The 60,948-nt window shown below is 36.4% G+C and overlaps 2 protein-coding genes and 1 long non-coding RNA gene across 6 annotated transcripts in view; 2 read left to right on the top strand and 1 right to left on the bottom strand.

Moving 5' to 3' along the window:
- Nucleotides 1-14,696, bottom strand: part of caprin1b (cell cycle associated protein 1b) — a 22,819-nt gene extending 8,123 nt beyond the window's left edge. For 2 of the 4 annotated variants that reach the window (XM_068214751.1, XM_021467626.2), the window contains exons 1-15: nucleotides 14,559-14,696; nucleotides 13,998-14,177; nucleotides 11,453-11,515; nucleotides 11,283-11,369; nucleotides 10,915-11,153; nucleotides 7,953-8,035; nucleotides 4,338-4,496; nucleotides 4,192-4,244; nucleotides 3,385-3,468; nucleotides 3,106-3,273; nucleotides 2,696-2,801; nucleotides 2,522-2,583; nucleotides 2,303-2,413; nucleotides 697-831; nucleotides 235-388 (exon numbers count right to left, since the gene is read on the bottom strand). In XM_068214751.1, the coding sequence (XP_068070852.1) occupies nucleotides 235-388; nucleotides 697-831; nucleotides 2,303-2,413; nucleotides 2,522-2,583; nucleotides 2,696-2,801; nucleotides 3,106-3,273; nucleotides 3,385-3,468; nucleotides 4,192-4,244; nucleotides 4,338-4,496; nucleotides 7,953-8,035; nucleotides 10,915-11,153; nucleotides 11,283-11,369; nucleotides 11,453-11,515; nucleotides 13,998-14,177 (1,684 nt within the window). In that variant the 5' untranslated portion in view covers nucleotides 14,559-14,696. 4 annotated transcript variants of the gene reach the window in all.
- Nucleotides 14,697-24,154: 9,458 nt separating this feature from the next.
- LOC137488324 (uncharacterized) lies at nucleotides 24,155-27,297 on the top strand. Its single transcript, XR_011007338.2, has 7 exons — nucleotides 24,155-24,260; nucleotides 24,365-24,491; nucleotides 25,366-25,449; nucleotides 25,570-25,624; nucleotides 25,724-25,799; nucleotides 25,874-26,050; nucleotides 26,391-27,297. It is a non-coding gene; the product is annotated as an uncharacterized lncRNA (long non-coding RNA).
- A 5,638-nt stretch (nucleotides 27,298-32,935) lies between these two features.
- lmo2 (LIM domain only 2 (rhombotin-like 1)) lies at nucleotides 32,936-40,713 on the top strand. The gene is given in 3 exon segments (NM_131111.2): nucleotides 32,936-33,468; nucleotides 34,791-35,006; nucleotides 39,663-40,713. Coding segments are annotated over 3 exon segments (480 nt in total). The 5' UTR covers nucleotides 32,936-33,427; the 3' UTR covers nucleotides 39,886-40,713.
- Nucleotides 40,714-60,948: the final 20,235 nt, after the last annotated feature.

The following is a 60,948-nucleotide window of genomic DNA, read 5'->3' on the forward strand; positions in this document are numbered from 1 at the left end:
ATATGTATAAACAATGGTGGTTACAACTTAACAACTATTACTATAAATATTATAAATGAGTATGAAAATAAATGTATACAGAGCATAACGCATAAATTTTATTATGGTTACTCTAACAGTTTCTATTGCCACAGTAGATATTATGCAGGCCCATATATTGCTTTCACTTGAGCAGTGCAGATTTACAGGATTATATTGTGGTTATGTGAAATATGATGTGCATCTTCTCCTCACCAGCCTGGAGCTGCTCTGGCGGCAGGTCTGTTTGCTCCACAGGAAGCTGTGTCTGGCTATTAAAGCCCTGACTGTAGCTATTCTGATATTGGCTGGCCTGCTTTATGGAGTCTGTATCATTAGCTGGTGGGACAGGAGCATTCAGATTGAACACCTTTCAGGAAAAACAGATTGAGGATAAAAGTTAACATTTAATACAAGATGATAAAGAGTTACAGAATGAAATGGATATGCAAACCCTCTATAATTCAATTATATCTTATAGATCTCTTTGTAAAGTTTCGTAGTTCTCTATACCACTTGATCCTCAGCAAAATCCCCTGTAATTAATATTTTATAGTTTTAGCAGCCGATGAGACTTTTCTGCAAATCTGTAGCAATATTAGATTAATCACAACATTAAGGAGCGATCCTGATTTGACAGGTTTCATTTTTTTTAAAAACAGCTTTCAGGTTTGTTACCGTTTGCATGGACTGGAATGGGGCTGCGTTGACATTGATGCCGCTGCTGTGCAAGGGTTTTGGGATCACCTGGGTTTGGGAGGCAGGAGGAAGCGTTGCAGATGAAGGAGTTTGTTCTGTCAAGGGCATGGAGGCCTACAGAGGAAAAGCAATTTTTGGATAATTTCACAAATACATTTGATAATTAAGTGCACATTTAGGTAGATTAAAATACAAAGGTGGGCAATATTACTAGATAAAAATAAATAAATGAAAAGAACTTTTCAATTTTGAGTGATGCATGAAGTCGTTTAAACAATGTTCGAAAAACATAAATATTTAAAATTAAAGTTAAAAACAAACCAAATATCCTCATGAATGGATTACTGATCAATAATTTTGTGACTGCATTATGAAGGTCTGCAGAAGTTGTTTTTTAAGGAGACAAGCAGACATTAGCGGTGTCGATGCAGACTTCAAAATGGAGTCCTTCGAGGTACGTACAGGCCAAACAGAGCGTTTTGAAATGAGACCATCTAGCCCAGTGGTCCCCAACCACCGGGCCGTGGACCGGTACCGGTCCGTGGAACAATTGGTACCGGGCCACATAAGAAATCATAAATTATTTCTGTAGAAAATATTCCTCCCGCGACTTGGTTTCTTCCACCCACCCCCGCCATCTCAGGTGAAATGGACTATGCCAAAATCCACCACAGAGTGGGAAGAACGATCGCTAGAATATAGCTCAGTGGTGGTTGTTGATGGTTTAAAGTTATAAAACAGGTATTATAGAGTCCAAGTCAGCAGAGCATTTAAGGACTGTGCATATATGTGTGCGTGCATCGCTAAGTAAGTACCCAAAATCATTGCAATATGCATCTATATGGAGTTTCACATAATCATACTCATTAGGGCTGTAACATGCCAATACATACATTTAATTCGGCTATACGGTTGTATTATTGTTAATATGTTCGTCAGTTGAGTTGTTTGGCACAGATGTTATGTATTTGATGCATATAAACCTTGATTGAAACAATCAGACTGCTATAGTGCAACTATGCTGAGTTGTTCATGATTAACCTGGATGCACGAGCGCAGCAGCTGTGTTCACTTGAAGACCCCCCACACTGGTCCCTTATAAAATTGACAAACGTTAACCGGTCCGCGGTGATAAAAAGGTTGGGGACCACTGATCTAGCCTACAGAGGACAGATCTCGTTACCTAGCAACCATAACAGCTGCTGCTTATAAGCAGTAATTAGTGATTTTAAAACGTATTTTAAGCAATCTGAAGGCAAAACAAGGTTTTAAAAAGCTGGAAAAATGTAAAATGTCTATAAAATCAAGTTTTAGTAAGACATTGTTAACATGCTCAAATATTCAAGTAAAATAAAACCTATTTTATACATTTAAAACTGTAGTCTGGAGTTTTATTTTAAAATCATCCTTTTCCCACACTCGTATCTACACAAGCGGCACGTCTTTTGAATCCTACAGTCTTTGGTTGTAATGTTTCCATAGTACTGCACCTTGCATTTGTAGGGCAGTAGAAGAAAGCTCATATCACACACAGCAAGAATCAACTGAAGATCATTTCATTGAATTCACTCAGTTAAAGGCTTACCTGAATTGGGTCAATCGAGCCTGTCTGTGGTCTGGGATCAGCTGTGTGAGGGGACTGATACATCGGTGGCGGTGTGGAGAAGGTTTCTGGTGAAGGAGAAACCATAGGTATCTGCAGAGAAAACACATTTGCGAATCTTTAAACTGATTAAGTAAACTTTTTTCCAGAGTGCTGAGAAAACTTATTTTGCAACATTTTGCAGAACTTCGCAACACTCACTTGCGTGGGTTCTGGCTGAACGCCAACAGCTGGAGGCTGTGCTAGATGAGTCTCCGGGTGAGCTGCAAGTTTAGAAATCAAAAGGCCAACAAGCTTCGGTTGATTAGAAACAAGCACAAACACAACAACCTAATATGCAAATTGCAGGGCCATGTGGTGCAAATAGAAACATACCTGGTTGACACACCATTGGTGGCATCTCCATACTGACTGGCTTCATAGGTTGTGCTGATACAATAGCCGGATCAAGAGACTGGCCATCAAAATCAAGCATGGAGTCCTGAGGAAAAAGAAGAGCATTTATATTGTGCATACAAACATACGCCATTAGTAAATAGTTTTATTTTGCAATGTTTCCTGCTAGTGCGACAGAGTACATCCAAACATGGCCAGAGCTTCCTTCCTGATCTAACCCTTTTTTGCCTCATCTTAAAAAAAAAACAGTATATGTGGAAAAAATGTGAGGTGACAAGCATCCCATGAATAATCTAGAGCCGGCGAGTAAATCATCACGGACAAAACTATTCCAAGTCTGGTGCTTAATATAACTTAGCATCACCAACATCAGTGTTGTTTATGCCTACCTGCATAAAGTTGTATGGTCCCTGCATCTGTGCCATGAGGTCCTGAACCACCTGCTGTCTGCACACAGGGTCTGAGGGGGGTGTTGGAGTTACTGTGGGCAGTGGATGAGGTTCTGGGACGACAGGAATGGGGGCAGCCTGAACCGGCTGCAGTATTGAGTTCACCACCTGCATATGCACCAAAGAAAACCACGTTTTAATCTAGCGGATTAGAAACAGAAGCTGCATAATATCACCTTTTCTTTACTATGAGATGTGGGGGTGGGGTCCTCAAGTTACCTCAGGTTCCACGCTCCAGTCTTCTCTTTGCTCCTTTTCACCAGTACTATACGTGCTCTCCGAAACAAACTGCCTATTTACAAACTGGAGAGAACAAGAGCAAGGTAAAGAACATTATAGGTAATTAGGAAGAGATGGAACTTAAACTGTACCCTCCAGATAATAGGGTTAGACATAAGGTTCATTCACAGTCATTTTCACTCCAAGGTCAACTGTTGTGAAAGGTCTATAGTTCAGTTTTCACAGTTACACTGAACACATTCACAAACAAACAAGTAATGCTTTAGAAACAAGATCATAACCATTTTTATTAATATTTTGTGTTAGGTCATCTCTTAATTTGTAAAGTATTTTTTACTAGTTTAGTCTTTTTACTACTATCTGAAATACATTTGTTAGATTTTTGATTTCAGCTAATGATAATTGATTCAAACAACAAACAAGATACAAACTTACATTAACATTGCACAGACCAAAGAAAAAAAGGATAGTCAGTAAAGTAGATTTTTATATTGGGTCAAATGTCGAGTAACAATGTTTTTTACATAAATCTGAAACCAGCTCTCATCTCCAGAAGGTTAGGGACGGAAAGTTGCACAGTGCAGTTTCAGGCATGCAGTAACAGGTATTTCTGCTTTTTAAAATAAATTGTGTTCATTCAAACATGGTTTAAGTTGATTGGATTAAGAAGGTTTAATTTCACTGTATAATAAATTCCCACATTAAAACATCCAGTAAATGGATTCCTTGAATGAGAGCCTTAAAGCTTGCATTTCACAAGGCCTGTGTCCACCCAACAGGTCTCACCTCTGTTGTCTCAATTGGAATGGGTTCTGGATACTCTTCCGTTATCTCACCCTCTGCTAGAAGACAAAAGGCAACATCTCAGAATTCAGTGTGAACTGTAGAAGTTTTAGAAAGATGAGAAATATGAAATGAGTGAGAAGTAATACCCGTGTCATGAGGCTGTTCCTCTGGTTCAGGTGCTTCCACTGGAGCCGCCTGCTCCTCCACCTCCTCTTCCTCCACACAAACTCCATTCTGATGAGCCTGCACTCGGTCAAAGTAGCCGCTCTGCAAAACCCGCTCCAATGTCTCATTCAGAGCTTTATCTAAGACACAAAGAGAGAATTTAGACAAAGGTCTATAAGGACTGCTTGCTGTTAGTTTAAAAAAAAGAAAAAGTGATATTTTATACATCAGCTAACAAAAAAAATATAAATTAAACCTAGATGACAAACATTTAACACCCCATCACCAAAGCTTTGTTTTTGACCAAATATGCGGTAATAAAAAAAAAAGATTGACCATTCATAATTTTTTTATTATATGATACAAATTGTTTCAATTCATAAAGTAAAAATTTTAAATCTTGCATTACATTATAAACATTTTAAATGGCAACTTTAATGCATCCTTGCAGCATAAACGTATTCAATTAAAACAGAAAACAAAAAAGTTTAAGCACAGATTTGCTGAAAGGCCTAAACGTTGTAAACGATCATCATCCAGCACAATTCAAGACCAGCTGATGCGGAGCAAACTGATTCATTTATATGGCCTGAGCCACATGATCTGCCAATGAATACCACCGAAGAAAAGTGCTAGAGACTGGAGGCATTGTAAGGCAAAGCTTCTGTAGTTAATAAAATATTTATATTTCTAATGACTAAAATACATAACACAATACTGATGTGCTTGTAACTGGACATAAAATGAAAAAACATTAGAACAGCCATGTCTCAAACTCTCAGGTTTGATTTATGGACTAGCCGCCTCTGTTCAAGTTATTTTCCACTTTCAGCATCCTTAGAGAGCAGCAAGATAACACTCAGAAATCAGGACATGGATCATGCCATTTCATCCACTGCTGAGTGAGCATGGGCATAAAGCCCAGTAAGAGCACAGAAGGTTTCATGCACAGCCTTCAGACAAGGCAAAACGAAAGGAACAATGGTACTGGTGTTGCTACATGGAATGTGTAAAAACACACCAAACAACTAGAGATTCACTTGTGCAAATTTGTATGATATTCTAAGTCAAGGGTTCTCAACCTTTTTCACTTCGAGCCCCACCTCACTCTGAATTTTTTTTTTTTTTTTTGAAGGCTCAAACTGTCTAGAGTAAAAGTTCATTTTGAAGCTTTATTTGTTAGCAAAACATTTCTTTTGCATTCTATTATTCTTTTATTTTTCTACATCATTTTATATTAAAAAATAACAATAATAATAAATAAATAAAATGTAAAATAATATACATTCTAACATTTAAAAACAATAATGGTCAGACAGGTTCAAAGCTCCTGAATTCTTTATTTCATTTATTCATATATATATATTATACAAATATATAACTGCAGAGTATTTGGGCCTTTTTCTTCAATAAAAAAACCTGCTATAAAAAAATGCTATAAATAAATAAACCTGCAATATAAAAAAAAAACTGCTGCTGCTTTGCATTAGGGTGCTTTCACACCTACACTTTTGTATGAAACCGGTCTCGTTTGCCCAATTAGCGCGGTTTGTTTGGCATATGTGAAACCAGCAATCACACAAGGATCCATGCCAAATCAAGATTGCTTGAATGAGGTGGTCTCGGCTCCAGCGGATCCTCTGGAGCGGATCGATTGCAGTGAGAAAGCGATACGATCAGAGCGCTGTTATATCACAGTGTATTATGGATATGTAATAGGCATACGGCTATATAAAGAGAGAATTATGAGTAGGGCGGGAAGTTTCGGGAGTCTCCCGAATGCCCGCAAACGAGTGATAATCTTCTGGTAATCTCGCATCTACCTCCCGGTCCTCAAATACATCGCACATCCTTCTCAACTCTCCCCACCGCATCCCTCATCACTCTTCAGCCACGTCGCGCGCACCTTCTCAAACACCACCAAACAACCACCTCTCCTGACAGCTGAGCGGGCAAAACAAACCCTGACACTGACCAATGTGAGGAGAGTTTACTCACACGTGACTTGTTTTAGCTCTTTTGGTCCGTTTAGAAACTTTGCAGTGTGAAAGCAAACCGCACCAAGAACAAAGAGCATCAATGCAACAATTTTAATCCCCGTTTCAGAACAACTAAATCGATTCACAGTTGCACCCTTAGACTGCCTACTATTCATCTATTTATCCACTATTCATATCCATTATAAATAAATGTAAAACACATTTCAAACACATCGATCTAAAGGTGGTTTGATTTGTAGCTGGACATTATTGGAGGAGTTCGCTGACAGGAACAGTGAACAGCTGTTCACTGAAACGCCACCGAATCTCGCTGGATCCTACTGTACAGGCGCACGCCCATTATAAAACCAGTTACAATCATTTGGACAACCTGACTGATATTTTAAAGTGTTCACACAAAGAGCACGCATAGTTTGCGAATCAACGGCCTTGTGCAACTCAGATACAGTACGAGTCGTGAACGTGAGGCATACGCGAGCTGGTTATTATAACTTTAATCATCACTACCTTTACATTTGCATGACTGTTTGATTTCTATAACTGAGAACATAGTCCTAGTTGACACCAAGCAGCAACCTCTCGCTCTCTCTCGGGTAGCCAATACAGAAGTAACTGAAACTGCAGTTCATTGCAGCAAATTTCGCTAGTCCTGGCTCCACATGGAGAAATTTTTAATTGAGCCAACTGTTAGAATGGCCAACTTCACAGCAGAAAAAAAAAGGTGTTTACAGCCTAGTACAAAGAACAATTTAGATTCATATAGCTAATATTACCCTTCATGACAACTGTGAGGGGGTGAATTTTTTTACAACTCACACGTTTCCTTTATATTAGGTTATATTAAGTATTATATTACACCTCAGAACAATAAGAATAAAATAAATTGACGTGGATCCCAACTCACAGTCGGTCAAATGTGAGTTTAAAAAATAAAACATGTTCATTTCACAATATTAATGAACCAGCGATTGGTTGCACAATTTGTGATGCTTAGTGGCAGCCAAGTGCCCTCAAATGTTAATCTAGAGTCCCGTAATGATTGCAGGAAAAAGAAAAATAATAATAAAAAAAACGTTGAAAAACAGCTACTAATGGCTGGTCAGGTTTTTTTTTTAATGTATAATCTAACAGTAACTTTCATAAGACAATATTTTCATTCATATAATGTAGAACATGCTCGAATATATATCTGGATGAGGGAAAAGTTTACATTACAGCTGGATGCTTGTTTTTATTTAATATACAAGGAGTTCAGATGCAAAAACCTCTAAATGCAATCTAAAATGCCCACCTAAATGAGCTTTTTCCTCAGCCTCCTATATTTATGTTCAGTTATTTCACTTTAAACACAATGAAAAAAACCTATTTGTCACTATAAAAGTAAAATCCCTTAGTCCACACACAGGAGTTGGAGAAAAAAAATATTTTAGAAGAAAATATTAAAAAGGCATTTAGAGGATTTTCTGTCTTCATATATTTTTTTACAAACTGAATGCACCCTTTAAAACCTCCCAATATAAAACTGAGAAGCATTACAAAAATCTAAATCTATTATTAATCTTTAAACTCTTTATAAATAAAAAAGGATTGACATACATGTTGTTCCAGCGACAGGCTTGTCCTTCCCCTCCAAAAGTTCCCATAAGTGTTGCGATGCTTCTTGATACTGGTCAGTCAACCTGTGAGACAACAGCATTAGGAATACAGATACAAAGCTAACTTCCACTCTTTATTGATGAGAGAACTTTATGCGAGAACCTTTCAGTGAACCAATCCTTTGAAAGGATAACTCAACCTAAACTGAGGATGACTTGCGCAAGGGGCCTCAATGTTTATGATTTTTCTAATGTTTTTCATTTTCAAAACACAAATTAGAATTAAAAAAAAAATTAAAAAGAAAATTTTAAAAAATAAATTAAAAAATAAATAAATAAATAAATAAATATATATATATATATATATATATATATATATATATATATATATATATTTTTTTTTTTTTTTTTTAAACAAGTCAGTCGCTGTACATGAATATCAAACATGCAACACTGAAGCTCCGGCATTTTTACAAAAGAACAAACCTTACATGTCAAGCAAACCTTTATGATTCCATTTACCAAATCTGATGTTCTCCATGCATGTCTGTTCACAGAACTTTATATTTAAAAACGTATAAATTACATTACTAGTCTATATCTCTCTATATACAATTAAACTTTTCATCTGCACCAAGGCCCGCGGCAACTTCCTCCTATGCTGTTTCTTTAACCTGCAAATGTTTATTTTACAAATTTTATAGATCAAATAGTACTGCATGCTTTTCAAGCTCTATGAGAAGTGTCTACACTCACAAGACAATCGCCTGTCCTATCATGTCATTTGGTTTTTGATTGTCAGGTTGCTGTAGGCTAGTTATAATAATATTTAGAGCTGCACAATTAATCGTTAAAAGATCGCGATCTCGATTTGACCTAGACCACAGGTGTCAAACTTGGTTCCAAAAGGGCCGCAGCTCTGCACAGTTTAGTTCCAACCCTAATTAAACACACCTGATCAAACTAATTGAGTCCTTCAGGCTTGTTTGAAACATACACGCAAGTGTGTTGGAGCAGGGTTCGAACTAAACTGTGCAGGGCTTCGGCCCTCCAGAAATTGAGTTTGACACCCCTGCCCTAGACGATCTTAATCCAGCATTTCTACGATTCTGCCAATCATATTTTCAAGTTCAGGAGAGAAGAAAAGGCAACCGCACGAGTCTTTTTATTGTTTCACACACTTTGCTCAGTGACATTGACACCTCCAAATGATGTTGAATAAGTCACAAAATGTATTTAGGGTATAATTCACCTAAAATGCCATTTTTGTCTTTATATAATGATGTTTTTGCGGCCGGGAAATCACACATGAGCTGCTGACCGTGAGCTGTTATCACAGAGAGGGCGCGCGCGCTCTACTTAATGATAGACGCGCGCGAAGTATGAACAAGCACTTAGCAGTCAAAATGAAACCGAAAGAGTGCACTTCATTTAAATGATCATATCGCAGTTTAGAGCTATGATTACGGCAAGCTTTTGATATGTTTTTTCCTTCATAGCGAACCATCAGTTTTGCATGAAAATAAATGTTTACAATTTCAGTCCAACTACTCTAGCCTATATATTGTTGAATACAATCTGATAAATGTCAAATGTCTGATTTTACCGGTGAATAAATTTGTCTAAAATGACAGATAGCAAGCATATATCTCAAACATAATAATTTAACAGTAGAATTATTATAAGTAGAATAGAATTATTTATAAAAACCAGTAGACCTACACAAAATATTATTGTCGATGTTGTGCCATATGTTTGTTATATGAATATACAGAATCTTGAGAAAATCGTGATCTTTATTTTGAGCAAAAAAAATAATAATAAATTGCGATTCTCATTTTAGCCAGAATCGTGCAGCTCTAATAATATTTATACAATATAGTTATGATGATATTTATACATGATCAAATTAGTGTTACTTTCTCTGCTTCAGTGATGTCCAGCAGCAGAATAACAGCTCGTTAATTCCTGCTCGTGCAGAGGATGAGACGCTATGGACTACAACTCCCCTAAATATTCTATTTCCCCTCTCCTGAAACACTAGCGTGCAACTTAAGCAAAACTGATACTAAAATTTTTTACATTTGGTTTTGTAGTTCGGGCCTAAATAAATGTTTGTTGCCGTTTTTAACCGTTTAAGTTCATTTAATTGACTATATATGAATCTATATGAATCAGTTGACATTATTAACGCATTTATTGGGTACAATTGCTACTTTTTACTGTCATTCATTGTGTTTTGGTCATTATCAATGCACTGACACTTTAATGAAGCGTGAGCAGCGCGGCAAAAATAGACCCAGAACCGAAACTATCACTGCACTGCTGCTATAGCGATGCGCACGCCTAGCGCTGACATGCTGCTGCTGCGTGCAGTATGAAAGCTCTAAACTGTTAACATGGACATCGAAAAAACACATTTACTTCGCTTATCTTTGCTCTACTGTATTTATCTACACATGTAATTTGTTTGTTATGTTTTAAGCATGTTTCAGTCCCCCACAAAATCCCAATCAATCTAAAATAAATTCCTTCTAAACGGAGCAATCCGGCTGGGTCATTTGGCATTTCTGTGTGGAGTTTGCATGTTCTCCCCGTGTTTGCATGGGTTTCCTCTGGGTGTACCAGTTGAATTGAATAAGCTAAATTTGCCGTAATGTATGCGTGTGTGCAAGAGTGTATGCGTGCTTCCCAGTGATGGGTTGCGGGTGGAACCCTGTATTTTGATCACAGTGAATATTACATAAATATCATGTACTTAAAATCTTTCAGCAAATAACCAGGCATTAGTCAATAAATAAAGAATTGCTCTGAAGATGCTCACAAAACAGACTGCCAAATGTGAAGTCCTAACTCTGACGCAAACGCATTCACAGAAGATTGAAACGCACCCCAATCCCTCAATAGCAGATAAAGGCATGTTGCAGTTGTGTAAACCACCAAGACATGAAAGTGTGCTTCACCTGATGTTTTGGTCACGTTCAGGCCCCACAAGCTTGTAAAACTCATCCAAGGAAGTAAGGTCACTCTCAGTGAGTAGTGAAGTTTCCCCATCCCCTTGCAGCAGCTCCTGCCGCACACTTTCATCCCCTAGTCGGTCAAGGGCGAACTGCAGCTCCAGAACCCGCTTCAACCTTTTCTGCTCACTCTCTTCACGCTGGAGCTGCTCTCGACGTGCCGCTTTCTTAACAGTTTTCTGGATCTATCAAGAGAAGACATTCTCACTAAACTGTTTAAACATTCCAGTGGATTTCGGTTGGACTCTACACACAAAAACAAACTATGTGCCTCGAGCTATGAAGGGAACCAATTCAATTTTCCATTTACTCACTTCTTGACCCAATGCCAAAAAGCTCTTCTGCAGCTCCCGTGTAAACTCGAGGTTATGGATTACTTCCTGGTACTTCGACAGGGCTTCCTAATTTGATTAAGTACAAGAACAGATTTCATGAATTCTGACAGACAAGTCAGGGACGACAAAAATGTACAGCGTTTACTCACCAGCTGGTCCTGGTTGAGACGTTCCCCTTTACTGCTTCTGGCCTGATAGTCATCAAGCTTGCTCTGCAAGAAGACAAGGCAATAGATAAGAGAAGGAGAAGCAAGTTCTGTATTAAAATTATATGTGTTAACGAAGTCATCTTAAATGGTAAATGTATTTTTTCCCAAACCTCATAATTAGTTAAAACTGATAATGATAAAAAAAAAAACATTATCAGTCCAGCTAAATGGGGTATATACACAGTGTTTCTTCCAATACCAATACACTTCCGTGGAATGATTAATCTGACTTCTTTCAATTTTACACGGTTCCTTTTACAGCATCAATGTTGCAATGTAATTTAAATATAATAAAGTTAAATAGATTTCGGTATTCATTTAGTTGTTTAGGTGTAAAATGAGATGAAAAAGCCATTTACACATACGCACCCGTGAGGATTAGCAGGCTAGTGCAGAAATTCCAGTGAAAATACTGGTGTAAAATAAATGTTCATATTTTAAAGACTTAAATGTGAAAAAATTTACTTTAATGCAGTGCTTCCTGAACTTTATGATACCCACCTCACATCGTATATCAGTCAGGCAGTGAAGATCATAGTATCTTAAAGAAAATAGACCTTAAACATGCTGATTTTGTAAATGGCATGCGGTTCACCGCAAGAGTTTGAGCCAGGTATCTGAAAAATTAAAAAGTCCTTCTGCATACACACCCTATTGATTTAATAAATATTCAGAATTTAGAATGCTAACAACAACAATTGAAGTAATAAACATTTGTATACGCTACTGCAAATTTTTTGGGTCATTAGGTTTTTTAGAAACCCAAATTATATATTTGTTCATTTAAATATTCTAAAATAATCAGCTGTTTTATAATACATTTTACAAGCTGAAATGTAAGCATTGTTACAACAGTCTTAAATGCTGAAATTCAAAAACTATTGCAAAATGTGGATTTGTGCCCAAATAATAATAAAACATTTTATTTAAATGTCTTTAGTTATTTTTTCATTCAACTTTGATGAAATCAGTGGACTTTGTTCCAGAAAGCTCCAGCATGCGGTTGTGAGAGGATTATCCAATATAACAGAGTTAGTGTGAGAGCACAAGTTCACTTACAACAACTGCACAATAAAACCCATCACATTTACTTAAATTAAATCACAAATTATCCTAAATGAATGTGACAATATGCATAAATGCAGCTTTAGTTAAGCAAATGATTCCCTTATAAACAATGACAGCTTTAGTAACATTTGATCCCCATTTTATGGTAGTTACATCCCCTCTGTGTTGTAATGAATAAAGCTTTATTAAAACCTGCAAACAGATTTAAGACTACATAACTGGGAATTTTTATTCAGTGATCAATCCCATTAACAAAACATCACCTTTCTGCACTGAACAAGTCAAGTAGCAAACAATTATAAAAGCAATACTCAGCACCATCAAGTTAAAAGAAATCTCTCCAGCAGAGCTCAAACTCCTAGAATCCAAAGGCGCTTTACTGCGTGTCCTGAAGACACACCTGTCTGTCTATATCTCTGTGACCCACTTATCTCCACAAACCCACTCGAGCCTAAGACCATCCAAAACATAAGGTGCTCCTTTACGTTCATTCTTTCTCCGACAGTTCCCCATATTTTCTAGCATGCTGAACCTGTTTTGAGACGCCATGTTAGCTTTATCTCCCATGTGCGTGAGCAACGCAGCGTTCAGTACTGACAAAACATTCAGGAAATAACTTGGTCTTGTTTTATGAAATGTATAGAAAAGGTAAATATATCTATACAGAGAGAGAGAGAGAGAGAGAGAGAGAGAGAGAGAGAGAGAGAGAGAGAGAGAGAGAGAGAGAGAGAGAGAAAGAAAACTTTAAACGCTAACGTTAGCCGGTTAGCATAGCTAACTTAGAGACACAACAGTGAAAAGGCAAAACTAAATTAGCAAACGTTATTTAGTTTATATTGGATTCAAGACCATTCGAAAGCCATTTAACAACATTGGTAACGTACTTTTTAAAATGTTAATAGTTTTGCGTTTGAGAAGCGTTCATAAGGTTTATAACGTTGAGTTCCTTGTACAAAAACATCTTAAAAATGTATATATATTTTATTTCAGACAACATGGACTGCGTACATTTAAGATGTCGGTTCATACAAAATAGCGTAAATAACGAGGCTTTTGTATACGTTTGAGGAGTTTATACATAACAGTTATGCGGATTTCCCTGTGCTTCGAAAGCCCTAAAGATTTATAATACATTGACATCTCTTACTGTATAACGTCATTTATGATATAATTTCCACACACCATTGAAATATCAAAGTAGGAACTTAAACGTCGAACGGAAATCATTGAAAACTTAAGTCAGATTGTAAAATAAACAACGTAAAGTTAGTGCAAAAAAATCTTCTGGGTTTGTGAAGTAGATTTAAGTATGAGAGACAATTTGTTTAACGTTGTAACGTCATGTCTGTGGTTGCATTGGTTAAGCTTAACGTGACAGGCTGGAAAAAGAAGAGGGTAACGTCAACTGTTAACTTACCTTTTTCTTTTCCATATTGCGCACTTTCTTCTCAAGAACCACCATCACCTGCTTCATTGCCTCTGACTGGGTTCCAGTCAGCTGGTTGCTGGCTGTGATTTGGTTCATTGCTCCGGGAGCAGATCCCAAGTCTGGGCTGGCAGACTTCAAAGTCCTGGTGCCATTTGTTGCCGAGGGCATCTAAAAAGGGATAAAGGGCAGGTTTGATTAACAAACCAATTGTGAGTGCTGAAATAGAAAATTTGGATGGCTGCAAGACGATCAAAAGTCGAAGCATGTGTGATGTAGGTTGCTGGAATCGACGATGGTTTCATTTTCGATCGTACATCACACTCAATCTTGCAGTTTTACAATAGTGAAATATGCTGGGAGAGAACACTCCATCATTTGCCTCGTATAAATTTATAAGTCAAACTCATTTGTATAGTAACATAAAACTACATTGCAAAATCTTTACACGCTGTCACAGCAACCCATTGTCCGCTCATTAGAAACTGTCCTGACATTAAGAAACCTGGTATAACGTTCGCATTAGTGATCAAGTCCTGAATGTGTGCTCACCTTTATGCGCAATATGTCCACAAGGGAGAATATAAATCCTTTTTGGAGGCAAATAAGCCGAAGCTTTGATTGTGTTGCTTTTATTTTCTCTTCCAATTTATTATGGGATCCGCCCCGCCGGCCTCACCGACAACTGAGAGCGACTGGAAGGCGAGGAAATGGTTTATAATGAGGAAGGGCCCCATTTGATGTCGACCGGGATATTGCCTGTGACTTGTCGATATGGAAATGCAGCTTATTTTAGAGTTACAGAGAATCCGATAAATGTACAACAAAAAAACGAGACAGTATGTGATACGCATAAGTAACAGTCACGAAGGTGACGGTTTATGTTTTATATTTCTTTCAGTTGCACAACAGGCGTACATTACCCTCCTCATTTGGATTTCTCGCCGAACGCGTGTAGCGAAAAGGAGCTTACTTTTAAGAAAGACGTAAAAAATGTACTATAAAAGCTTTTTATCTGGGAAGTGAGTTTTATTATACTTCGCTGATGAACAAGTATTTAGTCGACTAGTAAATGTTTTAACAACATAACAAATGATCGCCTTTACTTGATCCTAACTGTCTCATTTCAGCTGATTCAAATTGATTTCCAATTTCTTTAGCTTAATGTGGTTTCTTACATCTAAAAGATATAAAACAACCAGCGGACATTACATCAGCAGAACAAGACACATTGAATGTAAATCAAATAATCGCCAGAAGATGGCAGTAAATTCAGTAAATTAAATGCACTTGAAATATCTACCATTCCGGATAAACATAAATCGGAATTTATTTCTTTTTTTAACTTCTTCTTTTGATTATATTTAAACAGCTTTTGCCCCCTAGAGCAGGGGTGGGCAAGCTCGCTTCTGGAGGGCCGGTGTCCTGCAGACTTTAGCTCCAACTCTAATCAAACACACCTGTTTATAGATTTCTATTGATCTTGAAGACACTTTAGCATGTTCAGGTGTGTTTGATTAGTATTGGAGCATCGTCGATTAGTATTGGAGCTAAAGTCTGCAGGACACTGGTCTTCCAGGACCGAGTTTGCCCACCCCTGCGATTAAGTCTCAAACTGGAGGGCCGTGCAGATCTGCACAGTTTTGCTCCAACCCTATTAAACACAGCTGATCCAACTAATCAAGGTGTTCAAGACTACTAGACTGTTAAGCAGACGTGAGTTGGAGGTGGTTGGAGCTAAACTGTACAGAGCAGCGGCCCTCCAGGAATTGGATTTGAGACCATTGCTCTAGAGCAGGGGTGTCCAAACTCAGGAGAGTTTAGCTCCAACCCTAATCAAACACACCTGAACCAGCTAATCAAGCTCTTAGTAGAAACTTTCTGGCAGGTGTGTTGAAGCAAATTAATTAGAGATAAACTCTCCAGGACATCAGCCTTCCAGGACAGAGTTTGGACACCCTGCTCTATGGTGTACTTAGTTTCCTTAAACTGGGCCAAAGCACGCTTGACCACCGTACTGTCTCCCCCGACGGCTCGCTCTCACATTACATTCAGGCCTAGGCACGTTAACGTCATCGATGATGCACTGTTCAGTAAGCGCTTTAGCACAGTGGAGATTTCTTTAGTTATATCATTTAAGTCGTTTGATATGCAGTGAAGCAGTCAAATGTTTCGCCGAACAGATCAGCCGCTTTTGACACTCATAAGCAATCATAAAGTCTTCATGCTGCTGGAATTAGGAGGTTTTGCTGAAGGTAGAGCTGTCGTGCAGCGAGGGGTTTGCATCTTTAATAATCTACGACAGTTTGCGTTCGTTGAACAATAAGAATGATTAATAAATCCACATCAAACAGTCCCTCAAAAGTCAAGTTTCACTTTCAGTTTTGGGCTTAGGCACGTTTTGGACTTAAGCACTCACACACCTCTTCCAACCAGGCCAGGCCCGGCCAAGTGAACCATGCCTGACCCCGATTCAGAGCACTCACACTTCTCAAACGATCTGGAAAATGGGACTGGGCACGGATCGGATAGTATAGTGTGAGAAGGCCCTATACCTTCACCAATCTTAGTACAGTACAGTAGTAGTAATGTAATTAATGCGTTCATTTAAACAGACTAAACCATCCATTTAGTTGCTCAAGTGTAAAACAAAATGGAAGACCGTTGTAACCACTTGCACTGTCAGTAGCAATAGGCTAGCGCAGATAATCCGGTGAAAATGCTAGGGTAAAATAAACTGTCATATTTTAAAGACATGGCGGGAGAAAATGGACTTTAATGCAGTGATTTTTGTCCGATCTGAGACCCTCTTCATATCGTATATCTAACAGACAGTGAAGATTGCTGATTTTTAAAGAAATCAAATCTTAAATGTGACAACTTTGTATTGGAAACAGTTCCCCGGAAGCCCTTGGGGTGCCTGGCTGAAAGTCTGTGTGCATATAGCCCATTCATCTTAGCAACATTTTAATTCATGTCAAAATAGTATCAACATGGTAGCAAAATGCTGTGTGGTAAAACATCACATATCAACAGCTTAAGTGCCTTGCCTAACAAATGTTAACAACATGTTAGCACTGTTTTAACTATGCTAAAACATTTTAGCAACATGCAAATTTTAAGAACATGTTACAACAGACTTTGATTGTAATTAAATAATTAAAAAGACATGGCATTACCTTAAATGTATTATGTCTTTAAAATGTTAGGACCAGTATGTGTCAGCCATTTCAGATGTTACGTCATATAAGAAACATGTTAGAAACATGACAATTAATGTGTGCAAAATAAAATGGTCTGCCATCTGTGCTAAAAGCACATAGGAATGTGTTAACAACAAGATTACCTTGAATAACATTATCAGCAACAATATAATCAGCAACATGTTCGCCATGTGCTTAACCATAGTTGGGGGGGAAAAACAACATAATTCATGCTAAATACATTAGCAATGTGCTCATGTTCGGAAAACGAATACTAAAGATTATTAATTGTCAATAGTTTTATCATGCTTATTGCTAACCATGTGTTCAGAAACATGTTAGCAACACTTATAATAGTGTGCTGATCATGTCAAAACGTAAGCAAAGAGATAAAACATACAACACTAAGACTGTCTCTGAGTTAAAATCTTCAAACTGCAGCTTTTAAAATTGATTTTAAATCAGACCTGCTTTGTCAAGCTGCCAGCAAAGTCTCTATCTAGTTATTTAATGATTTACATTTTAAAATTTTATTTGTACTGAGTTAACACCATACCTAATTGAATTTTATGGTGTGTATTCATGCATAACATATTTTATTTTAAAGCTTGTGATGGTGTTGTATTGCATCAGACTATTATGTAAATTGTTTAGTACAGTTTGTTGTTGTTTATAGAATGGGCAGATATCTAAAATTAATGAGTCACTTTTTTTTCTTTCTGTTGAACTTAAACTATTGAAAACCTGTGTGAATGCAGTGGCATAAGGTTTTGTTTGGCAAATACAGGAAGCAGTTAACATGGTTGCTCTGCTCTTTGATAGCACAGTTCTATTGAAAGGGTGTTTTCTTTCAGGAATAATACTGATTAGAGGAAGATCTCAAGGGAAAGTGAAGCTCCTTTACAATCACTGACTCATTTCCCCTCTCTGTTGTGTTTGGTAACATAGCAGCGGCCATCATAGTAAATGTTTAAAGTTCTTCCTTAATCCCACCAATGTCATATAGGCTATAAAGGCTACTTTGATAATCTTAAGTTTAAAACAAACCCAGCTAATGACCTTGTGCTGACAACAAAATTATGACTTTATTCTAAACAGCAGTTTTCACTACAGCTTCTCAGAAATAAGCCAGCAAACAGTTAAAGCTGAGATTAGGCAGGAAGCAGTAGCCTGGCTATTGCTGTTCCAGAGTATATATGCTATCAGAGAGTCAACAACACATCCAGACTCTCTTTTTACAGGAAATATGCCTACAGTGATTACTAAGCCTTTGTCAAAAGAGTCAAAGAGAGCTTTCCAAATTAAAAGCATTCATGTCAGGTGTTTTATTATTGCCACAAGGCACAATGCTCCATGGCAAAATGATCAGTAAGTGCAGTGATATTTCCTACCTTCAATAAATCAGGGCTGGACTCTTTTAAATGATCAGGGTGAAGTTTTAATTTAGTTAACTGACAATAGCTGTTTTTTTTTTCTTCAGTATTTTTAGCTGAATCTGTGATAGTTGGTGATTTGTATAATGCAAGTCAATGCATTTTTTTTTAGATTAAAGTCGTCATGAAATCGAAATGTACTGTTTTTATCTTTATATTCATATAGCAGTGCTTGTTTAAAAATATCTGCATGTGTACTTAATTATACAATTTAATTTGCTCTCAAGATTTTTAAATTAAGTACCTTCCCTTCCCCTTGAAATGACTTTTATTCACTTCTGGTCACATGGAATGCATTAAGGGCGGGGCTGTCAGTGTGTGTCGCATTTCTGCCCTGCCTTCTTGGGAGGCAGCAGTTCAATCGAATACGATAAGATACCAGAGGGTGCCGAGAGTGATTCCAGTGGATATTAATGCTACACAACTGGGGGCAAACTTGAATTCAAATCTTCTTCCATTTTGTTAGCATCTTAAAAGGATCCAGTCGGTTCCCGAAGATGGAAATCATGCATCACCCTGCATGTTTTTCTCATTTCAGATACCATTTCAATTGAATCTATGTCACAATAGTGAAAAGAATTGCCAATTATTCATTTATTCATTCATTTTCTTTTTGGCTTAGTTCCTTTATTAATTCGGGGTCGCCACAGCAGAATGAACCGCCAACTTATCCAGCGCGTTTTTATGCAGCGGATGCCATTCCAGCTGCAACCCATCTCCGGGAAACAAAAGGACAATCTTAAACTTCCATTTCATGCCAACTTTAAAAATAAACCCATTTAAACAAGTATACATTTGAAGTCAGTATTATTAGCTCCCCTATATATTTTTTTTTTCCCAATTTCTGTTAAACGGAGAGAAGATTATTTTTTCAACACATTTCTAAACACAATTGTTTTAATAACTGATTTATTTGATCTTCGCCATGATGACAGTAAATAATATTTCAGTAAATAAAAAAGACACTTCTGTACTGTTAAAGTGACATTTAAAGACTTAACTAGGTTAATTAGGTTAACTAAGCAGGTTAGGGTAATTAGGCAAGTTATTGTATACCAATGTTTTGTTCTGTAGACAATAGAAGAAACTAGCCTAAAAGGGTTAATAATTGTGTCCTTAAAATGGTGTTTATAAAATTAAAAACTGCTTTTATTCCAGTCGAAATAAAACAAATATAAAGAAAACAATATTATCGGACATACTGTGAAAATGTACTTTCACTTTCTCTGTTAACATAATTTGTAATTTGGGAAATATTAAAAATAAATAAATAAATTTAAAGAGGGGCTAACAATTCTGACTTCAACTGTGTGTGTGTGTGTGTGTGTGTGTGTGTATATATATATATATATATATATATATATATATATATATATATATATATATATATATATATATATATATATATATATGCAGCATGTGCAAATGCAACAGTGTGATGAGCACAAGTTTCCAGTAGCTTGATGACACATGTGCAAGCGTGCACTCAGATGGGGGTTTAAATTTATCAGAATGGTGTGATGCCTGTGATTATTTATCAATAATATGTTCCTGGACAGCTGTATAGGCTTCAACAAGGACCGGATTTCTAAGACCCTATCTTTACCCCTGTTGTTCCTGATCTATCCAGTAGGGGGTAAAATAATGATTTATGGCAAATGCATCATCTTGGTATGCACTCACACATGCATCATCAAGAGTCAGGAAGGAAACTTAATCTAAAATCATGTGACCATTGACTTGCATTATACTAATCACTTCAGCTGAAAATCTGCATCTTGTTCTATTGAAGTAAAAGTCATCTTCAGTGGGTGCGGGAATTAACTGTAAACCTGTAACTGTAAATCTATCCCTTTAAAAACACTTGTTTTAACATCCATGGAAAGTTTGCATTCAATTATAAGTTCTTTACAATGGGCTATATGCACACAGACTTTTAATTTTCAGCCAGCCAGCCAGTCTTTTCTTTACAAAATCGCAAAGTTTAAGATCTGTTTTTTTTCTCAGAATGTACAAGAAGCACTGCATTAAAGTCCATTTCTCCATGCCATGTCTTTAAAATATGACAATTTATTTTACCTTTTGAATGGAGGTACTAGCGGTCACATGGTCTATCATCTTGTTTTACGCTTGAACAACTCAATGAATGCCTAAGTATATTGAATAGAATGTATTTAATAACATTACAATGTCGAGGCTGTAAAAGAAACCTTATAAAATTTAAAATTGTCACAGAAACCTTTCACCAGAAGTTCACCGTTGGCTGAAAAACACTAGCTGTGAATACACCCCAGTGATTTTAAAAATAGTTTGCCTAAAGACACTTAAAGTTAACTTTTTGATGCATTTATTCATTCGTTTCCTTCGGCTTAGTCCCTTTATTTATCAGGGTTCGACACCTTGGATCAAGTTGCCGCTCCAACTTATCCAGCACATGTTTTACACATACCCTTCCAGCCACAACCCAGCAATGGGAAACACTATACGGCCGATTTAGCTTACTTAATTCCCCTATACCGCATGTCTTTGCACTGTGGGGGAAACTGGAGCACCCAGAGGAAACCCACGCCAACACAGGAAGAACATGCAACTCCACACAAAAATACCAACTGGCCCAGCTGTGCCACTAACCAGTGACCTTCTTGCTGTGAGACGACAGTGCTAACCACTGAGCCACCGTGCCACCTGATATATACAGTTTATCATATACTTTTTTGTTTTCTGTGCACATAAAGGGTCATGGTACAACAGCACAGGTGTGGACCTGCATTTGTTGAGCTTGCCCTTTGTCTGCAGTGGAGTATTTGATTGGTAGTTAACTCTGTCTTTAACTTCAGAGATATAAATTACATACAAATATGTAGTTTCATTAAGCGTTTTAACCCAAATGTGCACAAAAATAGGTGGATCTCATTGTAATTGTTTCCATACACCAACTTCTAGGCGCATTTTTATTAAAAAAACTGCTTTTAAAATGCATAACTGAAATGCCACAAATTAGAGCTGCACAATTAATCGTTAAAAGATCGCGATCACGATTCGACCCCCTAGACGATCTTAATCCAGCACTTCTACGATTCTGCCAATCATATTTTCAAGTTCAGGAGAGAAGAAAAGGCGGCTGCACGAGTCTTTTCATTGTTTCACAAACGTTGCTCAGTGACATTGACACCTCCAAATGATGTTGAATGAGTCACATGCTGTATTAATAAGGTATAATCCACCTAAAAATGTCATTTTTGTCTTAATATAATGATGTTTTCGCGGCCGGGAGATTACGTGATGTAGGCTGCTGACCGTGAGCTGTTATCACAGGGGGCGCGTCTACTTTAGTGAACAGAACCTTCATATGTTGCGAATAACAGGTAGGCCTAATACAGTTGTAAATAATATAATGTTTGTGGCACAGAGTGATCGTTTAGGAGCCGCATGTGAAGTATGAACAAGCACTTAGCAGTCAAAATGAAACCGAAAGAGTGCACTTCATTTAAATGATCATATCGCATTTTAGAGTTATGATTACGGCAAGCTTTTGATGTTTTTTCCTTCATAGCGAACACACAGTTGTGCATGAAAATAAATGTTTACAGTGTCAGTATAACTATTCTAGCCTATATATTGTTGAATATAATCTGATAATTGTCTGATTTTACCAGTGAATAAAATTGTCTAATATGACAGATTGCAAGCATATATCTCAAACATAATAATTCAACATCAAAATTATTATAAGTAGAATAGAATTATTTATAAAAACCAGTAGACCTACACATAATATTATTATTGATGTTGTGCCATATGTTTGTTTTTAGCATATCTTTATTTTACATCTACAGAATCGTGAGAAAATCGTGAACTTTATTTTAAGCAAATGAATCGCGGTTCTCATTTTAGCTAGAATCGTGCAGCTCTACCACAAATGTACCTACATAAATGTAAAGAATAACTTTTTATCCGATAATAAAGAAAATGCACAAACCGTGATGAAAACATAAATTCCAGCATGTGCATCAAAAAAAGTTATGTGATTTTGTTTTAACTGATCATGCTATAAAAATGGGCATGGTGAGACTGCATTCATACACAAACTAGTGAACTGACCACATTTTAAAATAAATTTTAAAATGCCTTAGCCAAGGTCTATCATCAAAGTGGGTTTTATTACCTCCAGTGTTGTGAGACTGACACTCAAGAGTGTTTGTGTGCCTTTAAAAGCCACCCTGCATTCATTGCATTTCATCTTTACGAGGTGCAAGTAATATAGGAAAAAGCCCACAATGCCTTCTCCAACTGTAGCATAATACAATTTTTTCTTTTTGATATTTGGCACCAGTTTATCGGAAGTGAAATGTTGTTGTCTTTTACTCCTTGAATGGAAAGGTGCTTCATATGCAAATGCTAAATTTGTATCTTTAGATAGTGAATCTCCTTCTCATGCTTCAGCCTCCATCAAAGTTCCTGTAAGCAAAGAAGGTATTGAAGGATTAGCCAGCCCGGACACTAGACATGAACATTATTAAGCATGTAAAATAAAGGAGGATGAATCCAAAGAATCTGGATAACCTCTCTGGCAAAAACAATTTCTTTGCCATTCCAGATGACTTTATCTATAAGTTATTTGAGTCATGCAGAGATGTATGGATGCAGTCGTCCAAGCTCATGGTAGTCAAACACAATATTAGTTCTTTTTCAACTTCACTATAACTTTATATTCTATACTTTACATTATTCCTGTTAAGTGAAAAGACTTTTGTCTAAGCAAAGTCAGACCTTACTGTCCTAATTAACTAATTAAAAATCAAGGCATGATAATTTTTTTATTATGGTAAAATAAGCGTAATCTAGAGGCCTTTTCCTTTCATAAAAACCACTTCTGCACTCTCAGAAAAAAAGGTACAGTGAAGGTACAATTTTGTTCCTAGAGGGAACAAAATATATAATTGTACCTTTAAAGGTCCCATATTGGTCCTAAGGGTACAATTTTGTACTCAAATGGGCTATAAAGGTACAAATGTCCAGATTTAGGTTTGAAAGGTACATTTTTGTACCTTTTATAGCACATTTGGATACAAAATGTACCGTAAAGGACCAATTTGGAACCTTTAAAGGTACAATTATATATTTTGTTTCCCTATAGGAACAAAATTGCACCCTCAGCTTATGATAAGATCAAGACACTATATAACACTAATTTAAATGCATTAATACTAAACATTAATACTAAAATACATAATTTATAAATATAATAAATAAATAAATTGATTGAATTAAATATTTTAATAATTAAAATTTTTTCATGTATTTAAATTAAAAAAATTCTCAAAATCGTTAATAATTTAATTTATAATAGAATGTAATTTTAATCATTAAAAACGTAAATACTGGTCTTTGCTTACTGTTTTAGACCCTCTATAGTATATGGGATGTAGAATAAGAACCATGCAGAGTGACAGCATCTTCATACAGGTGGTGTTGTTGCTGTCTCTTTAAGAATTTGGCTTGTTGAGACGTTATAGTAGTGTTTGTTACTGAGGCGGTCGGTAGAGTATGCTGGCTGTTTACACAGAACTTCGCACGCTTTTCAAAGAAAAGTCTATTTTGGAGTCCACATTTTTCAGGTAAGAATGTATTAAAGATATATTTTCAGTCTCATTTTTACATGTGAAGCCGTGTTCTGTTGATTTTGTCTGACTCTCGGGTGTCGGCTTTCCCCCACTTTAAGTGCTCCGGGCTGGCTGGTGTAAGTTACGTTGGCCTGCAGGATGGAGTTTGCTAAGATGTCTGCAGCTTATTAAAGAAGTTAATACAATATGATATCGAAGTCACCGAGGGACATAACGTTATAGAAGGTGAGTATTATATGCTGTTAGTTTTCTCGGTGTAAACGCTCCCTTTATCGCCTAACGTTACGTTACGTATTCGCGCCTAATATCTTACGTAACTGCTTTATTAATAAGTGTTGCCACGGCGGAATATAATCTCAACCCAGATAGCAAAATACACTCGGTCCAGTTGCGGCTAGCTTCTCGCCTGCCCGGGTCCGTCTGCTGTATCGTTAACGTTACTCGGGCCAGATGCGGCGGCAGAAGCGAGCCGACGCTGCCGTAACCGTGCACCGGAATCGAGCCGTGAGTAATGTGCGGTGTGGCCCGGAGCTGGCACGACTAAAGTCTTCATATACCTTGATATAAAACCTTTTGTTATTAATACTGGAATTTGTAATTATCGATAATGTTTTATATTTTGAGGCCATTTTCTAGCCACGGTTGACCGAGGAAATGTAATTTTAGAAGGTTATATACACCGCCATTTTGTGAAGAAAAATCACAATTTTGTCACCGGCAAAGCGACAGATTATGTAAACGTGGCTAGTTACAAACGTGGCGTGTGTATGCTTGTTACATATCTTCGTTTCAGTGTCTAAGTTATATTAATGTTGAGGAGTGTCCACAAACTCTCATGTCCAGAATTGTTGGTGCTTTACTATTGTTTAACGTTATACTTATGTTAATGTAGAATAATTATTAACATACCACGTTGTATAAATCGACGTTTTAAGTTATACTTTGTTCTTTAATGTAATAATTTGTCTTATTTGTTCTGAAGCTGGTAACTTACCTTGAGCTATTTTACCTATTTTATTAATATCTCAAAATAAATAAATAGTTATTGCTTTATCTTATTGCTTTCCTGAAGTTTATGAAGTTTCCAATTGTCTTTCAGGACAAGATTGAACAACATAATGCAGCCTAACAGCATCAGAGCAATGAAGGCATGTCATATGAAAGCATGGCTCAGTTACAAGATGTAAGTATGTCTCATTATCTATACCATGGTTTTAATGGCTTACATACTATTTTAAATTTGTAGGTTTTTAGTTACAAACAACAATAAATGTACACCCACGTGTTTAAAATTATTTTCTAGGTTTTCATCGAAAGATGAGAGATCAACTGAAGAATGCTATGGACCTGACTCTAAGGTACTCTTTCTAAACTTTCTCCACTTCATTAATATTATTAAATTCTAGCTTTGGATGGATTCATTCATATTTGTTTGTATGCCACATCTTATGTTCCAGGAATTGATTTTACAGCAGCACTTCTCATGTTGCCAGCCTTGTTAAGCGAGACACTTCAACATTTCGTTGTGCTCCGGTGTGTATGTTGTTTTCTGTTTAGTATATGCTGTGATAAATGCATTTTATAATTCTTGATATTCTTTATATTAGGATGACGCAGTGGGTAGTGCTGTCACCTTACAGCAAGAAGGTCGCTGGTTTGAGCCTCGGCTGGGTCAGTTGGCATTTGTGTGAGGAGTTTGCATATTCTTCCAGTGTTCGTGAGGGTTTCCTCCAAGTGCTCCGGTTTCCCCACAAGTCCAAAGACATGTGCTATAGCTACATTTGGTAAGCTTATTTGTCTGTAGTGTATAAATGTGTGTGTGAATAAGTGTGTCTGGATGTTTCATAATACTGGGTTGCAGCTAGAAGGGCATCTGCTGCATAAAACATGCTGGATAAGTTGGTGGTTCATTCCACTGTGGCGACCCCAGATTAATAAAGGGACTAAGCCAAAAAGAAATTGAATGAATGAATGAAATTTATATTAGTCTTTTAATCTGTGATACTTTTTTTTTTTTTTTAAATCAGTGAATATTAATTATTTTACTTTCTATGCATGTTGATTTTCTCTTCATCAGTGATAGAGTGACTGATATTAATGTAATTATTGCTTTGTCATTTACAGTGAACCATCTTCACCACATCCAACAGTTCAAGTACAGGAGGAGGCCACCGACTGGACAACTGTGTTAACAAGACGAGTCACGGCAGTCTTCAGAGTTGATGGGATTGCGATTGGCCGGGCTAATGATGTGGACGAATATACATTTTTGACATATCCATCTTACTAGAAGAACACCTTGATGTTTCTGCAGTGGAATGTTTTGAATGAACGGTGGACGGTAACAAGCCTGGATCTACTCCAGTTACCAGAGTGATCAACCTTGTTTTTTGTTTCTCTACATGCTCTTGGGATAATCACAATCATCAAGTTAATCCAGCACACTGCTGTCATTCATGCATAAAGCAAATTTTTAAATAACTTGTGGTCCTAATGACTATCAAAGAACATTTTCCAGTTATGAGTGCCTTACATGTCATGTTTATCAAAAGCATAAACACATATTGTGTTACAACAAATTACAACTCCACTTGAGGATGATGAGGAGTAATCTACTGGTGTTGAGGAAGAGGCTACTGATGTATTTGATTTTCTGCACTGTTGAAGCAATTTATAGAGAAACTTTGCCTTCATTCTGAAATTCAGAGAAAATTTTGATGACAAATTATTTATTATGACTGAGTATTCTGACTAAAGACAAATACTTTGGACTTTATAAAGTGCAGTACTTGATGTAGCCTGTGTAATGTGTTTATAAATCTTAAACATCTTGTGGTCTTTGTATTAAGTGTAGATTATATACTGTACAGTGAGTGAACAATTTTTATTTGTTATCTAAATTGTTCTTTTTACTGTTTTACATGTCTGCTTTATACTTACTGTGTAATTTTATTTCTTGACACATTCAGTTGTGAGTTGTAATGAAATATTTCTACATTAATAAATAAAAATGGACATCTGCGAACCGAAATATTTTATTTTTTATTTGTGCATGCAGTCACCAAAGGATCAAAATGCCTGGGTCAGTACCCTGAAAATGCTATATAATATAAAAAGGTACATTTTTGTACCTTCGGTGGGGGTACAAAATTGTCCCTTAAAGGGTACAAATGTAGAAGGTACAATTTTGTACCTTTAAATAGAGGTACAAATTTGTACCCTTAAGGGTACCACCCCAGTGACGGGCCATTTGTACCCTAAAAGGTACAATTTTGTACCTTTTTTTCTGAGAGTGTGATACCAAAAGATCAACTAGCAAATGATTATTTGTTGTTCCTAAAACATTGATGGAAAACAAGGCGTTTGTCAGGTAATGGTGTGTGTGTGTGTGTGTGTTTATATATATATATATATATATATATATATATATATATATATATATATATGTATGTAGGAGCCATACATTGTATTTTGGCTATTGGCCACAAGGTGTCAGTAGGAGACTATATAACTGTGGCTTCACTGCATGGAGTAAGACAGTGTTGGTAGGAAGCACACAGTTTTTAACCGTATTGTATCGTCTCGTATCGTCTTGAACGTGTCATCTCGTAATTGAAGGTAACAGAGAAGTGTGCTTATAGATAAAGAAAAGTGATTGAGTAATTCTGTTGATTGGAAGTTGATTGGACAATAAATATGTTTTTATTTGCATCTATTTGCTTACAGACTCTGACTTTTACGCGTTAAAAACTTGCTCACTCTACCAACAATAGCGGCATTGGTAAGCCGCTACAATATATATATATATATATATATATATATATATATATATATATATATATATATATGGGCAGGTTAGGGTAATTAGGCAAGTTACTGTATAACAATGGTTTGTTCTGCAGACTATCGAAAAATATAGCGTAAAGGGGCGGTCACACTTTACAACAAGGTTCATTAGTTAATGTATATTAATCCATTAACTAACATGAACAAACAATGAACAATACATTTACTACAGTATTTATTCATGTTAGTAAACGTTAGTTAATGAAAATACAGTTGTTCAACGTTAGCTCATGTTAACTCACAGTGCATCAACTAATGTTAACAAGCATGGACTTGCATGTTAATAATGCATTAGTAAATGTTCAAATATGATTAATAAATGCTGTACAAGTGTTGTTCATGATTAGTTCATGTTAGTAAATGCAGTAATTAATGAATCTTATTGCAAAGTGTTACCAAAGGGGCTAATAATTTTGACCTTAAAATGGCTTTTAAAAAATTCAAAACTGCTTTAATTCTAGCCAAACTAAAACAAATAAGACTTTCTCCAGAAGAAAACATATTATCAGACATACTGCGAAAAAGTCCTTGCTTTGTTAAACATCATTTGGGAAATATTTAGAATAAAAGAAAACAAACTTCGAAGGGGGGCTAATACTTCTGACTTCAACTATATAAAAATTCATCAGTTATTAGAAATGAGTTATTAAAACTATAATGTTTAGAAATGTGCTGAAAAAACCTTCTCTTCGTTAAACAGAAATTGCTGTATGATAAAATAGTATTAATGGCTGATTTGGGCTTTAACAGACAACAAAAAGTCATCATGGCCAACAGAATGTTATGTGGAAGAATGTGATCTAATGTCAAAGAAAATGATTCTCGTGACACATCGGGAGTATTGCATGACAATGACCAGAAAAAAAAACGCTAATAACAGAGATGTCATAAGCCATGTTGCTGTACAGCATTTACCACACCCCTAACCCTTTTTGAAGATTTATGAGTTAATGGTTTTCCTGCTGTAGATGAGTTGACGGTTTCCAAGGCTCTGTTTCAGAAGCCATCCTTCTATTAAAGGAGCCTTCAGCCAATCACAGTCCAGCAGGGCAATGAAGTGAAGCGAACAGGAAGTCAACACGACTCTTACACCCCCTGCCAGGGTTCATCTGTGCTCATTTCCTGCACATCCTCTGGCTTTGCTGTGTCCAATCCACAGGAAACGGTGGACGCCTTATGCACACAGTTTAACATTTATTTAAAAACAAACTGTAGAAGCAAACAAATGACTGTTTTGAAGAAAATACTGATTGAAGGACTGAAGTAATTACAGTAGCTTATGTTTCTGAAAGAAATCTCTTATGCTTATAGCAAATACAATAAAACAGTTTTATGTTGTGAAATACAAACTACAGTAACGTAAATGTATGTATAAAATCATATGACACTAAAGACTTGAGTAATGTAATAACTTGCACTCAAATTCAGTTCTAATATAAAATTGTAAAAACAAACAAAACCATTCAAAAACTTTTTTTGGATAAGAGACTTTTAAACTTTTAATATAACACTATTACTAATTACTGAAAGTCATATGATTGCATTCTTGGGAATCATGTTTCCATAAATAAATAAATAAATGCATTGTTATATAAATAAAAAAAATCCATTTACAGCTAAAGTCAGAATTTTTAGCCCCCCACCCCCGTTGATTTTTTTTTCTTTTTTAAATATTTCCCACATAATGTTAAACAGAGCAAGGAATTTTTTACAGTATGTCTGAAAATATACATATTTCTGGATAAAGTCTTATCTGTTTTACTTTGACTAGAATGAAATGTTTTAAATTTTTTAAAAATAATTTTAAGGTCAAAATTGTTAGCTCCTTTAAATTATATATATTTTTTAATGGTCTACAGAACAAATAATCATTATACAAAACCATGCCTTATTACCCCATCATGATCACCTATTAACCTAGTTAAACCCTTAAATGTCACTTTAAGCTGTATTGAAGTGTCTTGAAAAATATCCAGTCAAATATTATTTATTGTCATCATGGCAAAGATAAAATAAATCAGTTATTAGAACTGAGTTTTAAAAACTATGATGTGTAAAAACTTTTTAAAAATTTAATCTTATTGTTTAATTTTTATTTAAAATCATAATTTTAATTAATATTTTTATAAATATTTTTTGATAATAATTTCTTACTATAATGTAATGTGAGCCTTGATGAGTATATCTGTTTTCCATAAATAATATTATTTTCAATTAAATAATAATTATTATTTTAACTTATTATTTAAAACAAATAGCACTAAAAGTGATCATTACTGTTTAAAGACCTTAAACCTCCCAAAAAACAAGGACAGAACCAATACTGGTGCTATATAGCACTTAAATTGTTTTCCCTATGATTATGAGCCAAATACCACTTAGCGGTGCTAAATAACAACTCAAATATCACAAAGAACAACTGAAAAAGCTTTTTTTGTCTGTGTTTATACTGTTTGTTAAAGGGATAGTTCACCTAAAAATGCTAACTCTGCCATTATTTACTCACCCTTTACTAGAAAGTTGAAAATATCTAACTATTGAATTCTATATACGATGGAAGTGAATGGTTAAAAGTTAATATTTTTCAAAATAGCTTATTTTTATGTTCAAGAAATTCCTAAAGGTTGGAAACAGGGTGATTAAAGGATGGCAGAATTTTCATTTTTGGGTGAACTATCCCTTTAACATTTTCATTATTGAGATATACATTTTCCAAAATATTGAATAAATAAGTATTACTGTATGCAGTATATAAATATATTTTTAAAATATACATTTAAATGCCAAAGATGGCGTAAAAATGATATTCATGGCAAAATAGCAAAGTCATGTATAGAGCTGAAAGGTGAACATTAACCTGACCGGGCCAGATTGGCACTACCGATTTTAAGTTGAGATGGTGCCACTGCTGATGTTTGGGAGCCATTCAGGGTGTTTTATCTCATGGCCCAGTCCTGCTGCTGACACCAGAAGAGCAGCCTTGGCAGGAGATAAGAGGAGTTTCTTCAACGACATCAGGCAGAGATGAGCATTAGGAGTAACTGCTCCAAAACAGACATTAGTGGTGCTTGTTGACATCTATGCACTTACAGATCAATGTGAATATACAGTATATATATATATATTTGTTTTATTTCGCCTAGAATAAAAGCAGTTTAAAATTTTGGGATAAAATTATTTGTTCCTTTAAGCTATTTGTTTGGATGGTCTGAACAATCCATCGTTATACAATAACTTGCCTAATTACCCTAACCTAGTTCACCTTATTAACCTAGTTAAGCCTGTAAATGTCACTTTAAGCTGTACAGAAGTGTCTTGAAAAATATCAAGTAAAATATTATTTACTGTCATGTCATCATGACAAAGATGAAATAAATCAGTTATTAGAAATAGGTTTCTAAAACTATTATGCTTAGAAATGTGCTGAAACAATCTTCCCTCCATTAAACAGAATTTGGTGGAAAAAATAAACAGGGGCGCTAATAATTCAGTGGGGCTAATAATTCTGACTTCAACTGTATATATATATATATATATATATATATATATATATATATATATATATATATATATATATATATATATATATATATGTATGTGTGTGTGTGTGTGTGTGTGTGTGTGTGTGTGTGTGTGTGTGTGTGTGATTTAATAAATAATAAATTGGAAAACTATTTGGAAAATTTACATTTTTATGTCGAGGACATAAAAAAAAAAAAAAATGAAACACATGCCATTTGTTTACATTTAAATGTGTCATGTTATAAATGTCCCTGTGTTTGCGTGGGTTTTCTCTGGGTGCTCTGGTTTCTCCCACAGTCCAAAGACATGCTGTACACGTGAATTGAATAAGCTAAATTGGCCTTTTTTTTTGTGCAAGCATTTTACAGTACAATATTCAAAAATATTTTTGAATGTCAATGTTTTCAAACAATTATATTTGATTTAAGTCACACAAGTGTCATTTTCACATTCTACACATTAAAAGAAAGATGTTACATCCAATATAGCTTTTTCCTAATAAATGTAAAAATGTCAAATCAAATCAATATTTTTGTCCTATGGTGAACAAAATATTATCCTTTAGCATTGTTTTATTTATTTACTTATTTGTTTATTTATTTATTTATTTATTTATTTATTTTGGGGGGGGGGGGGGTATGTTGTATGTATGTGTAATGTGTATCTGTAATGTTTACAGATTGATATTTTTCTGATATCATAACTCTGTGGTTAATTTTTTGGGGAAATATAGACAGATGTTTCAATACAATGTTAGTTTATACTATCCCTGTGAACCTGTGTTTTGAATTTTTACAGCAAATATCACATCCATAATGCTGGAATTGATCTGCTCCAGCAATAGTTCTGAATACATAAAAAAGTAAAATGATTGTTTAACCCTAAAAGCAATTATAAAACAATAGGCCTATTTGCCAACCAGACAAAATGTGGAGAGTTCTTTTTAAGGGGGTCCATCCAAAAAAAAAAAAAAAAAAAAAATCTAATTATGTCATTTACTTTTATTGTTGCAAACTGTTGAACACAAACAAAAAGTTGCAATGAATCCTGAAAACCAGTATTGGCTTCCAAAATAGCTTATTGTTACAGTTTTCTAACATTCCTCACCATAACTTTGTCAAGAGAACAAAACGAAATGTTTGCCAGCCAAGTTGTTTAACCTCCTCGTTTGGATGCAGCCAGGTATTTGATTTCTGCCTGACTGACTCCGTGTTTGAGCTCGTGACCCCTTAAGTCACGAGTCGTCGGTGTCGGCTGTATAATTGACTGGTGATTCGCGCATGTAAGAGCGCTATTTCCTCTCATTGTCGAGCCGTCGTGAGCAGGAAGTCGGAAAAGAGCAGAAACTGAGGGGGCAGGGCCATTTAAAAATACCTGCTGCCCTACAATAACGGGACACAGAGACAGCAGCCCTACGGGACACTGGCGTGGCGACTTGCAGCGCAAAATGCAGCACAAACAAGACGGAGCTTAAACGCCACATTTATCACGCGCCAGAGAAATTGAACAACGCCACTGTCTGTCACCTCGCATTATTCAGACAGAACATAGGACTGAATGCGCGGTGACAGAAATCTAATGTAAATGAAGGATGCTTGGAATCTGGCGTACACAATGTGTGCTGGATGTTTCTGACCTTTGATACACTTGCTAAGACAGCAGAACAGGTGCATCTCTGAAGCGTTTTGTGCGGCAGATGGTCTTTCGGAACCGCAGAGGGCGAGTACGGGACATATTTGGCTTAAAAGGCGTGCATACCAAATGTGCTGAATTATACCTGAATCATATTGAAAATGGCTTCTACAATTGAACGGAAAACACTGGAGGCAAATGAGTGAGTATATATTCATAATTTCATTGTATAATTGGTCAGAATATAAGAGTCTATAGCCTAACATTTATAGACAACAAAATAAGTGCATATAAATAACATTGTTATTACACATTTGTATCTATCTAATTATCTATTTTTATTTTTTGCAAAATAATGCTGATAGAAAGTTTAGAACAGCCACTGTTCCCGTATTAGTGAACATCAAATAATTCAGTTAGGATTTAATAAGTTTTATTTAGACCAATTAAATTATTCAACTCATTTGAAGCACAGATATACTTTAACTTAAAATATGTGAAAACAGGCCTATATGTTCAAGAACTCTGACCTCTAATTTAGCAGTGGAAGTAGGGAAATACAATAAAGCAAATAATAAAGTTCTTCCGAATATTGTGATTTTAAGTATTCAGTGCGAAAAATGAAAAAAAAAAAAAAAAACAGATCAATTTTACTATTAATAAAAATATATAGATTTTCATATATGTTTATATAAAAAGTCTAAATAAATTTTTAGACAAATCTACCATTGTTTTGCAAAAATGAAAATAGATAAATAGATAGATACAAAGATGTAGCCTAATTACAATGTTATTTGTAATTTAAAAAAAGCCATCAAAAGATTATCAGATTAAAAAGAAATTTTATTGAAAATCTAAACGTGCAAATGTATTGTAATCTTTATTTTAAATTGTATTGAATCTTTTATATAGTAAATGTAATAATCTGAGAGTGGGGCCACTTTGGGGACATTTTGATAATGATCAAATCTTCGGCATTGTTTATTAAGAGCAGCTGTATGGATGAGTGCCTTGATCCTTTACATATGATATGCTCCAAATCTGGCACTATATTTCATGAGATATTTTACATGCTTCCTTAATGAAGCTTTAAGACAAAATCCACCTAAAAATGTTCACATTAAATCAAACTATCTCTCTGCATTTGCTTATTCATAACAGTTTAAAAAAAATAAAATACCCCAGATTTTCTTTTGTTGTATGAATTTTGTTCACAAACGTTAAACAGTGTGTGACATGATCTAATTCAGGAGTGCATTGACCCGTAGCATCTCATTTGCATACTTCACTTTTCTCTCTTGGGTTCACGCATCAGCAGCTACAGCACAAGCGGTTGTTTATAAAACAAAAGTAACAATGTAGTCTACATCTACAAAAATAGCACATGTTTGCTTGTATTTGTCTGTAGCCTATAAAACACACATAACAGACACATTTTTAAATTACATTTCATATGAGTGCACCAGTGACATCTGGTGTTTATAATGGTGTATGACATGTTTAAATGGACACGCTGATCTGCAGGGAGCCGGTGGATGAGGTGCTCCAGATGCCGCCGTCACTGCTGACCTGTGGCGGGTGTCAGCAGAGCATCGGAGACCGCTTCTTTCTGAAGGCCATCGAGCAGTACTGGCACGAGGACTGTCTGAGCTGTGACCTCTGCGGCTGCCGCTTAGGGGAGGTGGGACGCAGGCTTTACTACAAACTCGGCAGAAAGCTGTGCAGGAGAGATTACCTCAGGTAAGAATCTGGAAGAACTTTTAAACTGTATTTAAATGGCACCTGATAAATAGGGGAGCAAGTCGATGAAAAAGAGGGTGCATAAAAATATGGCATCATTACACAAACTTGTTTCTTTTCATCTGTTAAACATAAATATATATATTTTGATATATATTTTATATAAATATTTTGTGTCACGCTGCAGTGGGTAGCACGATCCCCTCACAGCTAAAAGGTCGCTGGTTTGAACCTCGACTGGGTCAATTGGCATTTCTGTGTGGAGAATTGGGAAGGCTAAATTGAACATAGTGTGTGAATGAGTGTGCATGGATGTTTCCCAATGATGGGTTACAGCTGGAAGGGCATCCGCTGCTTAAAAACATATGCTGCTGGATAAGTTGCTGGTTCATTTTCTCTGTAGCGACCCCAGATTAATAAAGGGACTAAGCTGAAAAGAAAATGAATGAATGATATTTTGTGTTGGTTTTTGCCGAATTCTGAACCATGCTTGTTACTCCCCTCTTAAGACCCTACAGTATAAAGGCCTACTTCAAACAAAATAATGCATGAACTAAAATGAGTGATTTCAACTAAATAAAATGGCCAAAACAAAGTGTGTTTGGAGGTTGTTTTAGCAGTTCAAAGCAGTTAATTAAAGCTAATTTTTTAGGGGGGTTTGTTTGGCTTCTAAACAATCAGAGAGGGTCACCCTCCAGACGATTGCTCACCACCACCTTCGCTCAGCATCTTCAAATATTCTAAACACAGTTGAATTCGGGGTCTATACGCTGCAAATAAGAATTTATATTTAAGGCCCTGGTATATAGTTACCAACTAATGAAGTTAACAAATTTGAAAAGGCTGAGTGAAGGTATACTGTTACTCGAATCTTCTGACATACCCATGCTGCAGTAGGTGGTGGCGTTCTAAATTTGTCACGCTGCTCACGTCAGTGTTGCCCATAAACACAACAATGGTGGCTGAGGCAGATGAACATGTGCATGAGAAGCACCGCTGCAGTGAATCAAATGTTTACATTGTTTTTATTTTTGTTTTTTTTGCCATGGCACTTCTTGTTCGCTGTGTGATTTAAAATCATTTCTTGAGCGATCATATGGGTGCAGATACATCTGTACAAGTGTTTTTATGTGGCTTTTGTTGAATGTTGTTTTCCTGTCTGACCTCCGCGGATACAAAGCATGTCAAAGAAGGCAGAGTTCCAGAATGGTTGTCTTGAACCAAAGGTAGTCCCACAACTCTGACGAAACTTTGCTTTGGTGAGCTGTTTCAAACTGCCCAATCAAACTCAAAAAAGAACTTTTTGTTTAGGCCAGATTTTCTTCAAAACCATGTCATGTCATTTCAGTTCATTGTTTTTGTTTGGTTTGAGGTATACCACAGCCTTTAGGGTTAGGGGTTGTGGGGTATGAGGGGTTAGGATTAAGAGTGAGGTAATGGATTAGGCAGTCAGGTAGTGACAAAGACCCCATGCAGCGGTGATGAGTTTATTATTGACATTACAACAAAACCTGGTAATGCTGTATCAAGACAACCAGAGCTTCAGATAATTTTAAATTCAGCATGGTTTCCTGTTTACTCATCACATTGAGAAAGGACTTGCGATCTTCTGCGATTGTAGTGTATCCTGCAGCTCTGTCTGTGCTTGTTTATAGGGCATCATATACAGTACAGTTGAAGTCAGAATTATTAGCCCCCCTTTGATTTATTTATATTTTTTTAATATTTCCCAAATGATGTTTAACAGAGCAAGGAAATTTTCACAGTATATCTGATAATATTTTTTTCTTCTGGAGAAAGTCTTATTTGTTTTATTTCGGCTAGAATAAAAGCAGTTTTTAATTTTTTAAAGCCATTTTAAGGTCAAAATTATTAGCCCCTTTAAGCTATAGGCAAGCTGATCTGTTGGATGTTCATTCTTTAAAATTATTGTCAGGAAACCCCATTTTGATTATGCTACCTTATTTTGGTTTATCTTATTTAGCTGCTCACAGAGTATAAAGGAAAAATTTCAAAAGACACAAAATAAATTAGTACGAATAATTTTAAAAATTTATCATAGAGCACATTTGCACAAAGATTTTTTTAAAGAATTAGGTATGTTAACTGTTAGGAATAGAGTATGTTTGTTTAAACTGGAAATGATACGTAAAATGTTTAATAATGTGCTTCCTAGTTATTTGGTGAAATATTTTCAAATGGTGAGGCAACAGCATTCATACAGAACTAGGGGTTGGGATTGTAGTATTTGTTTATTTAAATTTAAAAGTCTAGTAGGGAAAAATAGGTTTTCATACACAAGTGCAATCATGTGGAACAAATTAACAAAACCGATCAAGGAAATAAAAGACTTAAGAAGGTTAAAAAAAGCTATCAAAACATAGTTGTTTGATGAGGATAATTAGTTTGCTTGGTGGATGAGGATGTTTTATTTTATATGTTATTTGATTGTGAATAGGGTTGAGCTGGAGGGGCATCCGCAGCGTAAAACATGTGCTGGATAAGTTGGTGGTTCATTCCGCTGTGGCGACCCCTGATTATAAGAGGGACTGAACCGAAAAGAAAAATGAATGAATAAAGGAATACATGTATTTGTGAATTATCTTGTTCCTGTTTTAAAGTGTGGAGGTACTGTTTGTTTTATGCATAATCTGTATTTTGAAGCCATACTTTGTTTTATTAAACAGTGAGGATCACAATGGAAACAAGCCCAGGGCTTTATTGTGTTTTTATCCTCTACAGTTTTTATTTAACTATGTGTGGGATACTTGTATTTTTGTACAGCTAAAATCTGTCAAATAAAATTCAATTCAATTTCTACTTTTGATATGTGTATGGAGTACGTATGGGAAGATAACCGTTTTCACATAAGAACTTTTAGTTTTTTACTCAGACATTTAAAAACAACATATTTTAGAGCAGGATCCACAATACAGTGAAAAAGTGATGTTTTTATCCAAGGTTATAAAATCATCAGAATCTTATACTGGCCCATGTCTAGTGTGGACTCAAAACTTTCAGAATCATTCATTCATTCATTCATTCATTCATTCATTCATTTTCTTTTCAACTTAGTCTCTTTAATAATCCAGGGTCGCCACAGCAGAATGAACCGCCAACTTATCCATCACATGTTTTACGCAGCGAATGCCCTTCCAGCTGCAACCCATCTCTGGGAATTATCCGTTCACACACATACACTATGGGCAATTTAGACTACCCAATTCACCTGTACCACATGTCTTTGGACTGTGGGGGAAACTGGAGCAAACCCACGCGAACGCATTGGTATTAATGTTGTTATTATTATTATTACTGCTACTACTACTACTACTACTATTATTATTATTATTATTAATATTATTATTATTACAAATGTTATTATTATTATTATTTCTACTATTATTATTAGTACTATTATTATTATTATTCATTCATTCATTTTCTTGTCGGCTTAGTCCCTTTATAAATCCGAGGTCCCCACAGCGGAATGAACCGCCAACTTATCCAGCAAGTTTTTACACAGCGGATGCCCTTCCAGCCGCAACCCATCTCTGGGAAACATCCATCCACAGACACACACACACACACACACACACACACACACACACACACACACACACACTATGGACAATTTAGCCTACCCGATTCACCTGTACTGCATGTCTTTGGACTGTGGGGGAAACCGGAGCACCCGGAGGAAACCCACGCTAACGCAGGGAGAACATGCAAAATCAGAAACGCCATCTGAGCTCAGGTTCGAACCAGCGACCTTCTTGCTGTGAGGCGACAGCACTACCTACTGCGCCACTACGTCACCTATTATTATTATTATTATTTTTTATTATTATTTTTTTCCCCAATGATGACCATGTTATTTTACGTTTGATTCCATTTCTGTACTTGCTGTTACAGTTACTGTCAGACATTTCCTGAAAGCTATACCACTGTTTATTTATTTTTGCTTCTAATCTATTATCATTTATGCACATGTACTCCATAGAAAAATACTTGATCATCCCAGTCAATCTAAATAAATTAAATCTTTCCCAATAAAGTTATTCAAATCATCTGGTGAAATTTTATTTATATCGCAATAAATATGACAAAATATTGTACGTTTTTTTCCAATATCGTGCAGCCCTAATTTGTGATGTCTTTTTGAATGTCGTTTTGACATCCAGGTGCCAACTGGGAACATATTACTTTTGTCACATATTTGTTTCTTTTATAGTAGGATTTCAGATGAAGCCTAGGTTCTTTGTTGCTGTAGTGGTGCAAAAGCATTTAAAGGTTTAGTTTACCTGAATAGAAAAATGTACTAAAATATTTGTGAGTTTTATCTGTTGAAATAAGACATTTTGGAAAAAAGTTGGAGGCTGTTAAACCATTGACAACCGTAGAAAAAAAAATGGAAGTCAATGGCTCCCATTTTAAAACATAAAAAAGCACCTTCATTGAAGCTCATTTGTATTCACTAAAGTAAAAAAAAAAACTCAAAAAGGTTTGGAACAATTGTATCGAGAGTAAATAACAGAATTGCAATTTTAATCAAATATCATAGACTGTAAAATGGGTGAATATTCCTTTCATAAGTTTAGCTCATAGCTCCCTCTGTTGGTCAAAATAATCACTATATTGTTTCCTTCCTTTCAGACTGTTTGGTCAGGACGGACTCTGTGCTTCCTGTGAAAAGAGGATCCGGGCCTTTGAAATGACCATGCGTGTGCGTGACAAAGTCTATCACCTCGAATGCTTCAAATGTGCTGCCTGTCAGAAACACTTCTGTGTTGGAGATCGTTACCTGCTCATCAACTCGGACATTGTGTGTGAGCAGGACATTTTTGAGTGGACCAAACTCAACGGCAGCATAGTATAGTTTTCTGCCGAAATCATAAACAAAATGTAACCTGTCAGCATTTTCAACAAACCCTTTACTAATAGAACATCAATAACAAAATATATATTTTAAAGAAATATAATTCTGGCTCTAGTAGCTGTGCTCTAAATGCTTGTCTCTTTTTGTTATTTAAACTTGAGAAAAATGCCACCAGGTTTCCCAGTGTTGGGTTGCAGCTGGAAGGGCATCCAGTGCGTAAAACATATGCTGGATAAGTTGGCGGTTCATCCCGCTGTGGCGACCCCTGATTTTTAAAGGGACTAAGCCGAAAAGAAAATGAATGAATGAATGATAATTGCCACCAGCAACAAGAACCTTTTTGTTAAATTTGATATATTTTTGCAGAACAGCGTTATACAATTTTTAATGTATTGCAATAAAAACTGATTCCCTTTGCTACTTTTACACAATTACTTCGATTTGAACTATAGTACTATTTGTTTTGAAGTAACACAATTGCAATAAAATATACAGACATCTTAGAAAGATGATGCTTATTCTCTCAAGCTGCATTTTGTTCACTGGACAACTGTTTTCTGTCAATTTTTAAAAATGTATTTTATTTCTGTGATGCAAGGCTGCATTTTCAGCAGTCTTCAATCCCATCTTCAGTGTCATATTAGCTTTAATTGGAGCTCAAGAAACATTTTTTCACATTATTTTTTATTGTGTGATGCTTTTTTGTGATGTGATATCTATAATATGTTATCAAAGTGCCAACAGAGCACACCCAATATTCCTAAAAGGACATATTGTATACATTTCATATATATTGTGTACATATTGTATGCCAAAAAAAAAAAAAAATCATGATCTGACACCTAAAACTTATTGTTGGTGAAATTTTATTTACTCCTACCAAATTCAGTCATATTAGATCACCTTTTTTACCTTGATCCAATTAAATTAGATACTTCTCTGCTTAGGTTATGCTCTTCACATGAAGTAAACACAAATATCATAAAGTGAGAAATGAGAAGAATTGTTTCGATACCATCGCATAGCCAAATTAAGGTCTGATGCTTTAAATCTCTCATTTAAAGTTGGTCATGTGGCTTGAACATTAAAAAAGACTGCAACAAAAAACAAGCAAATTAAAAAAACTACATCCATGTAATGTTATATGGCAGTAACTAAATTAGGCATGCAGATGCGATCAAGAAAATGGGCAAGAATGTTAATTTAAATGACTGGCTGAACGTGACATTGATGTTGGTGCCATATGGCTCTTGTAAATATATTTCAGAAACTGATTTATTTATTTATTTATTTTTATTCACTGTCAACTCAAGTATTTATAGAGAATAGCCCGGAAAAAAAGAAACTATCCGGTGAGGGGAAGTTTTAAAGGTGAAAATGCCAGAATTTGTTGTAAACATCATGAAAGCAAGAATGTCACCTGATAGCACACAATACATACGACACTGAAACTTTTAGTTGGTGTTTGTGTTTACATCCAGAAGACGTAGAGTTATGCAAAATCAAAATGTCTATTAGACATTATTTTTTTGGTCTTGAAATTTCATTTAGATTGTCTAATAGCATTAAAATGTTTGTTAAGCATAATAATAATAATAATAATAATAATAAATACGATCTGACATTTGAACAGAGCAGATGTTTTCCAGACAAAACTATCTTCAAAATATTGCAGACGTATACTGCTGGGTAATGATTCAGGATGATGGTGGTTTAATGATGTGCTAGATTTCTTTCTTGGCACACATTAAGTAGGAAATTGAGTATTGTTTAAATGCTACTGCCTACCTTTTGATGCTGGTCCGTGAATTCATAGCCATTGTAATCCAGTAGGACAACGCCAAAAACTGGTTTCTTAAACATAATCACGAGTATGAATATGCTATCGAAAGGTCTTGGCGGAGCTCACAAATTCATGGCAAATTAAAGACTACAAATGGAATGGTCTTCCAATTTGAGCTTAAGGAAAACCAATTAACTGTATACGCATTGAACATAGATGCTTGGAAGACTTTAAGATAACAAAATAAACAATGTGAAATTCTGTCAAATGTGCCGTTCGTGTAGATCAGGGGTGCTCAATCATGTTCCTGGAGATCTACCTTCCTGCAGATTTCAGTTGCTACCCATATCAAACACACCTGCCTGTAATTATCAAGTGGTTTTCAGGTACTAATTAATTGGTTCAGGTGTGTTTGATATGGGTAGCAACTGAAATCTGCAGGAAGGTAGATCTCCAGGAACAGGATTGAGCACCCCTGGTGAAAATCTTATTGCCTCTACCATTTTTTTTCAGAGGGGGGCGCCAAATATCCAAACACATGGGCATAAACACGTAAAACAGCCTACAACATGACCTTTTGACATTCACGTTATTTATCATTTATTTACAATTATTGGACAATTAACAATTATTGTACACATTCAGATTTTAATTATTGACATTATTTTAGATGTTATATTTGCAAATGTAAACAGTGCCTTAAAATAAATCTATTGTTTACAGATTGGATTGTTTCTTTGTGTAACCATAAAAGAATGAGATTTATCTAAATTATAAATATTATAATTATAAATTAAATTATAATTTATTTATGTTTAAGAAAATTATTTCATTATATTTTTCATCATATATCATTTGATAATTTATCATATCATATACTATCATAGTCATTATTCATCTACTTCATTGATATTAATTTTAAAACCTGAAATATAAATATTTATTGAACATAAAACAGTTAGATTGTCCCAAAAACCCTTCAAGAACTGTGTTGTGATTTTAAATAAACAGTTTGAACAAGCAGTAAAATATTTTTTTTTTTTTGATGTTCAGTAAAATAATTAAATGTAATGCAAATGTAATGTAATGTGTATTTATATGTATTGCAATATAGTATCCATTATTATATTTATATTGAGAAAAAATATAAAGTCGGCTACTGTACTGTTGTATTTGCGAACATCGGTATTGGTACTAGAATCAACCAAAAATGTTTTGTCAAAATCGACATTGGCTTTACTGTTAAACGGATCCAATCCATATTCAATCAAATAATTTTAATGGAGTTACTATTGTCCTCTACTGGATTGGTACTGGAACCATCCAAAAGTTTATTGTGAAAATTGAAAATCTCATTTGTTTATCACAAATTCTGTCATTTAAACTCATTAAATTGTCCACAGATATGAAACGTATGAGAAAACATCATGCAGGAGAGATGCTGATGCAGCTCTGCAGATCATAAATCTTCCTCCATTCCGTCAACAGCTTTTACACATGTTTCCGGAGATGTAAGTTATTCTGAAATGCTCCCCATATGTAAGTGTTTCTGGACAGGACTGACCCACAACTGGAGCTTCTTCTGTAAGGCCCTGCTTGATGGTAAAGATTAAAGGTTTTGAAGGCCTGCATGAACATTTGAGCCACACAAACTCTTTGAAAACCTTTCAGTCCTGGTAGACTTAACCTAAGAATTTGACGCATCAACTAAAAGGCACAAACAATAGTGTGATGGCAGATTTAAAAAAGAAAAAGAAAAAGAAAAAGAAGAAGTGGTCTGGAGTCCAGCTGTCTAAAGCTTGAAGGCTCTATAAGATCTCAACTGCTGATTGAAGATACAGCTCATATATGGGATAATATTAAAACTGAAATAGTTCCAATCTGATGAGGAACTTGAAACGAAAAGCATGTCTGATCTCATACATGTGAATTCCATTCAGATTTTTGGGTTAGACTAAATACAGTTGGAGGCAAAATTATGAGCCCTGCTATGAAATTTTTTATTATTTTTGAAATGTTTTCCAAGTGCTCTTTAACATAAAAGGTATTTTTCATTTAATAACTAATTATTTTGTCTTTGTCACAATGACAGAAGATAATATTTTACTAGCTATTTAAAGTACAAGTACTTTTTAAAACTTCCTGGTAACAAAGAATTCTGGCCCAGATTTGGCATAAAGCTGGCACAGCAGGCATCCATCCGGCACTGGCATACAACATGTGGGCCAAACATGGCCCAAGTTTGGAAGAGGTGGCACACAAGATTTGGGCCAGATGTAAAATCTAATATTTGGCCCAGATGTTCAATATGAAATTTATTTGTTGATTTATTTATTGGTCCCACTTTATATTAAGTGTCCTTAACTACTATGTACTTGCATCCAAAAATGAATACAATGTACTTACTGTGTTTATAATGTATTTGAGAACACTTGTGGTGCTCGTGAGTTGGGATAGGGGTAGGGTTTTGGACAGGTTTGGTGGTATTGGTAGGTTTAAGGGTGTGTTAAGGTGTAAGGTATGGTCAACAGTGTATTTACACATGTAATTACAGAAGTTAATCACAGATGTAATTACATACATGTATTTAATCAAGCATAAGTACATAGTAAATACATGTATCTACACAATTAATACATTGTAACTAATTATTAATTTCTGTGTAAGTGCTTATTAGTTAAGGACACTTAATATAAAGTGGGACCTATTTATTTGTTCAATATGTGGGCCATGTAAGTCTGGCCTGTGTTGACCCACATTTAAAATGCATTAACATATTTTTTGAGTGAAGGAAAAAGTCGAGAAAAAGCATGCCCATGGTGTGCCTAAAGCGCAATGCTTCATAGGTTTACCAATTTCATTGCAATCCTGACACACCAACCTATCTGGCCCAGTTCAGGCCCAGTTATGAGTTATTAGACTTGAGTCAGATATGGTTCGTATTTGGCCCTTGGCTCTGGAAGCCAAACTTGGTCCAGTCATGTACCATAATTCACTGTGGCAATCCTGATTGGGTGGGCTAGAGCTGGGCCAGAGAAATTTTGCTATGTGGGTTAACAAGGTAGGTTAGGCTAATTAGGCAAGTCGGCAGCTAGCTCTCTGCAACTCTCACATGGTTGCTCATTGAAGCTAAGCAGGGCTGCGCCCGGTCAGTACCTGGATGGGAGACCACAGGGGAAAGCTAGGTTGCTGCCGGAAGTGGTGTTATTGAGGTTAGCAGGTGGCGCCTAACCTTCGGTCTGTGTGGGTCTTTGGGATGGGACATTAAACTGAGATCCTGACTCTCTGTGGTCATTAAAATCCCAGGATGTCCTTTGAAAAAGAGTAGGGGTTTAACCCCAGCATCCTGGCCAAATCTGGCCTCTGTCCATCATGGCCTCCTAAACATCCCCATATTATAATTGGCTTCATCACTCTGTCTCCTCTTCACCAATCAGCTGGTGTGTGGTGTGCGGTCTGGCGCAAAATTGCTGCCGTTGCGTCATCCAGGTGGATGCTGCACACTGGTGGTGGATGAGGAGATTCCCTCCTATGTGTAAAGTGCTTTGAGTGCCCATAAAAATGCTATATAAATGTAAGGAATTATTATTATTATTTAAACAACAGTGGCAGTCAGGTATATACTTTTAATGTGGCTAATAATATTGATAATAATATCAAATGGTTATTAATTATTGTAATTAATAAAAATGGTTTTAATTAATGTAATAAAAGTCTTTATATTTCTGCCAAGTAAAAAAAAAAACAATTTCTCTAGAAGAAAAAAATATAATAGTAATATTGTGAAAATTAACATCACTTGGAAAACATTCATTTATTTATTTTCCTTTGGCTTAGTCCCTTCCTTAATCAGGCATCACTACAGCAGCTGGAACCACTAACTTATCCAGCATATGTTTAATAGCTTCAACCCAGTACTGGGAAACACGCATGCACTCTCATATTCACACTTATACACTACAGCCAATTCCTTTTATTCAATTAACCTATATCGCATGTCTTGGGGGAAACCAGAGCACCCGAAAGAAACCCACGCGAACACGCGGAGAACATGCATACTCCACACAGAAATGCCAACTAACCCAGCTGGAACACTGACCTTCTTGCTGTGAGGGGATTAAATTTAACAGGAGGGCTAAAATTTTTACCTTCAACTGTTTGTAGCATAAATGTGTTATTGAAATATCAAAACTGAAATCAACCCCCCATCTAAGCCAGTGTGATAAAAATTAACTAACTCAGGAGTTTTTCTATGTGACACTATTTTCAACTGAAAACAAACAAAAAACGTATGTGTTTGTCATATTGGACGCCTGAAACACAACCTTTTTAAAAAAAAAGTAACAAAGAAAAGAAATACCAATACTACAATGATATCATAGACATGTGTATTACATGTTTAATGAGAAAAATTTAATAGTTTGTCGCTCTACTTTTGGACATCCCATTACAGCTCATTTGGATAAATGACTGCTTTTCATGACAATCTCATTACAGCTTTATTGTCCATTTTGAGCTGTGTATTTTAAAGACTGTTGATACGTGGTAGCCACTGTCTTCAACAGTAAGGAAATAATTCTGTGGAAGTCAGTAGCTAGTTCCAACATTTTTCGAAATGTACCCTTTCTTCATTCATTCATTTATTTTCCTTTGGCTTAGTCCTTTATTTATCAGGGGTGACCAATGAAATCCAGTTGGGTAAACGCTGAGGAAGCTCGCTCACTGGCAGTCCTGGACACAAATACAGGGTGAGTAACAGAATGCTTCACACAGAAACACAAGCGACAACATACTGACAAACATGAAGGGAAATGACGTGCTATAAATAGGAAAAAAAGGGAATGAGAGGCAGGTGGAATGAATTAGCTGAAACTGATCAATTAGAGAACGGTCCAGAATATCCTGAGCTGGGATCCAACATCTTTCCTCTGGACCATAAGCCTTCCAGTCTACCAGATACTGATAACCTCTACGTCCCTTCCTCACATCCAGGAGACGGCACATTGTGTATGTGAGTACACCCTCAACCAGTCTGGGAGGCGAAGGAGCAGAGGTTAAGGGCTACAGGGGGGGAGCGAAGAACATGTTTGATCTTTGACACATGAAAGGCCGGGTGAATGTTTCTAAACTGAGGGCTTAATTTGAGTCGAACCCACACTGGACAGAACACCTTGATAATAGGAAAAGATCAGATGAATTTGGGTCCCAATTTACATGAGGGAAGTCTAAGAGGAATGTCTTCGGATGACAACCAAACCTGATCACTCACGTAAAGAGGGGGCAGAAAACAGTGGGGGTTTGCATATGCCTTGTTCCTATCGCCAGTTCGGATAAAGGCCTTTCTGGCAATCCTCTTTGTCTGGAGGCATCTCTTAATGAACGAATGCACTGAGGGAACAATGGCGTCAGGTTCTTGGGAAGGAAATAGAGGGGGCTGATAGCCTAGGCAGCACTGGAAGGGAGACAACCCCATAGACGGGGAGGGAGTTATAAGCATATTTGACCATGGTTAATCTGGAACTCCAAGATGATGGTTTCCCTGACGCAATGCAATGCAGGACCCTCTTCAGGTCCTGATTAGTTTGTTCGGCCTGGCTGATGGTCTGTGGTGCTCAGAAGAAAGACTAGCAGTCGCCCCCGGCTGTCGGCAGAATTCTGCCCAAAACCTGGACACAAATCGGGGACCCCTGTCGGAAACCACGTCAACTGAGAAGCCATAAATATGGAAGACGTGGTCCAAAACAATGGCTGCTGTCTACCTCGCTAAAGGTAATTTGGGGAGGAGAATAAAGTGTGCCACCTTTGAGAATATGTCTACCACAGTGAGGACTACAGTGTTACCACTGGATGGGGTAAGTCCATCGCTATGTGTGACCAGGGTCGCGAAGGGACAGGCAGTAGCTGGAGAAGACAACACAAGACCGTACAGACCGAGTAACCTCGCTGTAAAACCTTGGTCTGGACCGGCTCAGGCAAGTATAGCAGATTACTAGGGCACTTGGTGGGCATAATGATGATACGAAATTCCTTATGGACCACAGACTCCACCCCCCAGGCTACCCCTGCAACCACACATTCGGGTGACAGAACAGCAACAACAGTTGGGTTCAACCTCACTTAAACGCGACAGGGCATCTCCCTTTCCGTTCTTGGACCCCGGGTGATAGGGGATGTGGAAATCCAACCGGCTAAAGAGTAATGCCCAACAAACCTGACTAGAATTAGGTCGTTTGGTGGATCTAATGTATTTTAAATTCTTATGGTCAGTCCAGACCACAAAAGAAACTCCCCACCCTTTTAGCCAGTGACACCACTCACCCAACGCCAACCTAACAGCCAGTAACTCCCTGTTCCCGATGTTGTAGTTTGGTTCCGAAGGGGTTAATTGGTGGGAAAAGATGGCACAAGGGTGTATTCTGTCATCCAAAGATGACTGTTGGGACAAAATGGCCCCTACACCTACTTCTGATGCATCAACCTCCACCACAAACTGACGGGATGGGTCTGAATTTACCAAAATGGGTGCAGAAATAAATCTTTAATTCAGAGAAGGCAGTTTGTGCCTGAGGGGACCACTTAAATTGTTTGTGCATGGAGGTGAGATTTGTCAGAGGTAGAGCAACTAGGCTAAAATTACGAATGAATTGCCTGTCAAAATTGGCAAACCCCAGAAACTGCTGGACCGCCTTGCGACTGTCTGGGGTGGGCCAATCCACAACAACTTTTACCTTAGCAGGATCCATTTGCAATCCCTCGGGTGACAGAACAAACCCCAGGAACGTTACCGACTGTGTATGGATGTCACACTTCTCCACCCAGGAGATTAGACAATTTTCCAGCAGCCACTGCACACACCTGACATACTAGACATGCTCCTGTTCATTCTCGGAAAAAATCATTGTCATTAAGAAAAATGTCATTAAGATAGATGAACACAAAACGATTTACCATGACCCTGATCACGTCATTGACGAGTGCCAGGAAAATTGCCAGTGAATTGGAAAGCATAAAGGGCATTACAAGATACTCAAAATGAGCAGTAGGGGTGTTAAAGGCGGTTTTCCATTCGTCCCCCTCCCTAATTTGAACTAGGTGATAGGCATTGCGAAGATCTAATTTAGTAAAGATGGTTACCCTATGCAGGAGATCGAAGGACGATGACATCAGTGGCAATGGATGACGGTTCTTTACTGTGATGTCATTCAACCTCCGATAATCAATGCAGGGGCGCAGTGATCCTACTTTTTTCTCTACAAAAAAGAACCCGGCCACAGCTGGAGATGAGGAAGGATGTATAATACCTGCTGCTAGAAAATCATAGATGTACTTCTCCATGGCCTCCCTCAAACACAAGAGGAAACAAACACAAGAGGAAGATAGGTTGTGACAGTATGTATATAGATTAAACATTCATTCATTCATTTATTCATTCATTCATTCATTCATTTTCTTTTCGGCTTTGTCCCTTATTATTAATCTGGGGTGGCCACAGCTGAATGAACCGCCAACTTATCAAGCACATGTTTTACACAGCGGATGTCCTTCCAGCTGCAACCCATCTCTGGGAAATATTCATACACACTCATCCCCACTCATACACTACAGGCAATTTAACCTACCCAATTCACCTGTACCGCATGTCTTTGGACTGTGGGGGAAACCGAAGCACCCGGAGGAAACCAGCGCAAACGCTGGTAGCTTAAACATAAATTGTAAAAAATGCAGAAAAATTTTAAAATAAAAACATTAAAAAAAAAAAAAAAAAAAAAGACTAAAATCGAAAAAACACAATAAATAAAATAAAACACAATAAAACAGCACCAGTCTAGAGTATCAGCATGAAATAAATTACAGTGTTGCTATTTTTAAAAAACTCTGGGCATGGAAAATGTAAAGTACGCTGAATATCTACATGTGCAGCTGCAGTTTATTTCAATTTGACTACGCTTTGTTCAAAGGTGCCGTCACACAGTCTTTTGAAACTCTGTATTGATGTGCTCATTGTGTTCCATAGATTTCTTATTTGCAGCAATTATTTTTAGCTTGCAAACTCTCGGGTATCATTTTTCATCTGTGGATCAGCACACAAGACTATTCTACGTGACTATTGAACGTTCAACCAAGCCTATAATAACAGAGTAAATGTTCTGTGAGAAAACTGGCTCAGGTCAGTATTAAAAAAAAAAAAAAAAACTGGGATAAACAGACGGGTGATAAATAATCACTAAACTAAACCCTCTCCAAACCGGCAAAGAAATGTCTTTCATTATCTTGGGAATTTTCTTCAATCTTTTATATGTTCCATCTGCATCTTTTTGACTCCTCTTTATCTCCATAGCTCATTTCTCTGTAATGCAGATTCTTTATGGATCGTGTTTGTCTATATTGTTTTCTAAGCTGCCTCGCTGTGTTTTGCATAATTGCATTATGTGTAATTGTTTACAGAAGCACAATTCTAAACTTTACAGCTTTCAGATTTTTAGTGCTGACTACATTCCAGACCTATAAGTGATCTGTTTTCTGTTGCATTGGAAACATTCATTCATTCAGCTTAGTCTCTTCAAGGGTCGCCACAGTGGAATGAACTGCCAACTTTTCCAGCATATTTTTTACACAGTGTATGCCCTTCCAGCAGCAACCCAGTACTGGGAATCACCCATTCACACACACTCATACACTGCAGCCAATTTAGTTAATCCAATTCACCGATGATATGTCTTTGGATTGTGTAGCACCCATAGCACCCCCCCCCCCATAATTAAAAAAGAGAACATACAAACTCCACACACAAATGCAGTGGTGGAAAGAGAAGTGAAAACTCATACTCAGGTAAAACTACCATTATTTGGCCAAAAAAGTAGTGTTACTTTAAGGAAAGTAGTTCCTTCCTTAGTTTGTCAATTCCTTGCTTGAATCCTTCGTTCATTTATTTGGCCCTACCTTCATTCGTTAGTTCGGTCCTTCCTTTCTTCATTCTTTCCTTCCATTCCTTTTTCGGTCCTTCCTTCTTTCGGCCCTTCCATTCCACAGTGAAAACTTTTCTCCTTTGTGGGATTTTAGAATATATGCAGTTGAAGTTAGAATTATTAGCCCCCCTGTTTATTTTTTACCCCAATTTCTGTTTAACAGAGAGCAGATTTTTTTCAACACATTTCTAAACATAATAGTTTTAATAACTCATTTCTAATAACTATAGTTTGTTCTGTAGAGTATCGAAAAAAAATATATAGCTTAAAGGAGCTAAGAATTTTGACCCTAAAATGTTTTAAAAATACAAACTGCTTTTATTCTAGCCGAAATAAAACAAATAAGACTTTCTCCAGAGGAAAAAACTATTATCAGACATACTGTGAAAATTTCCTTGCTCTGTTAAACATAATTTTGGGAAATATTTAAAAAAAGAAAAAAAAAAATCAAAGGGGGACTAATAATTCTGACTTCAACTGTAGTGAAAGTCTAAAATTCGCTTAAATCTCCTAAAGTGACATTTAATAATACATTATTGAACCTGCTTCATAAATACTGAATACAGTCAATAATGTCTGGTCAAGACCAAGCAGAACAACTGCATGGAAATCAAGACTTTAGGTTCATTCTTATCATCTTAACTGAACTGAAGGCATTTGAGAGCCAGACGGGAGACTCAAAAAACTTTTTCTTCCATGTGATATCAATTGAAATATTAGCTGTAATTCAATAAGCCGTCGATGGGCAGGCCGCGTGAGCCTGAGGCGTAAAGTAAAAAAATTGATGAGAGGATCTTTTGTATTCAACACTTAGCTCTAACCAGTACCTAAAAACCTGAGTCATGTGCTTTTATACTATATGTGTGTAATTTTAGAAAGGAAGTTACATTTTATGTCTCAGATAAACTGTCTATTATTTTTCAATAACTGCTTTTCATATTAAAGCTGATATTTGGTGTTTCGTAACATCCAATTTTTTATGAGGTGGGTCGTTAGCTCAAAACTCAACCCCCAACCAGGGCCAGGACAAACACACATACACTACAGGCAATTTGGTTTACCCGATTCACCTATATTGCATGTCTTTGGACTTGTAGGGCAAACCGGAGCACCCGGAGGAAACTCATGCAGACATGCAGAGAACTTGCAAACTCCACATAGAAATGACACAACCAGGGCTCGAACCAGTGACTTTGAAAATCTTTAAGGCACTGATGGAAAAATAGATGTGAGTTGCTCAAAGTGATGTCACTTCCTCTGGTGGGAAACTCTGGAAGGCATTGAGGCATGCCATGCTTCCTGCAATTCATTTACATTTAGGCATTTGGCAGATGCATTAAGCGATTCAACAATAAAAGGCAATACACATAACAACTGCAAATTAAGTAACTGTTTGTGCACAAAGAATTAAGTGCTAGAGTTTGGGGAGAGTGTTTTTATTCATTTATTTATTTCTTTATTTATTAAAAAAAAGAGTGTTTCTTTCAGGTGGTTTATCAAGCCCACTCACCCGTGTAAAGCATGCTTCATAAATTCACAATGTTGTATTAATAAATTGTTTATATAGAGCAATTGTAAGAACGTGTCTGGTGCATATGTGCAAAACTGGTGATTTAAAGTGTTAGACATGAAAGAGTGTGTTTTCTACAGGTGGTTTGTCAAGCCCACTTACCTGTGTGAGGAACACTCAGAATTGATAATGTTTTGAGGTTGTCATGTAGTGAGGTAAGGAGGTCATTTAAGTAATGCCAGATACTCCAGCCTTGAAATGACAAAAGCTAGGACTAAAACTTGTACAGCATGATTTGTTCAGAAGGGTCTGATTTTTCTGATGTTAAAAAGTGCAAACCTGCATGATTGAGCTGTGTAAGAAATGTGCTCTTTGATGGACAGACACAGACATACAGACATATATATATATATATATATATATATATATATATATATATATATATATATATATATATATATATATATATATATATATATATATATATATATATATATATATAAATATATATGGATGGATGGATGGATGGATGGATGGATGGATGGATGGATGGATGGATGGATGGATGGATGAATGGATGGATGGACGGATAGACAGACAGACAGACAGACATAGATAGATAGATAGAAAGGTAGATAGATAGATAGATAGATAGATAGATAGATAGATAGATAGATAGATAGATAGATAGATAGATAGATAGATAGATAGATAGATAGATAGATAGATAGATGGATGGATGGATGGATGGATGGATGGATGGATGGATATAGATGGATGGATGGATGGATGGATGGATGGATGGATATAGATGGATGGATGGATGGATATAGATGGATGGATAGATGGATGGATGGATGGATGGACGGATAGACAGACAGACAGACATAAACACACACACACACACACACACACACACACACACACACACACACACACACACACACACACACACACACACACACACATATATAGAGAGAGATAGATAGACAGACAGACAGACAGACAGACAGACAGACAGACAGACAGACAGACAGACAGACAGACAGACAGACAGACAGACAGACAGACAGACAGACAGACAGATAGATAGATAGATAGATAGATAGATAGATAGATAGATAGATAGATAGATAGATAGATAGATAGATAGATAGATAGATAGATAGATAGATAGATAGATGGCATCTGCTGCGCAAAACATTTGCTGGAATAGCTAGCGGTTCAATCCGCTGTGGCGACTCCTGATAACTAAGCCAAAGGAAAATTAATGAACAAATTATTGAAAAAATGGATGCTACCAATTGGTTCTATCTTTAAGAAATGTTTTTAGTTTCACTTCACTTATATGCTGATGACACTCAGCTATATGTCCCTTAAAAATAAAGACTCCTTAATGCATCTGTAACACTGTCTAAATTAGGGGTGAGCAAACTTGGTCCTAGAGGGCCGGTGTCCTGCATAGTTTAGCTCCAACTCTAATCAAAAACACCTGAACATGCCAATCAGTGTCTTCAAGATCACTAGAAATCTATAAGCAGGTGTGTTTGATTAGAGTTGGAGCTAAACTGTGCAGGACACTGGCCCTCCAGGAAAAAGTTTGCTCACACCCGCTCTAAATAAACTTCACATTGTTTGGGCTGAAAACTTTTTTTCAGAAAAAAAATTCCATTTTCTTTTGGCCAGTTATTCTCTCACCTTAAACCTTTTGCCAAAAACCAGGATGTTTTTGTTTTGTATTAATATGTGATATTTGAGAAGCACATTAATAAGTGCAGCTTCTTTCAACTTCAGTGTTTATCTAAAATTTCCACCCTCTGTAAAACAGTGTCAACTGCTCATCCGCTTGTTTGTCTTAATCCGTTTTAATTACTGGAACTCACTATATTATGGCATTCAGTCCTCTCTAATGAATCTCCAAATGCTTCAAAATTGACAAGCAATTGGAGGTTTGATCACATTTCACAGATCTTGACTTCAGTTAAATCCAGACTTATTTATAAAACTTTTTAAGTCACTACATAACCTTGCATCATATCTTGCCAAAGGGATTTCTATAATCAAAAAATAGAGAACCGGCAACCTTTAGTTAATCTCTAGTTCATTTATTTACAACTTCATTCCCCATGCAAGCCCTAGTCTGTTATCTGTTTTGTTAGCTGTATTGTGTATCTGCTTTGTATTTTCGATGAGTTTTTGCCTTGGCTCTTATTTACTTGGTCTTTCTTGATTGTATAGTACTTTGGATCAATTGGAAGTCGTGTGAAACTGCTTTAAAGGAATATGGTTCACATTTTACAATAAGGTTCATTAGTTAATGTTAATTAATGCATTTACTAACATGAACAAATAATGAACAATACATTTACTACTGTATTTGTTCATGTTAGTTAACGTTAGTTAATGAAAATACAGTAGCTCATTGTTAGTTCATGTTAACTTGTGGTGCATTAACTAATGTTAACAAGCAACAATGCATTTGTAAATGCTCAATTATGATTAATAAATGCTGTACAAGTGTTGTTCATGATTAGTTCATGTTAGTAAATGCATTAACTAATAACCCTTATTGTAAAGTGTTACAGTTTTTGGAAAATAGCGAGAGATATCTGACATCCTAGTAGAGTTATATAGAGATACTGCAGCACTTTTTAAAAAAGTGTCCTTCCATGTTAAGACAGGGGGTATGATTTTCATTAGAGCATAAAGAGCCCTAGTCTTGTCCTCTGTGAGGACATTCCTGATCATTTAGAGCCTGAGAAGCTCCTCTGTTTGGCTTCAGTGTGACCTCAGAGCCAGCGGTCAATCAGTGCTCCACCACTACCTGAGAGACACGGCAGAAAATAGACCCACTGTCACAGAGTTAAACTACATCCAGAAGAACATCCTAAAATAAATGCACTGCTGTTTCAAATATGATCTACGGCTATGAAAAAAAAAGAAACCGCTTGACATTTTAAAAAAATAATTATTTATAGTTATGTGTATAGTATAAACTTTAGATCACTATCAGTGCCATTTTTCCTAAATTTAAAGTAGAATATATGATTTAGAGCTTTTCTTTTACAAATACATTTACCAGAAACATGGTATGATTGTATTCATTTTTAGACAACTCAATAACAACTCGACGACGCAGTGGCGCAGTAGATAGTGCTGTCGCCTCACAGCAAGAAGGTCGCTGGTTTTAGCCTCGGTTGGGTCAGTTGGCGTTTCTGTGTGGAGGTTGCATGTTCTCCCTGCGTTCATGTGGGTTTCCTCCAGGTGCTCCGGTTTCCCCCACAGTCCAAACACATGCGGTACAGGTGAATTGGCTAGTCTAAATTGTCCGAGGTGTGTGAGTGTAACTGAGAGTGTGTGGATGTTTCCCAGAGATGAGTTGCGGCTGGAAGGGCATCTGCTGCATAAAAACGTGTTGGATAAGTTGGCGGTTCATTCCGCTGTGGTGATTATCCATTAATAAAGGGACTAAGCCGAAAATGAATGAATGAAAATGAATACCAACTCAAAAACAGTTAGCACCATAAGAGTCAAAACAATTTGATGAAATAACCATGATATTCAAAACATCAGTAATTAACTGTCATTTTCACACAAGTAAAATACACCAAAGTTTAAAATAATGATTCATTTAATATTTATTTCACTCTTACAGTCATACTGTTTTCATGTAATGCCTTAAAAGTGTCCCAAACAACATTTGAAATCCTTTAGACTACTGTGTTGGACCAGTTCCAAAACACTTTTCCCGCTAACTATCAGGAGTCGCTACAGTGGAATGAACTGCCAATTGTTTTCCACAGCCCATGCCCTTCCTGCGACAACCCAGTATTGAGAGTACAATCCTAAGTGTTGGGAAACACTCACACTCTACCAACTACTCACTTCGAAGGATTTAGTTTATCCAATTCACCCATACCACATGTCTTTGGACTGGGGTAAACCAGAGCATTTAATAATAATAATAATAATAATAATAATAATAGTAATAATTTTTATTTATATTGCGCCTTTCCAGAGCTCAAGAACACTTTACAAGGAATGCAACAAAAAGATAAACAAATATAAAGTCAAATATAACACACTGGAATTACACAAACAAGACCTAAGAGGCATATGAGCAGAGTGGAGGTGGATCAGATAGAGTAGTCAGTTTGGCAGATCAGAAGCGAAGCATTCAGAAAATAAGTGAGTCTTAAGTAAGGATTTGAATTCAGAGATATTATTAGCAGAGCAGAGTGCACGTGGTAGAGAGTTCCAGAGTTTGGGTGCAATAACACTAAATGATCTGCCCCCCATTGAAGAGAGGCGGTACCGAGGGACAGCGAGAAGGCCAGAGTCTCATGACATTAGCATCACTCCACCACCTCGACACCTCACCTCTTAAACACTCTACATAGGGAGAGCGTTCTGCGGTCAGGCCAGAGACTACATTCATACCCCAACGTCTCTCACTTTTCCGACAAGGGGAGTAACAAGAGTTGGGCTGTCTTTTCCAAGCTCAGAGCCCTGTCCCTGGACAGCACACCAAATATGCTTTATTCTTCAAACATCTGTAAGTGTGAACTTGTGAAATGTACTTATGTGAAACATCTTTTATTATTATTTTTTTTTAAAGGGCTCATTTGTAACCATGTTGCATTCAGAGTCACTTTTAAGCAGAACTGAGGCTAACATTTTGCTCTGGGAGGCTTGCAGGCCTCTGTCATACTGAGGGGCGGACTGGCCTGTATATCTGGCCTGTCACCGTGACCACACACACAAACTTTTCTGAAACATTTCGCTGTCCCAGTCCGCCCCAGGTCATACTCATCTTAAATTCCACAGTCATTTTTTTGTATGTTTTCCGAATTTTTATATTCCACTTTTAACCCAGCTGAAACTTCATGTCAACAGAGACTCCACAGAGGAATCTCTCAAACAGACATCATGATGTCATCACACGCACTTCACCCTGAAGATAAAGTTAACTAACCATTTCTTGCTGACAGAGCCAGTCAGCACTATATCTGTCACCACATTTCTTGTCTGTAGCTTAATAATTCAGATCTCTATTAGCCTGTGATCAGTAAAACTAAAAGTAAAACCACAGTGTACGAAATTGGTTTACTGAATCTGCCTGCCAGCCTGCCTTTCTGCCTATCTGTCTGTCTGTCTACCTTACATTAATGTGATTAATTGTTTATTTAATTTAATTGTTGTTTTCCTTCATTATCATTGTAGGAAGGTGCTCTTGTTATATAGAGAACGCTTTACTTCTCCTTTCTGTATTTTGGCAGTCTGTAAACTGATAGCTCCTAGTTCTTATTGAACTGTTGATTCTGTTTTTATCAATAATTTCAATATTTTATGCCAATAAATACATTTTATGCCATTTATTAAAAAAAAATATGCATTACATTTTGGTGCCATAATCACTCAATTGTACAATTGGAGGGGTCTGGTTGCAGTGCGATCTGAGTTGCACGCTTATTAATGGACTTACCTAACCCCACCTCTAACCCTCCCCCTTACAGTGACACTAGCTCCATCAGACTGCAACGTGTCTGACATGGCATCTCTGAGAGATGCAATCTCAACTTGCATCATAAAGGCTGCATCCAGAAACTATTGGACAATTTAAGCCTAAAGAGCCATAATTTAGCTAAAGCAATGTAGTATCAATGCAGTAACAGCATGAAACTAAGGCCCAATCCCATTTCTATTTTTGTACCCCAACCACTTGCCCTTTCCACTTGGCCTTTAAGATTTTAAGGCTTCAAAATTTTTCCCTAAGAATAGGGACAGCACTTTAGCACCTGCACACGTCATCAGATGCCATCACGATCTCTTGCTTCATATGAGATCAGATAATCGCGACTGCTGTAGTTATTCCAGTTGTGTTATTTTTTAGTATTTTTCTTCAGGAAATCACTGAATGCATATATTATGTTATCATAATGATCTATAGCAATAAGATTGTAACTATACTGTGCATTTACACAGGCCATATTCATCTATAGCCCCTTTCACACATACAGACCTTTCCGGAAAATTGCCGGCAATTTTCCGGAAAGGTTGTATGTGTGAACAGGTCCTTTTTGAAAATACCGGTAAATTCGTTCTGGCTATATTCCGGAAAGAGAAGTTGTAACATTACCGGCAATTTGCCGGAATGCTGCGCTGTGTGAATGCAGAGAGAAGATTACCGTAATAAGCGCGTGCACGTCTAGAACGTGCTGACGTGAGACGTCTGCTTTAGCCAATCACAACAGTCAGACGCATTTACGTCTGCGCGGTTTGTGAGAATAAAAGCCTTTGAATATTTTTCCAGACACATTTAGCTGCTAGAAGTTAGCCAGATCACGTTTATATGTTCTTCTTAATGCCAACTGTGTAAATAATCATCAATGAGATGCTTATGATAAGCCTTTGTTTGTTTACTTTCAAGCTTTGCGTGTGCCTGTAAAACAGCCTGTGAGCGCCTGCACGCACATATTATGAAAATCTCGACATGCGAAAGTGATCCTGCGAAAGTTGTTCACAATATTGATCATCCACAGAGTTTGTAATTTAGTCAAATCTTTACAAATACAAGCGCAGCCGTTTAAAGCTCATTTGTGGTGAATGATGTCAGAATTTACCGGTATTTTGGAATGGATGTGTGAATGCTCTTTTCCGGAAAATTTCCGTAACGTCCTCGCCTGTGTAAACAGCGCTTTTTTGAAAATACCGGTAAAGTCGTTCCGGAAATTTTCCAGATATTTACCGGTATCACTGTGTGAAAGGGGCTACTGTTAAAAGCCACTAGACTTTTCTGACGGTATATGAATGTCATCGAGTTTCGGAATGTTGTGGGACTGCTATACAGGAGTTATGATTATGTATTATACAGTAGATTGCGAAATTTAGCGGTTTTAATTTTAGCGTTTATAATTTTTTTAAATGACGGTAAAACACGAATGTGGTTATAAATATATTAAGTAGCAAAAGATTCAAAGTAAATCGGCACACTGCCACTTTAGCTCTCAAAAAAATTTTTATGTCAAAATTACAAAATCACAACGTTTCGACCGACATGGTCTTCATCAGGTCGAAACGTTGTGATTTTGTAATTTTGACATTAAAATTTTTTTGAGAGCTTAAGTGGCAGTGTGCCGATTTACTTTGAATCTTTTGCTACTTATGTTTGTTTTTTGATCGTGCACCTGCCTTCAAGATTTTTAGATGTGCGCACATTTCTGTTTATTATAAATATATTAAAACATGTGTTTGTTCGTTGTAAAAATTCGTAATAATGACAAAAAAATACTAGTTTGTGGATCTCCTTACTTCTGGGTGCAACTATCCAGCCATTGTGGCTGGTGTATTCTGGGTAATTTTCTTACCCCTTGGTTTCGAGTGTGGTCCTGAAAAATCTCGGTTCGAAGGGCCATCTACCCCTTCCCCTTTGTGCTTCGCCTTCAAGCTAAAGAGAATTGGGACACCCCTACCCATTTACGGGAATGCGCAAAATAAGGGTTAGGGGTAAGGGGAAGGGCTAAGGATTGGGATTGGGCCTAAGCAAAGTATAGTTAAATAGCTTTTCTCTTAACTGTGGTTTCATTTTGATTACAGTGCGGTTTTCCACAATGCATAATAGCAGATTTATGATTTCTCCTGCACTAGAGATGCATTGGGCACTGAATAAATTTATGATATGTATATTCTGCATTTTGGGTTCTGGCTAGCAGTGAACAATTAAAAAATTAAAAAAAATGCTCCTTTATTCTTCTTAAACACTGTCCCATTTTAAAATAAGACTACATGCATTTAAGTATAATACAAGTTTTGATAATCATCACCTTAGAATTATATGGTTCCATCCTTATATAACTCAAAATTGAGCTATTGACATATTCATATTCAATGACAACTTTTTACATTATAGGATGATTTATAACTTGTTTAGATTTTAAGACTTCTTATTTAAAAAAAAAAAAACAAATTTTACACTGTTTGCTATAGAATGAAAAAACTTTGAAGCTCAATATCTCAAAATTATTCAGAACCAGATAGAACCTTAAAATTCCAAGGTGATGAATTATATCTGTTGTAATCTCACTAGGAAACATTGCAGCCAATCAAATGCCTGATGTGCGCATTTCTATGATCATGTGTGGAATGTCAGAGTCTGTGAGTTGTTCTGATTGGGCTGTTTTTCATTTTGTACTCATGGGATTTAGACAACAAAGTTCTCATGGTGTCATGATAGTCATTTCCATGTACTGCTTGGAGCTATGCATCGGTATATCCAGATTTGTTATTCTATAGCACCTTTAAAATATTCAAAGCAAAATATAATGGCTGTCTAAAGAAACACTAAATTTTCCAACAAATATTGAGAAAGCATCACTGTTTTTAAAAACAGACAAAGACTGTGCACTTTTGGCTCTTTTCACTCGGTTATTCAATTAGAGATCAGTAGAACTAGGCCTATAGTACTTAATTCAATCAGCCATCAGATGACAGAGTCTGTACCCAACTCATGTGAAGTCTATTAAAGATCTCTCTGAGACCGCCATACCCCTGCACAAGACTAGCTTTTTTTTTTTTTTTTTTTTTGTATTGTGACCTTTTGTTTTTGTCATCATTATACTTAATAATAACTGAGAATTGTTTGCAAAAATCATTGTGACTTTTGTAGATCTTAAGACTCTGAGAGTGTTAGATCTGTATCATGTTTAGGTGTTCATTAAAATTAATGTGTGATTTGGAAAACAGACAGACATGCCATTAATGATATCACCACAAAAGTGAGCTGTTTTAGCCACTTTTCCAAATTC

The sequence above is a fragment of the Danio rerio genome, chromosome 18 (assembly GCF_049306965.1).
Source record: "Danio rerio strain Tuebingen ecotype United States chromosome 18, GRCz12tu, whole genome shotgun sequence".
Taxonomy (NCBI): Eukaryota; Metazoa; Chordata; class Actinopteri; order Cypriniformes; family Danionidae; genus Danio; species Danio rerio.